Source organism: Aedes aegypti, chromosome 3 (genome assembly GCF_002204515.2).
Source record: "Aedes aegypti strain LVP_AGWG chromosome 3, AaegL5.0 Primary Assembly, whole genome shotgun sequence".
Taxonomy (NCBI): Eukaryota; Metazoa; Arthropoda; class Insecta; order Diptera; family Culicidae; genus Aedes; species Aedes aegypti.
Window position 1 is genome coordinate 263,618,210 of NC_035109.1, and position 56,028 is coordinate 263,674,237.

Here is a 56,028-nt window from a genome sequence, read left to right on the forward strand (position 1 = left end):
GCTTTCTTCCTGGTATTACAACAGCTAGTCCATATTGGTACAGCATACAACATGGCTGGCCTGAAAATTTGTTTGAATATCAAAAGCTTGTTCTTAAGACAAAGTTTTGATTTTCTATTAATAAGGGGATAGAGACATTTTACATATTTGTTACATTTGGCTTGAATGCCCTCAATGTGATTTTTGAAAGTTAAATTCTTATCTAGCATGAGTCCTAGATACTTAACTTCATCTGACCAATTTATTGGAACCCCTCTCATCGTGACAACATGTCTACTTGAAGGTTTCAAATAAAGAGCTTTTGGTTTATGTGGGAATATTATTAGTTGAGTTTTGGAAGCATTATGAGAAATCTTCCATTTTTGCAAGTATGAAGAAAAAATATCCAAACTTTTTTGCAATCGACTACAGATGACACGCAGGCTTCGTCCTTTGGCGGAGAGGCCTGTGTCATCCGCAAACAAAGATTTTTGACATCCCTGAGGTAACTCAGGTGAGTCAGATGTGAAAATATTGTATAATATTGGTCCCAAAATGCTGCCTTGGGGAACACCAGCTCTTACAGGAAGTCTTTCAGATCTGGAGTTCTGATAATTAACCTGAAGTGTACGATTTGACAGATAACTTTGAATTATTCTAACAATGTATGTTGGAAAATTAAAATTTTTCAATTTTACAATCAAACCTTCATGCCAAACACTGTCGAATGCTTTTTCTATGTCTAGAAGAGCAAGACCAGTAGAGTAGCCTTCATAATTAAAGTTATAATTTATCTAAGTACAAGGGGATAGCTGAATCAATTAAATGTGTGTATTTTTAATTTGACGTCAATTTAGTGTTGATGTAAATTGATTTTTTATAGAAACAACTATTTGTACGTTAATATAAGTAATGAACAGGATATTAATCTCAACATAAAGAAATACTTCTGCGAGTAATTTTCTTCGAAGAACTCACGTGAAGATCTCCTATAATATCAACTGAAGAAATCGGTGGAATAACTAATTGAAACATATTTGAAGGAAATTACTAGTGGTAGTATCGTTGGAGTGCTCGAGTATTTCCTGGAGCAAGTACTGAAGAAATCAATCTAAACGTTCCTTTAAACACCGCTAGCAGAATTTCAATTTTTCCAAAATGGACGCCTTAGTAATTAGTTATTGATTTTATGTGAGTTGTTAAACTTTGGCTGTAATAATTGGGCTGATCTGCAGGCACCACTGGATATATGCAGTAAGACATAGTAGCCATGATTTATGTGTGCTATCTTTCACGCCAGATGCACCAATGTTGCCTGTTTAGAAGATAAATGATCACTGTAGAACAGTTCGATGAAATAAAACGCTCTTTCCGTCAAAATTTCATAAATTCCGTTGAATTTTTACCGAAAACTTTAAAAATTTACTGTACTCCGTTAATTTATTTTGCTTTAAGAAATAGAGACCTATTAGGTTTGCACTAAAATAGTCTTTAAAAAGAGACCTGCTTCCAGCCCTGGACTGGGAATCGAACCCATACACCTTCAGCATAACTTTATATTTAAAACGTGGCGTTGAGTGCGAAAAAGTAAATGGCATAAAATTGCAAATCTATTAATTTTATTGCCCGAGTGGCGAATTGGTCATAGGCCAAAAGCCATTTAAAAAGAGATAAATAATAATAATTGATTATTATTATGTTGAGAGCAAGTGCACGCGCCATTCAATACTTTGCCGATCTACTCTAAAAATCGAAATGTGGATCTTCTCCTTATCAATCCCATGTCACCTTGAACGGACATTGGTCCACCCTAGCAACTATCCCATTTTACCACCACCGTCAAAACGCATTTCCAACACATCCTAGGGATCTTTTTCACTAAGACCTCGTAGTAAATTCATCAAAAACTGCAATTGAGGCCGTTTTCGTTGACCATCAGCATGAAAATATCAAAACTGTTTTTTGTTCTTCCCATTTTGGCTGGAAAAGATCATCTAGAATGAAATTCCATGCTTCGATCAGCATAAAATTTGTTTTAATTTTGCCAAGTAGCGGAATGGCAGCCATTTTTTTCATCCACCTTCAAGCGTGCCCTGCGGTTTCGTAGCTGTCAAATCGTCGAAATACGGGTAAAACTTCACAGTATGCTTCACAGTAGCAAGCAAAAATCGCTCTCCCGTGCTCTTGTTCGTCCGAATCGTCAGTCGGTGTTGAGAGTTGAACGCGTGTAGTTGATCTGCGCTAGTTCCGCAGCTGATTGGTGTTGATTTGCAGTGCCATTTGATGGCTAAAGTGAAAAATATCGATGTAAAGAGGAAGTTAAACGGTTAAAAAGTGATTGGACGAGTTTTATGGAGATAATACTTTTTACCGCGGCATGAATTTAGTGACAGTGTAGTTTTAGTGTAGAGCGATCGTGAACAGTCGTGCAAAATCCAAGACACTAGAGCTTCTGGATCTGTCAAGAGTGCAAAGTAAGTGGAAAGGGGAAGGGAGGGCTAAAGCGGAGAAGAGGTTTCAGTTCCATCTTGTCTTGTGCAAAAAGAGAAGCGTTTCACTCTTCAGGGGAGGTTCCTCTGCACATGCATCGGCAGTGGGGCACTGGCACTAGTTCAGGGCTGGTAGCGAGTCAATTTTTAATAATTTAATCGACCTGATCACTAAAACTTACTATTTACAACAAAAAGTATCATTTTATAAAAATGATCACTGCTTCTTACTGGCGTTACGCCCCAACGTGGACAGAATAAACTCCTCAACTTTCAGTTGTTAACTGGTTATTTCTATCAATATTCTCGCTTATTTCATGCAGCTGTTATCAAATTCGTTGCATTCATGTATCTGTTAACACATTTGCTAAAATAATATGTGTATTTGACGAAGCTTGTAGTTTAAAAGTTGATTGTAGGGTACATTCATTTTTGTGCCATTCTCTTATCATTTAAAAACACATCAGTTTTTGTGACCAACCACTAAGTTTGATGAAATATTATGTGCACGAACGGTCACTACCATAGCAACCTTGTTCATACGCTGAACTGCCCATAACTGCATATTTGTAACATTCGACAAAAGTAGGCATTGAGTAAATGGGATACCAAGTTTGCATTTTATCGCAGTATGGGAGGAAACTAATATTTCAAAAAATCACTAAGAATTCAAAAGTGCTTATTTGAGGCTGAAATTTTGTACAACTCATATCGCATATAAGGTGCATAGTCAGAAAAAAATTCTGATAGAAATTTCGTTGCTACTGCATTATGAGGCTCATGTACAATCTCAATGTGACTGTTATGCGGTTACAATTGCCAATGTGACAAAACAACTTGGTATTTTTTTCGAATTTTCTAGAACAATCTCACAGATTTCAGTAAGTTGATCGAAAGTATTTGCCATTTGATGACTCTCCCCGGTATTAACTCCATTTTGTCAAAAATGTCGAATGTGACTGTTTTGCAGTTATGGGCAGTGAACTATCTGAACGAACGCTTAAGGCTGGGCCACAATGGTGTGAGTGGCAACGCGGCGCGGCAGGTTTTGACAGAAAATGTATGGGTTAACTGTCAAATCTTGCCGCGCCGCGTTGCCGCTCACATCATTGTGGCCCAGCCTTTAAGAAAACGAACATTTCTCGCGTTACATTTCTAAAGTGTCAATAATCAAATTGTAATCAAATCAGATTTTTATATCATTCGATAGCACCCACAAACATTATCATCATAAGCATAAAATTTACTGTTATGAACAAGATTTTCATAAAGGCCAATAGTCGTTTTTTGTTTCAAATCAGTCACAGGCCCCCTGTTTAAAACGGCCAATTAATGGACCTCTCTTCAACAAGAGGACTTACAATTGGAATATGTCGCTAACTTCATTGGCCTTCGCATAGTGTAAGGCCAATGTCTTACCCATTCGATGTGAACAAAAAGGGTCAAGTCAAAAGGCCTATGCCTGGTTGGAAATTGAAAATGATTCAAGCATTTAAAGTTAAAGTTTTATTCACATTTTTGAATTGATTTGGTTTGAATAGTGCCAAAAGAAAATTGAAAATGTGGTGAACAATATTCACATCGGAAGAGAAAGTAAACGAAGAGATTAGATATGTCTTAGGAGCTGTCCATTAACCACGTGGACAGTTTTTTGGGATTCCAGACCACCCACATCCCCATGGTCATTTGTCCATACAAAAAAAGTATGAGCCGTGGCCTTTGGCCATTTTTAGCGTTATGAAATAAATGAATGAACCCTTATAGGACGAGATCATAAGTTATGCGATTCATAGTCATTCTGGTCACTAGTCACTGTTATTTTGCTGTCAATAACCGCTACTAGCCCTGCTAGTGGTAAAGAGCAGTAAGAAAGAACAACAACACCAGTCGAAATCAAAGGTGAGGAGATCGAGAGCGAAAAACAAAACTTGTGAGAGAGATAGAGAGAGATTATAGAAAGAGAGTGATTAAAAGCGTGGTGGACACGAGAGTGGCGTATGCGGTGTGAATCTTCGTGCGTTCCGCTAATCAACAGACAACAGCATCGGTTGAGAGCGAGGGGCGAGTGGTGAGCGGCGAGAGAGAGAAGTGCAGCAGGTTCGTGTTGTTCGTTTGTTTACATATTTTCGGTTCGCTCGGACTCGGTCACAATAGCTGAGAACAAAATTTGTTGCTGCAGTTCATGTTCACTGAGAAAAATCTACACGTCAAGGTCGTGTGTTTTACTTATAGATTTGCGCAATGAGGAAAACCACATGATTTGAGTGTGGTAGCCATATGGATTTCATCATTGATTTCACGGTATAATAACATGTGTATCAACATTAGGTTGTCATGTGAAACAAACATGAATTTCCAAATATTAAATCATGAAAACCAACTGATTTGCTAATTGAATTCGAAATGTAGTAGCTTTAGATAGTCATGTGTGATAGAACATAAATGTCAAGGGACTGAAAGAAGAAATTTGGTAGAAAAACTTTTGCTCCCCAAAATATGGATCCGAGGCTCCTCTGCTTGTCGCAAGCTCTCTTGTTTTTTTTTTCAAACCCGTGAGCCAGCAACAAGCGGGGCGCCGCAAATCCATAATTTGGGAAGCCAGGGATAAACATATTCCATTTTTTTCGAAACTGAAAGTCAGGAAAATCTGTTAGTGGAATCCGATTTTTCTACTAAACTATACATTATTATCAATGTTTTCTTATAGAAAGGTAGAACTCTCGTATATCGGTCAACTTCACTAATAAAAGAAAAATCGAATTCACAAATTTTCATCTAACACTTTCAGCTTCAAAATTTGCTTCTTCTCTTTGGAAGCATGATGATGACTGTCGTTCGACACGAGGTCCAACCGCAATTCAGTTCACTATGCATCCCATGGGTTGATCACAAACAATTTAGAAGCTTTGAACATGGAAATCGATAGCATAGCTCATGGATTTCATCATAACAATCTCATTGCGCAAATCAATGAATCGACCAACTTGAACATGATGATTATGACACAAGATAACCATAAGCAAAACACACTGAATCCGTGTTGGAGTGATGATCTATGCGTCCATAGGTTGACACATACGAATCTGAAGAGACAGCTTCGGGAACTTATGTGAAAAAAATATGGAATCCCTGTTGTCGGTTGATGAATCAATCCATGAAGCAAAACACAGGAATTTAATGTGTAACACACACGAAGTTTGCAAGAAAATCATAGCAAATCGATATGGACGTTCATGAATCGATCCATAATTTTAAACACACAGATCGAGCGTGTGGATTTTTATCAGTGTTGGTTGCAATTCTAGCGTAACATTTGAAAAGGGCCTAACTGCAAAATGTTAACAAACTTGATTATTCATTATTCGTATCATTTTTTACGTAAATTACTCCTACATACTCTTACGGGCATGCAAAATGCATTATTAATGGTAATTTTATTCAAATTTAAAAGGGCCTATCTGAAAATGATAAAACTAAGAGGGCCTAACTGGTCATAAAAGGGCCTAACTGAAAATTTCCATCAAAATCAGATTGGCCCTTCCGTGCATTTTTAATTTTCCTCCATATTTTTCAAAATTTAGCCATTGTATAGTGTTTTTCTCACATAATGGAACCTGGTGAAATATTTGAAAAGGGTCTATCAGCATAACGTAAAAATTGAGAAATGCTCGATTGAAGATTCTGTAACATATTGATTGTTACTATTTTAAACTCATTGCTATCTAATAGTTTTAAACTTTTGTTCGGCACTCATAGTCTATTACTGGGCCACGTAACGTTTTAAATCTAACATAACATAAAAACTAGTAAAAAATGTTGAATTCAAACATCATTGGCAGATAGGCCCTTTTACGAGTCTTCAAACCAGTTAGGCCCTTTCAATTAGGCCCTTTAATTGAACATGGTTTCAGTTAGGCCCCTCCAGTTAGGCCCTTTTATTTAACATAGTTCCAGTTAGGCACTTTTGGAATTTGTCGATTTTATTGATTATTGAATAAATTTTCAAAGTTTTAGAACATAATCAATCGATTATGTGAGAAAATCAACATTGAATATTGAAAATTCTTTATTGAAGATTCAGTACTATATTGATTATTCATATTTCAAACCCTTTCTCCTATTTACTAGTTTTATACTTGTGTTCACACTCATAATAGTCTACTACGTGGCCCATAACGTTTTAAATCCTAAATAACAAAACAACTCGTGAAAATGGTTGAATTCAAACATCATCGGCAGATAGGCCCTATTACGAGTCTGCAAACCAGTTAGGCCCTTTCAGTTAGGCCCTTCGATTGAACATGGTTTCAGTTAGGCCCCTCCAGTTAGACCCTTTTATTAAACTTAGTTCCAGTTAGGCCCTTTTGGAATTTGTTAATTTTATTGATTATTGAAGTGATTTTCAAAGTTTTAGATCAAAATCAATCGATTAGGTATGTGAGAAAATCAACATTGATTAATAAAAATTCTTTATTGAAGATTCAGTACTATATTGATTCCTATTTCAAGCCCATTCTCTTTTTTACTAGTTTTATCATAATCTTAATGCGAAGTTAGTTGAAAAACTGATTTTTTATCCTGAAAAAAAATCAATTACATTAAAAAATTTGAATAATTTTTATTTGTCAATTTTTATTTGTTGCCTCTAGTTGTGGATCGAGTTCCAAAAGTCGCGATTTTCACAAAAACAAATTCGTTTGTTTTTGTAACAGCTCTGCAAGAATTCTTCTTATACTTCTTCTTGGCATTACGTCCTCACTGGGACAGAGCCTGCTTCTAAGCTTTGTGTTCAATGAGTACTTCCACAGTTATAAACTGAGAGCTTTCTTTGACAAGTTGCCATTTTTGCATTCGTATATCGTGTGACAAGTACGAAGGTACCACAGACAAACAGACGTCACACTCTCATCATTGTCCATCGACCACCTTTTTAATGGTCGATTCAAAAATATGGTAGGTGGCCAATCCGCCACCCGCAGCGCTCGCATCGTTTTTGTTCGCGTTTGACGTTTGCACACTACCGCCATCTGTTGGCCCGTCGGCCAAATACAATAATTTTAGCATTGGGCGCACATGTCCTCGTGACTATGATTTTGATCGAGATTTGTTCTAAGTGTTACGTCTGTTTGTCTGTGAAGGTACTCTATATTCAGGAAAGTAAAGGAAATTTCCATTACGAAAAAAACCTGGACCGACCGGGAATGGAACTCTGATACCTTCAGAATGGCTTTGCTTTGTAGCTGCGGACTTAAACTGCTCGGCTAAGGAAGGCCCTCAAGTATAAAACAAGTAAAAAAGTGAATGGGTTTGAAATAGATATAATCAATAAGGTACTGAACCTTCAACCGAGAATATCCAACATTTAGCTATTACATTGTTTTTCTCTCGCTTTATTTTATTTGAATACTATGAAAATCACTTCAATAAGCAATAAAATCAACAAATTCCAAAAGGGCCTAACTGGAGCTATGTTTAATAAAAGGGCCTAACTGGAGGGGCCTAACTGAAACCATGTCCAATCGAAGGGCCTAACTGAAAGGGCCTAACTGGTTTGAAGATTCATTGAAGGGCCTAACTGCTGATGATATTTGAATGCAACCATTTTCACGAGTCGTTATGCTATTTGAGATTACTAACGTTCTGGGCCACGTAATAAACCATAATGAGTGTATAACACAAGTATAAAACTAGTAAAAAAAAAGTGAATGGGTTTGTAATATATTAATAATCAATATGTTGCTGATTTTGTATAGAATAGTTTCCAATATTAAGCTTGTATGATATTATGTTGTTTTCTCACATAATCATTAAATGTTGTCGAAGAATTATGCAAATCACTTCAATAATCAATAAAATTAGCAAATTTAAAAAGGGCCTAACTGGTTTGAAAATTCGTAGAAGGGCCTATCCGCGGATGATGTTTGAATTGAACTATTTTTACAAGTTGTTGTGTTATTTCAAATTCAAATCGTTGTGAGCCACGTAATAGACCATTATAAGTGTCGAACACAAGTGGTTATCCGAAAATGACGTCCATCAATTGGGGCCTCCTCCAACGGGGGGATGTACGAAAACGTGACAGTGCATGGATTGGGTATCAGAAAAAGCGTGACAGAGGGGGTAGAAGGGTTCTAGAAATCCCGAAAAACGATGGAGGTCATTTTTGGATCTTCCCCAAGTATGAAACTAGTAAAAAGCGAATGGGTTTGAAATATGAATAATCAATATGGTACTGAATCTTCAACCGAAAATTTCCAATATTTAGCTATTATATAGTGTTTTTTCACATAATCGCTAAATTTTGATCAAGATTTATGCAAACCGATTCAAAAATTAATAAAATTAGCAAATTATAAAAGGGCCTAACTGAAACCATGTTCAATCAAAGGGCCTAACTGAAAGGGCCTAACTGGTTTGAAGATTCATAAAAGGGCCTATCTGCCAATGATGTTTGAATTCAACAATTTTTACGAGTTGTTGTGTTATTTGAGATTAGAAACATAATGGGCCACGCAACAGACTTTAATGGGTGTCGAACACAGGTATGAAACTAGTAAAATGCAAATTGTTTTTAAAATAGGAATTATAAATGTGGTACGGAATCTTCAATTGAGAATTTCTCAATGTTTACGTTTTGCAGATAGGCCCTTTTCAAATGTTACGCTAGAATTAACGATCAACGCTCCAGTGAACACATTTTCCTGTAAATTTTCTTGATTTTGAACGAAAAAACTGCTTTTGAAAATTCCGAAATCAATGACGGATCACAGTGAACACATTTTCATCGAATAATATTTAGTTTTGAACAGAAAAACTGCTTTTCAAGTTTCGATGATGACGATGATTACGATGACGGAGCGTTGATCGCACGGGACGTCATCATAATCACCCTATCCATTTCAAGAAGCAAATCCCAAGAACCACTCCATATATCGATGCAAAAATGTATCACTATGATTCTATATATGTAGTGCACAACCCGATAAATTTTCAGCTTCATCGGTTCACTAAAACTCGAGATTTGCTTCCACAAAGTTTTGATGATTATTGTTAGAGTGCACTATGGTCCAGGAATCAGTTTTACGCGGAAAGATGCATTTTGAGCTTTAGAATGAAACATTAGACAAAAACGGTCTTCTACAAAGTTGTTTGTATTAGTAAGGTCCTTTGTTCGGTGTTATTGAAAATTAGGGTGGACCACATTTTCATAGAAATTGTGTAACTAACTTTCTTATTTGTAGAAATTATATTATACATGCTTTAGCAGAGTTTTAGACCATTCAATTTCAAGCAACTTTGTCAAAAAAAGTTTTTTTGTATCTCTTAAATTGACTGATTTAGAGCTATTTTCCTACGGTGACATAGGGTGGTCCGAACAAAACTGGTTTTCTGGCTCTAGAGTTTTCAATTCAAATTTCTCATCAAATTAGTCTATGAAACACTTTTAGAGCTCTAAAAAATGCGTAATTTGGTGAGTGAAGAAACTCGCTATCTCTTTCCGTTTGGGAGTTATTGTTGTTTTTCTCTCAAAAACACGCCTATTTTGATTGTCAATATCTCTGATTGGGGCAAATATAAAAAATATCTTTTGACGGCATTAAAAAGGCAAGATAAAATTGTATATTATATCAAAAAATTACAGATGTGTTATTTTTGTAACTCTTATAAAATGTCTTTAAAAAACAAATATTTTTTATCACAAAAACTTTAATAACTTTTGAACTAAAATAGATATCATCAATCTTTTTGCATGAAAATTTGCGTTTTGTTAAGTTCTAAAAGTCGTTCATAGACGACTTTGACGAGAAACTAATATTAAAAAAACTAGAGTTGAAAAACTTATTTTTGTTGGACCACCCTGCGATGATTAGGAAAAAATGCTCTAGATTGGACAAATTTCGAGCTACAGAAAAACTTTTTTTGGCAAAGTTGGTCAAAATTTCAAGTTCTTCCGCTTTGCCTAAGAGTATATACCAGTATTTTTGCAAATAAAAAAGTTGAATATATGATTTGTGTGATATTGTGGGCCACCCTAGTTTTAAATGACACAGTATGAAAGCTAACATTTTTAAAAACAGTTTTGTAGAAGATCATTTTTGTCTAAAATTTTATTTTCATGCTCAAAATGCAAAATTATGAAGAAATACATACCATGTAAATCTTCAAAATAGTTTTAGAGCCCTATCTTTCTTATTTCAGATTTCTCGTCAAAGCGGCCTATGAACGACTTTCAGAACTTAACAAAACGCAAATTTTCATGCAAAAATATTGATGATATCTATTTTAGTTCAAAAGTTATAGAAGTTTTTCTGCTTAAAATTCTTCGTTTTTCAGGGTATTTTATTAGAGTTACAAAAATAACACATCTGTAATTTTTTGATATAATATACAATTTCATTTTGCCTTTTTAATGCCGTCAAAAGATATTTTTTATATTTGCCCCAATCAGAGATATTCACAATCAAAGCAGGCATGTTTTTGAGAGAAAAACAACAATAACTCCCAAACGGAAGAAGATAGCGAGTTTCTTCACTCACCAAATTACGCATTTTTTAGAGCTCTAAAAGTGTTTCATAGACTACTTTGATGAGAAATTTGAATTGAAAACTCTAGAGCCAGAAAACCAGTTTTGTTCGGACCACCCTATGTCACCGTAGGAAAATAGCTCTAAATCGATCAATTTAAGAGATACAAAAAAACTTTTTTTGGCAAAGTTGCTTGAAATTAAATGGTCTACAACTTTGCTGAAGCATGTATAATATAATTTCTACAAATAAGAAAGTTAGTCACACAATTTCTATGAAAAAGTGGTCCACCCTAATTTTCAATAACACCAAACAAACGACCTTACTAATACAAACAACTTTGTAGAAGACCGTTTTCGTCTAATGTTTCATTCTAAAGCTCAAAATGCGTCTTTCCTCGTAAAACTGATTCCTGGACCACTGTGGAGTGAGACGAAAGATAGGAAAAACAACACGGTCTCCCGTGTCCCCTTAACGTTAGATGTCTTTATCACAGCAATCAATCATAAGATCTTTAAGGTGAAGCCGAAACTCAAATTTACTTCTTCTTCTTTCTGGCGTTACGTCCCAACTGGGACAAAGCCTGCTTCTCAGATTAGTGTTTTTATGAGCACTTCCACAGTTATTAACTGAGAGTTTTCTTTGCCGATTGACCATTTTTGCATGTGTATATCGTGTGGCAGGTACGAAGATACTCTATGCCCTGGAAATCGAGAAAATTTCCTTTACGAAAAGATCCTCGACCAGCGGGATTCGAACCCACGACCCTAAGCATGGTAATGCTGAATAGCGGCGCGTTTACCGCTACGGCTATCTGGGCCCCTTGCTATACTGCTATTCATAAATCATAAATCAAAATCATAATAATCATTGCATTTTGCATGCTTAACCAACTCTCGCGTAACAATTCTAAAGAGCCAATGATCCAATTGTAAACATTTCGGGTTTTGATACCATTCGATAGCATCTCCCAACACCCACAAACTATGCAAACATTGTCAACATAATCATAAAACTTACCGGTATAAACTCGATTTTCAAAACGGCCAATAATTGCTTTTTTCCAAATCATTCATTGGCCCCCTGCTTGAAACGGCCAATGATCGGTTCTCGTTCTATCAAGAGGGCCTACAATCGGAAAATTTCGCAAACTGTCATTGGCCTTAGCAGGGTGAGAGGCCAATAACTCTCTCTTGCTCATTCATTGAAAACCGAAAAGGCCTAGCCTTGTGCCAAGCACGCTAATAAAATTCTATTTTGGCCAATAAAAAAGGCCCATGCCTTGTTAAAAATCGTCACTCAGCTTGCAAGAAATCACAATGATTGATTTGAATACTGAGAAATAGGAATTGAAAATGTGGTGAATAAAATTCAAATCGAATTTTCTCAGAGCCAACGATCTGAGGATTGGCCCTTTTGAATTGTTACGCGACAACTGCTCGGCAGGCAAGGGGTCATCAACAAATGACGTCCATCATTAGGGGGGGGAGGAGGGGGGTGTGGTTTACGAATGTGAGACAGTGCATGTATTAGGTATTGAAAAAAGCGTGACAGAGGGGGGGGGGGTCTAGAAATCCCGTAAAACGATGGACGTCATATTTGAATCCCCAACAGTGGTGCTCCTAACGGGTAGAATAGATCAAAGTAATCCAGGCTGGGTACTTTGTTCTACAGCAAAAAAGCAGTCTTGCTCTGAAAGTAATATAATTGCAAAAAATACGAGCATGAACATTAAATTGTTTGAACGAACAAGGAGGAACTATTTATTTTATTTTAATGTTCGTCAATATGACTCCTTGACTCTATTATTTAAAAATAGACCATTTCCGTCAGATCTAACCCCCAGTTTTTGTAATTTTCTTCGAAAGACAATCATTTTTAATGAATAAGAACGGTTTCAGATTTTGTATATTTTTTACATTTTTCTTACATTTTTTAAAAACATGGATACTCACCACATTTTGAAAAATAATTCGAGATGCGGCACAGTTTGTTCAACCCTATGGGTATCAAGGTGGTGATTTTGCAACAGTTTTTCGTTTCCACCCCTGCATTGGAATGCTTGTTTACATTTGGAAACGTCAAATCAGGTGCGCGCTCAAACTGACCGTGGTCCCGGTCAGGGCGCCCCAAACAGGAGCGTCAATTTTCCTCCACAGATTCAAAATTCAAAACCACCCCCTAACAACAAATCACTCATCCACCCAACAGTTACGGTACCGCTAGTTCTATTAGAGGCTATTTTTTACTATTTATGCCGACAAATGCCTAAATCTATATGTTGGCTGTTGATCCGGCAGATTTCCGCCTTGGCAGCAACAGCTGCGCCAGGAAATTTTGAGCGGTTCTTGCTACCTCTAGGCGGGAATCTTCCGACTTATTCAATCCTCGCCGGTACCAAACAGAGAGATCAGGCTTCTGTCGACTACAATCCTTGCGTTACAGAACCGTGTAGAGTTCGCCGGGTGCGGTCATAACCGGCCGAAGCGATGAAGGTGGTTTCCGCGGTGTTTACGGAGACTTCAGAAACCGTGAAGGAAAGAGGGAGCGAAACCAGCAGAGCCCATTATGATGAATGAAAGCATAAACAAAAATCATCTGGTCATGCCAGCTGATCATAAATTCACCACAACGTGGTGGCAAAACCATAGGGGAAAAAGGGGTCCGCAGTTTTTCGAGGTGAAACAAATTGTAGGGGACCGAGGGGAGAACTAACGTGCCGTCAGTTTTCATTGTTTTCCAATACTTAGAGGCTTCAAAACACATTGGTTCCTTAGGAAAGTTTGTCCAGTAAAAAGACAGGAAGCATATAAGCCAATAAAAAAAATTGGCGGAAATGGTCTATTTTAAATATTTTTTTTTCTCAGAATGTTTTGAAAAGGAAATATTTTTTAGTAGTATTTTTCTTTCCTTATAAGAAAATTGAAATACCGATTGAGTTAAAAAATTGCTTCAGTATTATTTTTCAAAACAAAACAAAACTATCAACTATTAAGCATTTGACTTAAGCTGCTACTTTTGCCATATTTTTCAAAGTTCACTACTATCATTGAAAGATAGAATTAAAAAAACTGCTTAAGAAATCCCAAATATTCAGAAAGCTTTTCAACAGTGTTGCGATGGATCTTCTTCGTGAACAATGATCGACGCATCTTCGCGATCCAACATTCGCCAAAATTCATTTTTCATTTTTGCGTCACGAGGAGCATCGCAAAAAGCGAACGGATGCAACGCCGAAGAAGCAAAATGAAAACACCGATAAGTGGTTCGCGAAGCCTTTCCACTCGTAGGATTCATTTATCCACGCGCTGTTCATTCTGGTGATTCATTACAAGGTTGCTTCTTCTCGTAAAGTCAAGCAAACACTCCACGCTAAGCCAGCTCCATGCAGCGCATGTATTAAAACTACACAGAATGAGGCAACCAATGCAGAACTGGCTGACTGAGTGAAAATTTTGTGTAGGTCGCACTCATTCTGTGAGTTGCCGACGTGTTGGCCTTCGGCTGTGCGGGGATCGATGGAAACGGAACTGTCAATGATCTCCCGCGCGGCAGATGAAGCCGGAAGCCGGAAGATGATCGCAAATGCGATAGTTTTTTCCCCATTTGCTTCCACTTCGGCTATTTAAATGAAAAAATGCACTTTTATACGTAGAAGGCCTTTTCGCGGCATCTTATAAGTGAGATGTTGCACATACAAAGCCTCCAGATGATTTCGTTATACGTACATTTTGGTTATCTGGGTTATAATCAATGACAATCAGAGAATGTTTGAAAGCTTTCCTAAATTATGAGATAATTTCCAAGTTATGTATGATTCAAGTTGCGGCGCCCCTGAAGAAGTGCGCACCAGGGAGCTACCCCAAGTAACAATTTCAGTGCTTTTTGATCTTAGATGTTATTTATGGAGGTTTTATTAGAGATGCATTCATTCCTAACAGATTTAATAAAGCATTGCAAAGTGCCAAACGTTCTTTTCGGTAAAATCCACTTTAAAATGCTTTGTAGATATCTACAAGAGCTCCCGTTAAAACTTATTTGCTGGCCACATTTTTTGATAATAAATTGTATTTTGAAGGAGCTGTGTAGTGTCTATTAAAATGAATGATTATATTGTTCGGTATAATCACCAATTGATCTTAAACCATCCCAGACAAGACCAGCAAGATTTAACTGGATGGAATCCATTTTTATTGTCGCCGTTTCGGATTGATAATTACAATATGCGTGGGAAATTTCAATTTATGATTGAGATGAGCATTCTGAAAATGGAATGGAGTAAAATGTTGGATAGCCAATAATGATGTCGTAATTGTGGCGCGATGCTGTAAATCGAAAAATTTTATGTCATTCCACCAGTAAATTTTTATTGGCAGGAATTTCACGCGATCGTAAGGAAATTTTCTGCCACGCAAAAAATGATTATTTTAATTGATTATTATGAGTCGGCAGACATTTTCAATATCAAAAAAAGGTTATGGTTTATAAACAAATTATTGGTTGATGTTTGTTCAATCATAAGCTCTTAACATTGGTTTTATTCCGTGTATTAGGATATCGTAAAAGATTTAATACCGCTAGTTGAGCTCATTAAGGCTATACAATAGCTCTTATGAATGTTTTATAGCATACTACAAGGGTAGATGTATTCATACGATACAAAACTAAGAAGTTTAGAAACGGTTTTAAGGTATAGTCTTAACAACCTCCTGTAGTGTGGGCCTTTTCGGGCTTAACGGAGTTTTTTCAAAGGTTTATTAAGGTTATTAAGACTAATAAGTTCTAAAATGAGTTTTAACGATATGGTGGTAACAACAGCTTGTAGTAAATGAAAAAACTAAAAATGTTACTTGGGACGGCACACAGTTTGAGAAGTACTGCCTAATAATTATACTTTGGTGTACCTAAAGTCGTTAGAAGTGGTAAAAAATGTCGTAATAATATACATTTCTTAGCATATCATGAAACCGGGAATATTTTTGAAATGCCGGAAAAAAACGGGAGAGTTCCGGGAATTTGAAATTAACTTTTCACTGGCCAGGGTCATAGCTCACTGTTTCACAGTCCCCCCTCATGTCACACTTTTTGTATGAACCTCCAAAAATTTTATAAGGCTTGTCACGCTTGGCTTGACCCACAATACAACAAGAAAGCTCCTGTTGATGCAATCTCTGAAAATGTTTAACCAATATTACCGATGACTTATCCAAATCCAAACCAAAAGCATAGCTTCAGGACATGTAAATAAGCACTTGTGTATTGTGCAGCCACTAAATCTGCAGAGTACTAGAGTAAGGTGGAGAAAAAGTTCGACCTTTTTGTAATAATCAATATTTTTAGAAAAACTATAACAGTTGAAAAGAAATAAATACCACACAGGGAACCTTCAACATGTTGGCTACAATTTTGCTGAACAAACACCCATTTTTAGTTAAAACAGTTTTGAAATTTATTGTCCTAAACAAACTTTTGCTCCACCGGTAGGGCAAGAGTCCCAATCTAGTGTGAAGCAAAAGTTCGCTGGTTAAAACACAAATTAATGATTCTTTTATGACAGACATATTTTTTACCAGCCATAAACTTATTTTTGTAGAAGAATACTTACTAAATTCTCATCAAAAAATACTCAAAACAGGGTTAAATGAAATATACTAAAAAGCAGTTTTTCGCAAAACTTAGTAAAAACGTGAAATGGTTTTATTGAAAAAAAAACATGAACTTCAAGATAAATAATTTTTATCGAACAAGTTAAGGAATTGGCAGCAGGCCTTTACTAGGAAACTTCAGGAGAGAAAATTTTCGGACTACGGCTATAATTGAACGCGTTTTTAACGGTGGACGATTGTGTTTGGACGCGATTCTTTGGAGGAAAACGGATCAAGATTCGAAATACGTTCGTTGTTTGTACAGTGGATTTGAAGATTTTGAAAATTGTTCCTGAATTTTAGATGGCTTTGGCAAGTCTACAAGCTTAAAGTGGCTCCTTTCAAGGAAGATTTCACCAAGTTTTTTTTTCATCGAATTGGATGAGCATTTTTTTAATTTTATTTTTTTTCTTGTTATCTCACTTTAAATTTCGATTTGTTTTCGATTGTTAAATCATTAAACAAACTATGGATGGTTCGTCACTGTAAGTGTCGACATAAGCTCTTATTTCAGTTTTATAAAATAGTTAGCTACACGTGCGTATTCTTTTATATATTTGTTGCAACTGCAAACACAACCTTCGAATAGTTCGACATTAAAATTGTCGACACACTGATACACATTTAATTTATTTCGCCGAGGCTGGCGAAATAATTTGCCGAGAACCCAACAGCTGAGATCTCGGCGAAAATTTCGGTTCGAAGTTCGAAGTGCCGACTAAACTGCAAAATGAAAAGACCAGCTCAGCTGTCAAAATTTTACGAAGAGATCGGTAATCCGTTGCCGAATATCTCGGCACGGTAATAACTTAAAATCAATTCAGCAAAACATTTTTGTGTTTATTCGATGGAAGAAAAAGAAGAAGCAGAACCGAAAGTAATTATGGTGGTTGAATAATACATTTATTTTGCATTTTTTTTTACAGGAAGTCATAATGTATCCTAGATTTCAAGTGCACAAATCTTCGGGTAATGATGCACGGGTCACGGTAAACCAAATTTCAGATTTGCAAAAAAAAAAAACATGTTTGCCGTTCTTCTCCTAGCCGAAGAGATGCTCCAGAATATTACCTAAAAATAAAATAAAACCATGAATGTCTAACGAACTGGAACGACATAACGCACGAATAATTATGATTATTAGCAAAATAAAGTAAATTACTTACTTGTTGACATCTTCCAAAATCAGAAGTTTTCATTTACCCATTGAACTTTGAGTAGCATATGTTAATGTGTTTTCAACAGTGACAACGTTGATTTCGATTTGGACAGATGTGCTTTGCCGAAATTCTGAGAAATTTCAACGAAAATTCAACGAGATTTCAGTAAAAATAAGCTTTAACGAGTGTATTCGTCACTTCACTTTTCCGAAATGAATTTTTGAGATTAAGTGTGTAGATAACTTTTTCAAATTGTGGCTGTATGGATCACATCACTTACCAAGGTGAATACTGATCATCTAGCTTTTAAAGCATGCCAAAACAAAACTCCTTCCCGTGAAAACCATGGAGATGCAGAGGTGATCTCGGTCTCTAGTAACAATGGACGTCACACTAACATTCCTTCCCCTCCTCGATGACCATAGGCACGTGGCCGGCGCCGTTATTGACATTAACCCATATCCGCCCAGCGTCCTAAAAATAGGACAGAAGCCCCGAACGCCCAGCGTCCTATAAATAGGACAGTACTTGTAGAGCAAATATCTTGAAAATAAAGAGGTTTAGGAGAAAACTGTCTTCTGCAAAGTTGATCACAGGACTGCTGACTTCCACTTGGTAACTATTTAAATTCAGAATTAACTCACCAGGTGGCGCACAGACGCCAACAAATGTCGCATATATAAGCAACATATGAAACAACTTTCCAGCGTACAAATATTTGCGTCGTTTATATCTCAGTCCAGCGATGAGATACAAAATTGGTGTCTTCGACAAAGTTCAATAACTAAATAATACCTATTCACACAGAACCTTACAAATTCGGAAAACACTTCCAAGATGGCGCTAGTGAGCCAAAACTTTATTTGCTTATATCTTAGCCCAGTTATGAGATACAAAAATGGTGTCTTCGACAAAGTTGAACAACTAAATATCACCTATTCGCATAAAACCTTATAAATTCAGAAAACATTCCCAAGATGGCGCTAGTGAGCCAAAACTTTATTTGCTTATATCTTAGTCCAGATATGAGATACAAAAATGGTGTCTTCGACAAAGTTGAACAACTAAATAATACCTATTCGCATAGAACCTTACAAATTCGGAATAAACTCCCAAGATGGCGCTAGTGAGCCAAAACTTTATTTGCTTATATCTTAGTCCAGATATGAGATACAAAAATGGTGTCTTCGACAAAGTTGAACAACTAAATAATACCTATTCGCATAGAACCTTACAAATTCGGAATAAACTCTCAAGATGGCGCTAGTGAGCCAAAACTTTATTTGCTTATATCTTAGCCCAGTTATGAGATACGAAATTGGTGTCTTCGATAAAGTTGATCAACAAAATGAGAACTATTCACCTAAAACCTTATTTGTTCGGAAAACACTCAAAAGGTGGCGCTAATGGTCGAGCATTTTGATTGTTTATATCTCAGTTCAGTGATGATATACAACGTTCGTATCTTCGACAAATGTGTTTAACTGAATGAGATCTAGTCACCCGAAAACTGATTAGTTGGGAAAACACTCACTATATGGCGCTAGTGAGCAGAGATTTTATTTGCTTGTATCTCAGTCCAGTTATTAGATACAAAATTGATGTCATCGACAAAGTTGATAAACTAAATGAGACATATTCGTTTAAAACGTTTTTAGTTCGGAATACACTCAAAAGATGGCGCTACCGATCGAACATTTTGATTGTTTATATCTTAGTTCAGTGATGAGATATAACATTGGTGTCTTCGACAAATGTGTTCAACTGAATGAGATCTATTCAACCGAAAACTTATTAGTTCGGAAAACATTCACTAGATTGCGCTAGTCGGCAAATATTGTATTTGCTTGCATCTCAGTTCTGTTATGAAATACAAAATTGTTGTCTTCGACAATGTTGAACAACTAAATGATACTTACTAACATAAAACCTTATAACACTCACAAGATTGCGCTAGTGGGCAAAGATTTTATTAGCTAATATCTCAGTCAAGTGATAAGATACAAAGTTTGTGTCATGGACAATGTTGAACAACCAAATGAATCCTATTCGCCTAAAACCATATTAGTTCGGAAAACACTCACAAGGAGGCGCTAGTGGTTAAATATTTTATTTTTTTTATATCAGTCCTGTGATGAGACTAAAAAAATGGAACTCTCGAATTTGGTATCTTTGTCAAAAGTGTTCAGCTGAATGGGATCTATTCGCCCAGAAACATAGTAGTTTGGAAAATTCTCCCAAGGTGGCGCTAGTAGACAAATACATTATTTGCTTTTATCTCAATCTAGAGATTGGATACAAAATTATTGTTTTTGGTAAATGTGGAGAACTGAATGAGACCTATTTGCCTAGAAACTTATTACTTTGGAAATCACCTAAACTACTGGGCACACATTTTGTTCGCTTATATATCAGTCCACTGATTAAATCCAAAGAAAGCTATTGGCCTAAAACCTTCTTAGTACGGAAGTCATTCTCATGATTGAAGTCCAGTGATGAAAAATTTGGTATCTTCGAAAACGATGATCAACTAAAGGAGATATTTTCGCAAAAAAAAACATATTAGCTGGGAATTGCTTTTATGTGCGAAACATCAAGGAAACAAACTATAAGAAATTGGTCTGCCTAGATCAAAACAATGGATACTTACTATCGATTCAAGCGACAATCGCTTATTTCGGATGCAATGCTCCTTACATTTTTAGATGAACCTTGACACCATTTAGATCCTTTGATCTGTTGGAGGGAGTGAAATACGAAAAAAACGAGAAATTGACTTATCCATCCATGAGCTGAACTCCAATGGTTAAGGGTGGCTGTCAAATGAGAGTAAAATTGAATAGCCGCCAACCTTAGTCCAGAACCAGTTTTATGACTTAAGGCCGGTTTGCTACTGACAAGAAAAGGAATCGCCTATCTTGATGCGTGGAAAATTTCTCCCAAGAAATGGTCAAGAAAATCACTTTTTTCTGATCGCAGTACGCAGTTGAGAAGAAATGTCACTTCAAAGGGGACTCAATGTAGGAAATTTCTTGATCCTTTCTGTCAAGGAATTTCTTTACTTTTCTTGAGCGAAACAGCATACTTAGCTTTAAACGTGGAAAAGTAAAAATTATTATTCGCAAAATTACAGGTAAGGGATGGTACACAAATTATGTCACGCTAAATTTCAACTTTTTCGACCCCCCCCCCTTTGTCACACTTTTTGTATGAGTCCTCCGAAAATTTTGTAAGGTTTGTCACGCTTGGCTCAACCCCCCCCCCCCTTGAAGCGTGACGTAATTTGTGCATGACCCCTAATAAATGCGCTTGAAAGATATTGTTTGCAAGCAGTTATTAACTACGCGCTACTGCAGTGCGTTGTTGCCAATTTAATCAGAAAATTCTACTTAGTTCCCAAAATGAATGTTTTCGAGAAAATTGATTATGCCTTCGCCATTGTTTGGTCGTAGTTTTAGAACCAGTGACGCGTTGAGGCAGCAGTAAAGAGCCTTCCTTGCTGAACTCACTCGGTCCAAGAATTGTGACATTTGAGCGGGCACGCTTCCGTATGCTCCCCAGGTATTCTGGCCAGCTCTAGTGTCAAAAATCTTGGACCGCGTGGATTCGGTTCTATCGGTGAATAAGACTTTATACATCAGTGATGCAGTAACTTAAACGTTATAGCCGAACAATGTTGGCTTCAAATATTCACATCTGTAAAGCATGTAATAGTTGGAGTCCAATATTTGACTGTCATTGGACTGAAGGACTAACTTTTGATCAGCACCAACGAAATTCTCATATTGCCAAATATAAATTTCGATCTTTGTCAGATCAGAGTCACATTTTATAGTAATAACTTGAACCAGAAAAAATATTTTGATAGTTATGTTTCCATTATCAGCTGGCAAGTTTTATATAATCTTTTTGAAGACTATTCTGAAACATCTGTAGTTTTTTTTTTCTAAATCAAAATATTTGATGTAAGATTTTATTTTGTTTTTGGTATAAATGGCTTAAATGTGCATTATTGTACATGTACATGTATGGAAATGTATGTATGTCTGTATCATACTTACGTGGTAGAGCAGAAAATTGAATTGAAGTCACTAAATGATTTAGTTCTGGCATGCACCTTTTGCCTCTGAAATTTTTATTCTTTATGTTGCAATTTCTTTATCAGGGTAGGTCCATAAATTACGTCACGCAAAGTTTTGCCATATTTATCCTCCTCAATTTTCCTCTGTATCACACTTTTTTTATGGATTCCAATTTTTATATGAGTAGTCACGTTTCATTGTAACCCCCTCCTTCCTCTTCTGTACGTGACGTAATTTATGAATTACCCCTCACCAAAAGTTTTTTCCAACTTATTTACATTGTAATGGGTCGAAATGCATGAAAATATATTTGATTAATCTCGAAAATAAACTTATAGAACAGCTAGATATGGACGACACACTTTCAAGAATTTTTTTGGATCCCCTCCATAGACTTGAAATTTTTTGGTGAAATAAGGTTTAATTTATGGGAATACGACTATGAGTAACAAAAACGGAGCTGAATTCCAATTGTGAGATACCTTGGGCGTTAACGGGTTAATAAGTTTGGAGTCATCGAAATTGTACATTGAAGATAGTATTGAAGATAGTAAGCTACCTCTGTTAGTTCCCTGTGCAATTTTGATTATAGGGCCAAAATATGGGCACGACTTTGATAATGAAAATAATAGTGCTTTTCCAATCAAATATTTTTTTTTGTATTTTGCTATAGGCTATATTAACCAGTATCTGTGATGAATTTGTTTGATTTAATAATCGTTTACATTAAAAATTTTTATTTTTGAAAATTAATTCTTATCTGGTCAGCACAGACCCTACATTTTGTTCGATGTTCGGATTCGAACATTCATTAAAGAATTTTGTTTTTGTTGAAAAATAACTAGTAAAATATGTTTTTATCAAAATCTATCGCCATGGTGAGTTTAAGGACATTGTATCAAGGATGTTTTACATAAATTTTTGTTGGGAATTTTATTTGGTTTTGTTAGAGAACAGCTGAAGAAATGGTTAAATTCGAGAAATCTTGTATTTTTCTCTACACAAAAGACAAAATCACGAAGTTATAACTCTTCAGGTATTTAAAAAGTAATAAAAATAATACATTTCAGAATTACGAAACGTCAATTCCTATTCTGTTGGATAGGCAACTTTTATATTTGATTCATTCATGTTTTTACGTAAATATAAGGATTTGTTTTTTGCCCATTTTCAAATCGACCACGACTGGAATCGGATTTTTAGTTCCAATACAAATTTTACATGCTTAAGTTTAAAATTTCAATTTGAATAAGTGATAGTCCTATCAATTATCATATCGTCGCTGATAAATTTATTTTTTCAGATTCTTACCGTACCCACTTTCTGTCATAGAACAAAGTTTGTAAAACAAAGTCACTCAAAAATAACGCGATTTGTGCAAGACTGATAAGAGATGCTTCAAAGAAATGTTACGTATCTTCACCTTAAATAAAAGCTCTCTTAAGTATTTTTTGTTCTCTTTAATAATTAATCCTAGTAAATCATTCTAGAAGTTCTAAAGATTTTTATGAGATTATTACACAGGTCTAGGGGCCATCCTTAGCCGAGCGGTTAGAGTCCGCGGCTATAAAGCAAAGCCATGTTGAAGGTGTCTGGGTTCGACTCCCGGTCGGTCCAGGATCTTTTCGTAATGGAAATTTCCTTGACTTCCCTGGACATAGAGTATAATCGTACCTGTCACACGATATACGATATGCGAAAATGACAACTTAGGCAAAGAATGCTCTCAGTTAACAACTGTGGAAGTGCTCTTGAGAACACTACGCTTAGAAGTAGGCTCTGTCCCAGTAAGGACTTAACGTGCCAAGAAGAAGAAGAATTCGCTCCATTATGAACCAACAATGATTTCGAAGCATTTATGCGAATACTAATACCGTAATTTCGGGTGAAATTGATCATTTTTCACGGTTTTTCTAGTCTGTTTTCTATAATGTTGACAATGCCAAAACAAATAAATGCAGGAAAACAACTACGAAGGTGAACCTTCGCCCAGATAGCCGTAGCAGTAAACGCGTAGCTATTCAGCATGACCATGCTGAGGGTCGTGGGTTCGAATCCCACTGGTCGAGGATCTTTTCGTAAAGGAAATTTTCTCGATTCCCAGGGCAGTATCTTCGTATCTGCCACACGATATACACATGCAAAAATGGTCAATCGGCAAAGAAAGCTCTCAGTTAATAACTGTGGAAGTGCTCATAAGAACACTTATCTGAGAAGCAGGCTTTGTCCCAGTTGGGACGTAACGCCAGAAAGAAGAAGAAGTGAACCTCATCGACTCATGTCCCGAAATTTTCTAACAAATGTCATTTTAGTGTTAACAAATATCTCTAAAACAAACAATCTGGGGATCTCATTTCGGGATGAAATTGATCACTTGTCAATGCCATTATTGTTAGTTTTCAAAACAACTCTACATGATAAATTTGAGCACCCTGAATCCGAATATGCTTGTCAAATTCATATCAAAGCAATATTTATATAAATAACGAATAGTCAAATTTCAAGAATTACGCGGAAAACGCCTAAATGTATGCAATTTCCGAAAGAATAAAAAATCAAAAATAACAGAAATTCAATTATTTCTACCACATGAGCTAATTGGTACTAGTTTTGGTGATGAAATCTGGTTTGAGGATATATATCAAGCATCCTCACAAACTTTCAGGTTTATACCATGTTCAAATCCTTGCTTAGAAATAGAAGTTCATAGGTGTTTGTTAATACTGCAACGTGCATGATTTTGAAATTTTACATTATTTTCATAGTAATAAACATTTTTTAGCGCAAAAAAACAATGCGACAATAGTTACGACAAACAACGTTCATTTACTGCAGCTTACATTGATAATTGTGCTCCATTACGCATAAATAAAATCGTGTGATATGATGATCAATTTCACTCTTCTGATCAATTACACCCGATTTTACGGTACACATCAAAGCTTCCTTACTATACACTGAGCCAACCTCTATCGTAGATGTTATATGGTAGGCATATAATCTTGCACTATTGGAATTTCATATAGGTCTTATCGTACAAGAAAACCGTCGACTTAGAGTTATATGCAATGCATATAACATGTTGTTTGGTTAAGCATGTTATGATTATAAGCGATGAATATAATTTTAACTAGTGGATGTGGGATAAAGAATATCCTCCCCTTGGTTATGCGACCTTGCCGCGATGGGAGGGCATAATCCATTAGCCCATATGATGGAAACCAAAGGCGTTACCTGTAGTGGTGGTATCACATTTTGGCACTTTTTGCTTAAAGCCGCGTCATAATTCATATGGCATAGACGCAATAATATCTCGGATGTAATCCAACGGACATTCTGCGTCATTGATAGAATTGATGCCCATTTCAAATAATTAATCTATTCGAAGTGGGCATTAATACTATTGGTGACGTTCAGTTTGCCTTTTGCTAACCAGAATGGTCCGTAGCCACTCTTACTATTAGCTAGTTAGATACATCGTTATCATATACGACGTAGGGAATACATAGGAACTCTTAGGAAAATGACTAGTAGATTCACTGAGTAGAAATAAGTGGCGACAATCTTATTATAATATGGTTTTTACATTGCCATAATAAGAAATACCTTTTTTGTAACAGCGGTATAAATAATCTAATTCCAGCTTCATTTTCGCAAAATTTACAAGTAGAAAGTAGGCGTTGTGAAGCATTGCATTTGCCACCGAAAAGTGAATCATGTAGGAGACTGTAATAGAAGCCTAAGGTAACTTTACTCTTCAATATTCACTATAAAATGACTATGGAAAGTAAGACGCTGAGATCGATCATTAGGGTACACTTGCTAGTTTCGAAAAATTGTTGAACAGACAAGGAAAGCGACTTTTTTCTTTAAGGATATATGAACGTAATGACCAATAAACACTTTTAACAACAAAAAATAAAATTAACTAGAACTACTACTAAACAGCCTAATTTTGTTAAAACTTGATGACAATTGACATTTAAGACTATAATCTTACGTAAAAGACAGGAGTAATCAGAATAGCACTTGAATGACAAATTATTCAAAACCATTTCGACTAGACAGTATTAGTAATGACACTACTACACAACTATTTCAAACAAATTCTGATGGAGCTGCTGATTTTCACAATGCTTCCTTTTCTCAGAAGCAAGGGAATATGGGCACTTTTCAAAAACTACCACGTCACAATACTAATAAAAAACAGTGTTCATGTGGGCGCCATTGCCTAGTCCGTCTGAGTATTGTTCCTGGTAGAGGGGAAACTTGGCAAAAGCCAGACCGAGGGTTCAGCCTTGACAAGTTAAGCTGTCAGGCAGCTCCAACTGAATACCATACAAAAAAAAAAAAAAACTAGTGGATGTGGGATAAAGAATATATATGCTTTCGTCATAAATATTAGTAATCAAAAATAGTTCTTTCTATATGAAGTTCTAATTCGTTTGATTTTGCTTCACATATAATTTAAATTAGGATTTTATAAATACGATAAGAACATACCCAGACCTTTTTTTTTTTGAAATTAGGCTGATACAAATATTAATTTTCTTTTATGTCACCCCCCCCTTCGAAAATCCGAAAATTTTGAAGGGGAGAAAAAAAAAAGATTCATCATTTTTTTGACATCAGTTAGGTTTTTTTCAATTTACAAAGTAAAAAACAAGTAAAATAATGATCCAGAGGACGATTAAAAACAGTTTAACAACTATCATTAAAAATAAAAATTCGAAAAAATAACTTTTTTTTTCATTTTTTTTTGTTCCGTATTTATTTTTATCCCCCCCTCGTACCTTCCAAGTGGTCTCGGACATAAAAGAAATTTAATATTTGTATCAGCCTTATTAAATTTATTTAATTTCAATTTGCTCATATTTTCATGCTTCAGATTAAATGTACATACAAAGAACTATATAAATAGTTGCAGGAAATCAATCCGCCACTCAAAATTTGAGAGTTGAAAGTTTCTCCAGCGCATCTTGGCATCTTCTCAATTTCATTGTGGTTGCAGTTTCTACGACAAAATTATTTAAATTATTATGTGATAACAAGAGCTAAAAATAAAATTTGTTTACTTACGAAATGAAATGCCGACATAGAACATCTCTGAGAATCGGATACAGATTTGGTTAGAAAACAATGTCGGTCAAAAGATTACCCAGCGCACTTTTGTATCTGGTCATTTCCGGTTAGAATACAAATTCTATGGAAAAGAAATATTGTTAGAGAGAAAAACATTGTGAAAACTGGCTTCTTCTTCTTTCTGGCGTTACGTCCCCACTGGGACAAAGCCTGCTTCTCAGCTTAGTGTTCTTATGAGCACTTCCACAGTTATTAACTGAGAGCTTACTATGCCAATGACCATTTTTGCATGCGTATATCGTGTGGCAGGTACGAAGATACTCTATGCCCTGGGAAGTCGAGAAAATTTCCAACCCGAAAAGATCCTCGACTGGTGGGATTCGAACCCACGACCCTCAGCTTGGTCTTGCTGAATAGCAGCGCGTTTACCGCTACGGCTATCTGAAAACTGGCATACTTACCAAAAAATCAAAATTCTGTCTTGAAAACGTGTGGATTCGTACTAAGCACTTTTTGCTCTACCGCTTTGACATGAAAATGGTACTACCTACATGACACTCGCGCATATGTGATGTGCAACTTGGACAATATAGTGAAGGTTATATGCAATCCTTGTATCTCTTCCTATACTGTACATTTGACTTGAATATAAATTCTTCGAATACGAATCTTTGTAAAATACATAAGGTTGCAGTTACACTCGACCTGTTTAGCATATGGAGCGTATGGGATACAACTTGAAACAAACATGTTGATCGACAGATTAATACTATATGAAATTTCCGATAAAATAGCCTTACTGATTTATTTCAGTGTAGGTATAGCTACGCCCTCACATAAACTATAGGGTGCCGAGCTTCTTGGGCACTTCCATGATTCACTGGTGTGTTTCTCGTCCGAAATGTCTGAAACTTTGCAAATAGATGCATTTCAATACGACGCATTGTGGCAATATATGAGCTCATAGGCTTTCAAAAAACCCCACTGCCGAAGTGAATCAAAAGTGCCAAGAATAGGATCCAGCACGCTATATTTTATTTTTATTTTTTTCTATGCAATGAAATTTTGACAATTACAATTGACACTTCTAAAAACAATCGAGTTTTATAATTTTTGGAGTGAAAGTTCCTTAATTGAATAGCATTCGAACCACCCTGGCGATTTCAACATGAGTTTTGAATTAAGCTAGAGATCTTGAAATGGAACTTTTGCCTCATTTTACTCTAATGTTTAAGGTACCGTGGGGTAAGTGGATACAGAAAAATCAATAATTAACTTCATTGTTATGTACAGCTAACGTGAATAATGTAATTCAAACTTTTTTCTGTGGATAACAAATGAGGGACTATTATACTTCAAATCGTCATTTATTTTTATTTTTCTGATTGCTATGTATTGAGTATGAGAGACTTAAAAATTTGCGCCAAATGATCCACTTGTCCCACCACGATGGGGTAAGTGGATCACCAATTAAAAAAATCTGTTCTCGAAACAAATGTGGTGTGATTATGTATAATAAAAATGATATTACTCTCGTTCTTGTTATTAGTGCAGGTAATGTTACATTATAATACTTTAAAGTTCCCTGGCCACGATCACAGGGTTTGACGGTGCCAAAGTAGAAGGTGCACCATAATAATACCCGTCTGTGAAACATATCACCTTCCCAATACTTTGGCACACCTCCAACGGTTCATGATTTATCATGAAACGGCTGCATTCAGGCGGAGGATCTGTTAATATGTTTCGGCATATTATCAGGTCCTCTTCGAACGGAGGGACCGCCAGGGCTCATTAGTTACTTATAAACCAGTGCTGGTTGTTTGATGTTTCAATTCGTTTACACGAGCTGTAGCATCCTTTGTACTAATCAGCAATGGTGGTTAAGTTTCGAAGCCAACGTGTGATCAATCGTTTTATAATGCAACATAAGAATGGGTGTATGGTGGAACTGTGCGTTACACTCGTCATTATTAAATTTAGTGATTGTGAAGGTGCTAATAGTGATTTTATAATTAAATCTATAGTGATGAAAATTTGAAAATTAAGGTGGAAGTGATTCTGATAGTTTTGTTAAAAGTATAATAATAATGATGAGAAATCTACTAATTTAATAATGGCCATAATACATTGTGCAATCATTTTTCTGAATATAAACTTAATTGCCTAGTTCTTCAAACGTGCATGATAAAAGTGTTAATATGTAATGACAGCGAGTGCAGAAGAATGGATCGAAGTGATTTTTTTTAGTGTAACTTTCTTGATCATAGTGCTAAATTGTAGTTTGAATAGTAATGACTCTACAGCAACAAAAATAATGATACATTTAAATTGAATATCTTTTAATTACTTAGTAATGCTAACAGATTTATATGAAAATGGTGTGATGTGAAAAGTGATATAATAGAAAGTATATCTGAAGTGTAATACGAAAGTTGATGAGTGATAATCGGTGATATACGTGATAGTGTCGAAAATAAAAGTGACGATAGTGAGTGATGAAATGAAATGGGGAATGAGGACCTTTTTATAAAACTATTTCGTTCTTCACTTTAACCACTCTAGTAGCATTTCAGGCCTTATCATAGTTTGATAGTAGTCTGAACTACTAGACTGCAAAACTACGGCAAGGGCTGATTGCTGCTAGCGTACACAGTGACCATTTGAGCAACATTGCTTAGGAACGTCTGTGTGATGAACGCAATAGAGGCTTATAAAAGCAAATGCTGGGAAGGAGCTTAGGGCAGATTAAGAGTGCCAGTACTACCCCTATCGCTACCGACAAAAAAAAAAAAAAAAATTATAATACTTTAAAAACTTTTAGTTAAAAAAATTTCCTTTATTTAATCAAAATATAATAAAAAGTATTTATATATTAGTTCATACTAAATCTAACAAAAAAACATTGACTCTAGAAAAAATTGGAGAAAATTCATCCATTTATACGCATAAGTTATACAGAAGTATTGTTGGATTATTCCTAACGATATTTTCGAAAAACACTCTTAGTTTAAAAATATTAGTTACTTTTACTTTGGAATAACAAACTGAAATACTTCTATTTTATTTGTGAACATATGTGTATCATCTGTCTAGAAAAATTTCTATGGTCAAATAAGGTACGATACTAAGCGTTCAATTGGAAAGTATATTTTGCTCTTTTACAACTCAACTTAGATAAAACACGAAAAGTTTCGTGTACATTTTGAAATTATTATTCTTTTAATTTGTTTTATGCCAGAAAGGTTAAAAAACTTTTAGGTGGATTAATTCAAATTTTCTATGGTCAATTTGACTAATTCAAGCTGGGAATGGAAGAAAATAAAGGAAAACAACATTTGCGGATATTAAAGCTTAATAAAATTCTCGTAAGCAGTCTGCCAATAAATGATAATAATTCTTGATCCACTTACCCCACCCCATTAAAAAGTAGGGGTAAGTGTACCATGTCCAATATATTTCTATTTATTTATAAAAATAACATATTTTCCATTGTGATTCATTCAATTAGAACTGAAGTGCTCACCATGTGTCGAAAAAAATAATAGAATTCGATTTAAGACAGAGATACAATGGATTTTTGATTGATGGAAAACAATTTTGAAATTAATTACTTTTTGCAGCTAACAAGTTTGCTTGTGTTAGTGTACGTGTAGTACCAGTTTTGCAATAGTATCAGTGTGGGCATAAGAATATAACCTAAAACGAAGCAATGGTGCGAAAACATTCAACATATTCAAGCATTTATGCTTTATATTGACAAATGATCCACTTACCCCACTGATACACTTCCCCCACTGTACCTTATAACTTGTCTGAATATTGGCAGCTTTGTTGGATGGACGGTGTGAATGTCTGTCAATAAATGTTGAAAACAAATTCGGTGGTTTTGTGAAAGTTTACGAACACATGACCATCACTAGTAAAAGGTACCTATGGTAATCCTAGCATTTAGGAGGATTTGATAATATCGAAAAAGATGGATCTACAATATACGATCGGCGTGAAGCTGATCTGCTTGTCAAACGACGAAAGCAAAAAAGGAAATTATATTTATTTAAATTATATTCGTATAAAAATATTACCTAAAATGCATCCATTTTGTTGTTAAAATAGATGTGTGTCAAAAATGGAACATGCCAAAAACGGAATCCCACTGTATATCGCTAAAACGATAGTTGCATTTGAGATTCAGGCTAATTTTATAGAATCAATCTGCTTCAGATTATGATGTTAGTAAAAGTAAAAGTGTAAAGCCTTTTGAAGCACATGTAATGAACGACTACCACAATTAAATTTCAAAAACCGACTTAAAACGATGGGCAGGGATAAAACTGTAAAATATAATCTAAATAAGAGTGATGATCCACATTAATTGTTTGTTTTTGCTTTCTTAATTACTTTTTTCAGATCATAAAAACATCTTTCCAACTGCTTATTCTGGACTACCACATATTGTCTCCTCAAAAGTACGTAAATAGGAATCACATTCATCAGCAGCGAACGCTGTTGTTAACTATCGCCCGATGGAAGGACAGACTTTAGTTCTCCCGGAAAGAGGGGGTGGAGGAAGAGATGAAGGTGGAGGTGTTGGTACTGAAGAATTGCGCGCCTTTGCTTCCGTTGCGGAACAAGGTGAAACCGCCGCTGAGAAAACCCAACTCTGTCCGCCCCGAACCCGATCGCAAGGTGGCAGTAATAAGAAGCAGCAGAACAAGCATTTCTCGCGACAGCAATGTAAGAGCAAAAAGTGGAAATTGAACAAATTTAGGCGCAATCAAAAGGATGGCATTGGTGGAGGGAAGAAAAAGGATCAAGCGAAAGGATTGGATTGTGGTTTGACCGGTGGGAAAGGAGATGAAAAGCAAAATCCGTTGGGAGTTAATACGGAGTGCAAACAGCAACAGGGCAAGAGCAAACATTCAAATAAGAACAACAATAGCTTGATGCAAGCAAGAACAAAAAGGTTGCAGTCGGTTTCGAAGTTCTTTCTCCCTGATAAACGACCGAGGAAAGATTGTATCATTCCGCCAACAAAATTCTTACTGGGTGGAAACATTTCCGATCCATTGAATTTGAACAGTTTGCAGAACGAATCTGAGAATGCTGTTACCCCAAAATCTTCGCCCATTCCAACTCCTCCGCATTATAAGAACAAAATCGAAGTTATCATCCCGCCAAACATCAACGACCCGCTGCATTTATTGGATCCGGTGGATTCTGTCGAATATGAAATGCAACTCTGCTCGCCTATGAAAAAGAAACAGCGAGCCCGCAACAAACGGAAACGAAAGTCGAAATCTGAGAAGAACAATCAAAGCTTGGATTCCAGCGCGGGGATCGCTGCTGGAGGTCAACTTAGCACAAGCATTTCGGAAGCCGAAGCAACCACAGCAGAAGAAGCTCAAATGGAAGCCCCTGGGTCCACAGGAAAGAACGTTGAGCATTCGCTTGAAGGTGGGAACACGGGTGATCGCGATAAAGCTACCCGATGTTTGCGATTGGACTTGGAGGTTTGTCGCAAACGACGAATTAGCGAAAGCACTTGTTCTAGTAAGAACAAGGTACGTCGGATGGACTCTATGGATAAGATTGTGAGTCCGGTTATTCCTCAACCAGGTGCATGGAAACGTGGGCATTGGCCGGCCATGCCTGTTGGAGGCCGAAATCGCACACGAACCCAATCATGCACATCAAACAGCGAAGAACCACCCGGTAAGCAACCCGTTCTCGAAGGGGAGGTCAACACTGAAACTCCTCAAACCACAGAACCAGACATTAAGGTTAATAACGTTGAGCAACCAAAACCTGAACCTAGTGAAAGTGAGACCCAAGCCAAACCCAAACCTCACGAAGATTCAAAGTATCACTACGGCAATTATGACCGATATTACGGATATCGCAACTTGAACGAGTTTATCGACGTTCGGCTCAAAGTATTCCTACGCAATCCATATCTGTTCCGAGATAAGGATGTTCTTGATATCGGGTGCAACGTGGGATTGATGACGATTGCAGTAGCGAAAATGCTGCACACTAAAAGCATCACCGGGATCGATATCGATGAGAAACTAATTGCCAAGGCAAGACGAAATCTTACAACGCACGTCAGAATACAACCAGGACATGCAAAACATGGTGGGGAAACTAAGCTGAGTGGGGAGAAAAGGAAAAGAAGGATATCCAGAAAACTTACAACTGGCGAAGAGAAGTCATTGGTAAAAGAAGAAGAAGCTCCACACGAAGAAAAACCTGCAGAGGTTCCGGACACTGCTGAAAGCATGCCCAAACCGGAAACATCATCCGCCAAAAAAGGGCAACATCCGCATCGGCGGAAGTTTCCCGGCCGTCACAGTCACGGAAAACATCATATGCACAACCATCATCATAATCATCAACGGAAGGATCCCAGGAAGGGCAATTCGGAGTTTTATCCGATTTCGTTTCCGTTGTCGTTGGGAAACTTCGGATCTAAGGCGTGTCTGTTGGATATGGGCGCGAAGGACCACAAATTCCCGAATAATGTGATCTTCAAAACGGTAAGTTGTAATGTCAAATTAAACCGTTAATCAATTTTTTCAAAGCATGAATGAACATTTAGGTACTTAATTTTGTTAAAAAAAGGCAATCAAAAATTATGAACCAGTTTTTTTGTTCATTTTTTTCAAAATCTTTATAAAAAAAATTGTATTACAGATAGGAAGTCTTCCTTAGCCCAGTGGTTAGAGGCCGTGGCTACAAAGCAAAGCCATGTTGAAGGTGTCTGGGTTCGATTCCCGGTCGGTCCAGGATCTTTTCGTAATGGAAATTTCCTTGACTTCCCTGGGCATACTTATTTATTTATTTATTTATTTATTTATTAAATTTATCAACAGGCTTCGTAGCCCCAATGATATTGTTAAAACTAAGGACAGCAATACAAATTAAAAAAAAAAAAAACTCAATCACGAACATAATCTTGGTCACAGTCTCAAACATAATCATAAACTTTGTCAGGCAATTAAAAAAAAAACATTTAACATATAATCGTTGTCGTTATCCGCTTCTACCAGCAAAAAACTCCGAAAATCTTCGACGAAGCGATTCACGGGTGAGGTGGAAGTCAAATAGTAGGGCAATCCTGTTGAAGACGCGCTGGATACCGATGATCGCCCCATGCATTCCGTAGTTAGTTCTTCGTAATGGCAAGCGTAGCATAACATTGTTCCGGAGTGATCGTGACTGGGCGTGTAAATCAATTTTTTCCAGGATGAAGGCACAATCTATCCGTCCTTGTAGCGTGTCTGCAACCGTAAGAGCTCTGCAGACGTCCCTTCTGGTGCGAAGTAGCTCTAGATCAATCAGCTGGCATCGACTCTCGTAGCTTGGCAGTTGGAACGGGTTTCTCTATGGCAGTTTCCGAAGTGCAAAACGAAGAAAGCGGTGTTGTACGGACTCAATCCTTTCGGAGCCGTTGTCGTAAGCGGGGCTCCAGACCGCAGAACAGTATTCCAAAGTGGAACGCACGAGCGAGCAATATAGGGACTTTAAGCAGTAGACGTCTGTGAAGCTCTTTGCAATCCTGAAGATGAATCCCAATGTTCTGGATGCCTTGTCGACAATGTACGAAACATGCGGCTTGAATGTCAGCTTTGAATCCAGAATCACCCCGAGATCCTTTACTTGGTTCACACGATCGATTGTAGTTCCCAGCAGGCAGTAGTCAAATATTATCGGCTGTCTTTTCCTTGTAAACGTTATAATGGAACACTTCTTCGGGTTAACTACCATACGGTTCAGGAAACACCAATCGGCAAAGTGATCAAGCTGTTGTTGCAAAAACCCACAGTCGGCAATAGAGTGGATCCTAAGAAACATTTTGAGATCATCGGCATATGATAGCCGAGGACTTCTGATGGCCGAATGAACGTCATTAAAATAGATTAAGAAGATCAATGGCCCCAGGTGACTACCTTGGGGTATGCCAGACGTAGCATAAAAGCTGCCAGATCTGCAGTCTCCTATCGCCACCTTCAACAGGCGACCGGTTAAATAAGTTTTGAACCAACTAGAGAGACTGCCACAGACGCCGAGCCTTTCAAGCTTAGCGATCGCAATAGTATGGTTCAGCTTGTCAAATGCGGCGGACAGATCGGTGTAAATAACATCCGTTTGTGATCGTTCTACCATGCTGTCGGCTGCTGCATACGATTATACTCAAGGATGGTAGCGAGTCTCTGTTCAGTGACTTGGTAATTTTTTTTAAGCCAGTCACTTTAAAGTTTCTTTTTTGAAGCAATTTCATTTAAAGTCACTAAAGGCTAAAGTACCTGCTTCGGCCATAACCGAAATTATCGGACTAGTCACAAACGCTCCAGAAGCGTAACGTATCATTTTATTATAGGCCGGCGCGAGGATCTGCAAAGTTGGCGGTCCTCCTCGGCTCACTAGTCCAATACCGTAGGTAAGCTTTGCGGTGACTAGGGCCTAACCGATTTACAGTAGCGTTGTTCGATTACCACGTGGTTTGGCTCCTATCATCTGCAGGATTCGCAGCCTAGATTCACACGATTTTTTTTACAACCTGGCAGTGTGGCTTGAAAGTGAGCGTTCGATCTAGCGTAATACCCAAGATCCTCAGACGATTAATCTTTGGGATGGGTATCCGATCAATGATAGCATCGTTTGATGGCTCCCGGTGCGCATTTGGGCTGCAATAGAAGATATGCGACTTTGTTGCTGATATTGAAAAACCCACGCTCTTTGCCCATTTATCGACAACCTTCACAGCGGCTTGCAGTTTCCGGTGCAGAGTTTCGTTCTTTGCTCCTCGAACTACAAGGAGGATACCGTCGGCGTATTAGAGTATTGGTATCAGCCGAAAAATGGGCTGCATTGCAACAAGAAACAGTGTCACAGACAGGGATGGGAAATGTACTGTAGCAAACATTTACCACCTCGACATTCACATTTTTCTACACGACCATCAAAATCCAAAGCAAACCATGACAGTTCAAAACAAAAAAATGTCACGGCTCTTCAAAACTGTAATCTTCTTCTTCCCAACGTTTTTCAAACCCGAATGCGAAATGACTCAAGCATAGTGGTGACGCGATTTTTGCGGTTTTCGGGGTTTTGCATTTTTGCTCGATAAAGGCAGCATTAAATTGAATTTGTTTATATGTATCGCAACGGAATAATTGTGCTCTAATAGATTTCAATTAGTTTAAAACACAAGCGAAATATTAGCGATTGAATTATTTAACATTTTTTCCAATCATTCACCTCGAGATGGCTGCCCGAAAACGGTCATAGAGGAGAGACAAAAACAGTCGAGCAGTGTGTGAACCGTTGGCAGCGAAACACCTGATGGTATTGATGCTGCTGCTGCTTTGTGTTTTGGTTGACTGGCAGAATCGATAAACTGTGGTAAATAGTGGTCACAGTTCCCAAGCCTGGTCACAGATAGAACGGAGCCCTGAGGTACACCATTTTCCAGCTGATGTTTGCGGGATAAGTGCCCGCCAACAGTCACCTGAAAAGTTCGTTCCAAGAGGAAGCTCCTCAGCATATTAAACATGCGACCCCGTATTCGCCAAGCCTTCAGTGTTCTCAGTACCCCGTGCCTCCAAGTCGTGTCATATGCTTTCGACAGATCTAGAGATGCAACATGACAATGCTCGACGATATTAACCCTTTCCTTCCCATGGTAGAACAGGTGATCCACCACTTTGCATATGTATATATAAACTGTACAAGTTAGATCATATCCATTTTTTCACCACATGTTCACATATGTTTCATGAAATAATGTACAAAGTTCCATACAAAATAATCACTTGGATTTTTAGTTATAGCACAATAACCGAAGTAGTCATCATTTTTTCTAATTTAAATAAAGTGGATTTTCAAACTTCTATATTTAGAAATATAAACATGATTTTCACCAAACAAAAATAAAAACAAGCTCAATTGAATTATTTTTCCAATATTCAGTAGAGTTTTTAGAATATTCTTTACACAAAACTATTGATTTTGCGGAAAGTTAGGTGGATCACTGGTGATCCATTGGGAATAAAACGACATTTTTGTCAATTCTGTTCTAACCTTTTTTTTCGAAAACAAAACTATCATCCTGTCTTGGAAAATGATTTTAAGTTGGAAAGAAAATTGTAAGACGCTGAGGACGATCAACAAACCAACATACTCAGCAATAGCTATAACCACGGTATGACGGAGTAGAACATTGGTCCGTTGAATACCGTTCCGAGCATTTATCAATTCAGTTCATTTAAATGCACTAAGTGTGATGTTTGCTCGTGTCTCGAAAAATACAAAACATTCTTCCCAGCTTTTTATTTTCCTCCAGAATTGACGAGAGGTGTGCAAAACACACTGTTTAAATAGAATGTATGAGTAAACACAATGAAATGGAAAAAAATATTGATGCCTTTTTTTTACCCTAGTTGCAGTTATCTTCCCAATGGATCACAGGTGATCCATCACAATACATATTTTTCTCAGTTCTATTCATATTTTCGAGTAAAACTTTACATCTTTTGTTCTGGTGATTTATCCAGGTATCACATTTTCTATTTTTAAACTACGAAAAACCTCGTGGGAAAGAAAGGGTTAAGAAGCGTTCGCTCCAACTCCGCAAAGTATGTATCGGTGCCACGCCCCACACGAAAAGAAGAAAAATATCTGGTCCGTTGTCGAGCGACCCTCACGAAAACCAGCTTGGTATTTGATTAGCCGACGAAGGACTCTTCGAGTGGTATCAATGAGTTAATCAGGTTGCGCGGCAGTATTGTGTACACCGAATACAATCCCTCTGTAATTGGTACACTCCAGTTTGTGCCCTTCTCTAAAATTTTGCGTATGTTTCCATCCAATCAGCCGGTGGGCATTTCTTTGTCCTCCCATACCTTCAGAAGTACTCGGTAGATCGACTGGTAAAGCTGCTTATTTGTGTGCTATAGAGGCTCGACCGAGATCTCGTCCTTCCAGTATGCTTACAGTTTTTCAGCTCGCTGACAACCTTTTAAACCTATGGTCGGTGGGTCCCCAGCTCGATCGTCATTTTCAATGTTTATCATGTTTCTCGCTACTCTCCCATATTCACCGTTCAACAACTGCTCAAAGTGCTCCTTCCACTTGGCAGCCACCACCGTTTTATCGGTCAGCAAATTCTCTTCTTGATCATTGCACATGGCGGACATCGGCACGCGGTATTGTGCCGCGCCATTGACGATTGCAAAAAATCTCCGTATATCGTTCCGGTTCTGCTGCGGTGAATTCGCCTTTCTTCAGCTCTCGCTACCCTGAACCGCTTTATGTTCCGCCGGGTATCAGTCCCAAGCATACGGCTTCTGCGGACATTCTTTACGTCTGTCACTCTCTGGCACTCTTCATCGAACCAATCGTTTCGTTTTCGTCGTTGACCAGTGCCAATCACTTCCCGCGTCGTTGAGATCACAACTTCATAAAAAGGGTCCCACAGGCTATTGAGATCTCCAGAAACGTTGATTATTTCCAACTGGTCGTCTAGCTGCTGGCGGTACTGTATAGTTACCCCATCAGTCGACAAGCGTTGGATATTGAAACGCAGCGTTCTGTTATTTCTGAAACTCGTGGCGCTAGATAACCGCGCCCAAATTTCAGCGCCAATAATACCGAGGTATCGAGTTACAGAACACAATCAGTGCAAATGGACCATCGAGGTAGCCATGAAAATAATCTTTTACTATGGCCGCAGACAAGCAGACGTAATACTTTAATTATTTTCATCGCACAGCAGAATAGTGCCCAATTCTAATATTTGGTAGTTGGCCACTCGTGGCGCTCGCATCACATCGAGTTTGCTCACTACCGCCACCTAATTGATAATGTTCATATCGACATATGGAGAGAAAATTGGGAACAATAAATCAACAGAAACAACAGGAGATATCGAGATAAGGAAGAACATCGACTGTATTATCTTATTTCGTTTAGTATGTGGTGGGTCCCGTACTATCAAAGTTACCCGCATTATCAAGGATATCCCGTTTTACGGTATTGCCGTTTGCGTTTGAGGTGCAAATGCAATTCAAATCAGCTTCAGACGCGGTAACACAAAGTAATCAAAGGATACTTAGCAGCCATGCTCCATATCACCGCCAAACTAGCAAAAAGAATCAATCGTTGACTTCGTGTTCCCGCATTTGATATTTGCATTTCAAACGCACACAGCAATACCTTTCGTCTTAGCTGCTTTGCTGTTAAACTGTTGGAATGCATCCTCAACTTCTCTCTATATGAGATATAATTTATTGATTGTGTCCAAAATACCGACGTGGTCAATGATCGCTGCCATAAACCTTCATACTTGCGTCTTCAGCGCCATTCAGGTGTTTGCCGTAGTGCTGCTTTCACCTTTCGAAATGAGTTGAGTATTTCATAGAACTTCTGCGTTTCTTGCGTGCGGTACAGCAGCTCCATTTTTTTCAAACTCTTCTTTCTTCATGAAGCACTACTTTTTAAGAAACAAAAGGTTTTGGAAAGCTTTTTTCCAGGAACGCTGAGCTGTGATATCAGTGATTGATGAAATGTTTTATACTGTATATGAATAGTATAAATAGCAGATATTAAAACTTCTGCTTCTTCTTCTTCTTCTTCTTGGCATTACGCTTGGCCCCACTGGGACAGAGCCTGCTTCTCAGCTTAGTGTTCAATGGGCATTTACACAGTTGTTAACTTTGAGCTTTCTTTGCCAAAGTTGCCATTTTTGCATTCGTATATCTTGGGACAGATACTACAGTTAACTCTCCCTTACTCAATATTCTTTATCTCGATATCGAGTTAGAGAACCATAGTAAAAGTTGGTTTTCATGGCTAACTCGATGGTCCCTTGGATCGCAGTTGCATTGGTTTTGTGTTCTGTAACTCGATACCTTCCTAACTCGATGGTCCCTTCAATATCGAGTAAGGGAGAGATGACTGTATTATACTTTATGCCCAGGGAAGTCAAGGAAATTTCCTTTACGAAAAGATCTTGGACCGACCGGAAATCGAACCCAGCCACCTTCAGCATGGCTTTGCTTTGTAGTCGCGGACTCGGCTAAGGAAGGCCCCCTATGCAGAACAGCTAATCCATATACAGTCGACTCTCCACATCTCGATGTTCTACATCTCGATATCTCTCCCTATGTCGATGATTTCATAAGTCCCTTCAGTCTGCATACATTTTCACTCTCCATTTCTCGATATCCTCCTTATCTCGATATCTCCATATCTCGATGTGTTTCTGTTGATTTTTCGTTCTCATTTTTTTCTCCGTATATCAATATGACCAATATTGAAGGTTACTAGACCAAAGTTTTAGGATTCAAAACAAATTAGGAGCGCAAAATGAAGTTTGTTTGTTTATTACTTTCCTGGCAACGGAGTGTTTTTCAATCTAGTATTCATTAAAAATGTGTTCTTTGTCTCGATCTCTCCCTATCTCGATGGTCCCTTCGATATCGAGATGTGGAGAGGCGACTGTACATAAAAGTTCTTTGCGGAAAAGTATAAATATAGAAATGACTTATGTTCTCATGAATAAAATTTCTTTTACAGATGAACTACGTCCTCAAGGATGAATCGCTGATAAATTACGATACTCAACAGTATGATCTGATCCTGTGTCTGTCAGTTACCAAGTGGATACATCTCAATTTCGGTGACAACGGACTGAAGATGGCGTTCAAACGAATGTTCAACCACTTGCGCCCCGGCGGAAAACTGATTCTCGAGGCCCAAAACTGGGCAAGCTACAAGAAGAAAAAGAAGCTTACGGTAGGTTCACTTTTAATTGATGGCTTGGGATTTAGAAAAAATGGTGTTAACCTATTTCATTTTTACTTTTAGGATACAACTTGTGAGAACTACAAAAGTATCGAGTTTTTCCCGAATAAATTTCATGATTACCTGCTAAGTCCTGAAATAGGATTTAGTCACAGTTATCCCCTAGGTATTCCTAGACATTTGAGTAAGGGTTTTCGGCGGCCAATTCAGGTAATTGGGATTTACTATCATTAACTTTTAAGAAGATTTGTCTGACTTGTTTTCTTTTGCAGTTATACGTTAAGGGCGATTTCACTCCGAGTCAGGCTCAATGGAGTGACACATACCATCCGCAGACGCCGTATGTCAACCACCATAATATCTACACAGACATTACCACCCCCACACAGAATCCCTGCATTTGGGGCTCAACAACACCGTATCAGCCAAGTTATAGCACCCGTTGTACACCGTCGCACAGTTTTATGGCCACCTCACCCTACTATAACCCGAGACAAACCGACAGCTACCAACCGAGCTACGATGCGGGCAATCGTCGTGGTAGTTACTGTTTCGCTTCACCCCTCTACTCGACCACCTGGTCGCCACCGTCGGATCTGCGTCACCGGCGATCCGCCTCCAATACGCCCAATTCGGCCAGTATTAGAAGCGCAGAAAACGATGAACAGTTCGCACAACAGCAGCATCGTCCGCACGTATATCCTCCTATGGAGGTGTTTCCGCTAGAATCGACTGCCGTTCGATCGGTAGCACCGGGATCGGCCAGCGTTCGGCAAACGGATTCCGATTCGGAACCGTCGTCGAATTCGGCTTCACAAACGCCGACGCGGTCGCAGTACGATGTAGACCAGTCGTCGAACTCACCCAGTACTACGCACTCGCAACCGGACAAGTAGAAAACAGCGTACCTTTGCTTACAGGTTTCAGTTTTTTTATCGAAATAGTTGTTGAAATCATTTTTAATATGCTGTGATTGGGATGTTTTTTTTTATTAGCAAACATGTAAGGAACTTCACAGGATAACCAACAGTACGAAACTAGTCCGTTTGCTTTGTGGAAACATTTTTTTTCTGATGTTACAGAGAAATTGTAGTACATACAATGAGTTAGCATTACAAGTCATACAACAACAACCACAATATTTCTCTTTGGGCTGCATCTCAAACAAACTGCTTATAATGTAGGGAACGAAAACAGTTGTTGTATATAGTTTATAAGTTGCATAATTTGTTTGTCAATGAATATCTAAAAATGAGATAAAATTTGCGGTTTAGGTCCAATGAGAATATATACTAAGGTGTAGAAGAAAAAGCAATGGCTTCGGATTAGTAAGGAGAAAAAACATAAACAAAAATAACTACGTCACTAATTTACACGGCTTCTTATGGGAGCTCACTCGCTTGTAGTTGTGAAACATTTTGCACCGAACACGGATGTCACGCACACTAAATGTCTTTTCCACACCTCGGTATATATTCTCATTGGTTTAGGTCTGTACAACGCTTCGAACGTCCCTAGAAAAAACAAAACAGTAGGGGAAAAAGTGGGGCTGCTTGGCCAACTTAAGGTGATTATAAAACGAAGCCAAACTTTGAATTTTCTCTCTTGAAAATTTGAGGTGTGGCTTCGTTCTATAATCACCTTAAGGAAAAGTTGGTAAAGGAGCTGAATCTTCGGGGTTTTGCATGACTTCCAATAATTCTTAGTTTAATACACGCGGATCTAGCATGTTTCCCGCTGTCTTATTAAATTCAAGAATCACGAATGAATGATATTTTAAAAATTATCAATTTTCGTGCCTATTTTTACCGATGGGGGATATGAGCACCCTAATCTAATACTAGCTTACCCAACGTGGCTCGCCACGTTCCAACGTAATGTGGAAGCGAAAAACTATGTACCGTCAAACGGGGTGACTTGCAACGGCGGGGTGACTTGCAACACATTGTAATTTACAACTAAATTTCACTATAAAACACAATTTTCGATAGAAAATTCGTTTTAAATCGGTGCTTCAATACGTGTGACTCACAATTCAAGTAGGGGCCACGATTAAAACTGTTATTATAAATATGTTCATATAATAAACATAATTCTTTTAAATGTCTTGAAAACTGATACTTGATGGAGGTTCGAAATCGTGACCTGAAAACATGAGATAGATTTAATGTACAAAAGTAATACTCTACATGATGTTTCTAAAACTAATAAGTGATAATATGACGAACTTTATTTTACGAAATTGTAGCAACAACTTTTTAATAAAAATATTTTTTATACACATGTATCTATGCGGGGTGACTTGCAACACTTTATTTCTAAGCATTTTAGAGTTTTATAAAAGTTAAAAACTTTTGTGTTAGATCTACTTTATAATCAAAAGAGTAATTATTCATCAATCAACTTCAAACACTCGTTAAAAATATTGTTCAGTTAAGATATTGGACCTTGATGATTTAACACCTCTTTTTCCCATACAAAAATAGCTCAATTATTTTCTTACAAAAATGGATTCTAAATGTTCTTGTACTAGTTCGAATGCTTTAAATACATGAATAACAATACTTAACAAGTGTGACTAATAAAAAATATCAACATTTTGTTGGAAAAAACTAAATTAGCAGAGAGTGTTGCAAGTCACCCCGCACAAGGACATTTAAAAAAATTTCATCTTTTTGATGACTTTTGATATGACAAAATAATTCGATTCAATTTTTTATCATCTCATTCTGTAGGCGAGCCGGCCATTCAAAGTTCTACAAGGAATTTAGATTTTTAGATTACGTTTAGATCATGGTTTTGGAAGATTGAAGTTGAAAAGTGTTGCAAGTCACCCCGTTTGACGGTATCTAAAATTTATAAGGTACTTTGTTATCAGAGCACAGATGATTAGTTGAGATTTAATGACAAGATATAAAAGACAGTTGTATATATTTTTGTTAACATTACCCGTCACCGATATACGCATGGTACTAAGGATTGCAAAATAAGGCGTCTCTTAATTGTAGAACTTGCGAAATGTTATACGTTCGTCATGGTAAGGTGCTCGTTTTCGTACCTAATGAAAAAATCAGATGAACATTTGAAGTCCGTAAGTTGACGTTAAGTGGTCCCCCAACGGCCTTGAAACTATCAGGTACAATTGACCCATGTACGAAAAATCAAACACGATGATCTGATGCACACCACATGAGTATGAAACACCGATTGTGACACATTTGGGTTTATTCTACGAGTGGCGTGAGGTGACAATTTTCGGTCTCGTATACTGCCGTGAATCGCAAGTAATAGTTTCTAAGGATTATATTTTGAAGAACATTATAACTGTCAAACATCAGAAAACAAAGCGGATTACGATGAGCAAATAGCGACAAAGATAAAGTAAGGCCCCTTTCCGACGTTTGAGAGAGGATCCATTACCCGGACTTAGCAAGCTTACGGACAAAGCTCTGAAGGACTGCAAGGCGATCATTAGCGAGAATCGCGAGGTAAACCCCATTATTCCACGAATCGAAGGACTTTCAAAAATTTACAAACTAGGAAAAGAAATCATTTCGGCCCCAGCTATAAATTGGCAAAAAGGTAAAGTTAGTTAACCCTCTAATACCCAACCCCGCCTTTAGACGGGGTACACTTTGGAATTTTGTGTATTTTTTCGTAGCTCGGAAATTAAAATGATTTTATTTTTGGCTTAAACTTTGAATCATAACATGCATATAAGAAAAGTTTTTTATGATTTTTGAAACTTTTTTGTATTATTGAAAATTGTTTGAAAAATTGTATTCTTATATAACCTTCAAATGCCTGGGATTCATTTAACTTGTATTATAAAAAATCGTACCTTTTACATTTTTCTACGACCAACCTATCACAGAAGAAGAGCCTGATGGTATTGAAATGATTTCAAATCTGTTTTTCCGTTAGTTACACGGAAAATAAAAAATGTTCCAGAAAAAAATTGAAAAAATCATATTTTCAAAAGTATAGTAAAAACTCTAATTTTTATTATTGTCAAAAATCAGTAACCAGAAGAGGCTTCAAGAAAAAATTGAAAAGGATAGGGATGTTCAAAAATAAAAATAATAAAAATCAAAAGCCAAAATTCATAAATTTGCGAAGAAAAATAAGTCATTGCCCAAACCGAGTTTAGAATGATTTTAGATAACGAAAAATTATATTTAGATCGAAAACAAAAATTTGGGTATTAGAGGGTTAAGAAATTCCAGAGTATGCCGAATCCCTTCCCTACTAGGCCAGTTAAAAATACCGAGGAGTTCTCCCAGAAACTATTAGAGCCAGGAAACATCGAAGTTGACGAGATGATGGTTTCTTTCGTAATAGCGGCTCTTTTGCCCAGCGTTCCAGTAAAGGATTCTCTATATCTTCTCGAGGACTGGTTATCATCCCAAAGGAAGGATGCAGCATGGAAAGGAAAGGTCATTACATACATGAGGTTAGCAAGATTGTGCATACACGAGAACTACTTTCAATTTCGAGGAAACTTCTACAAGCAGACGAAAGGAGCCCCAATGGGAAACATTCTTTCCCAGTTATTGTGCGGACTATTCATGGCGAATCTAGAGGAAAATTTAAAGAACAAGGAAAGTGTATTATTGGATAAATGGTGTAGATTCGTCGACGACATTTTCAGCGTTATCAAGCGGAAGGATCAACAGCGTACACAAGGATATCAAGTCCACCCACGAGGAGGAGAGGGATGGAAAACTACCGTTTTGGATCTACTTGTCACCAGGGAAGAAAGTTCATCTTTCAACTTCGAAATTTATAGGAAGCCTACAAACACCCAGCGAGTCATCCCCTACAAATTGAATCTTTCGTTCCAGCATATGATGGCAGCTTCTCACCACATGGTCCACAGGATGCAGACTCTACCCCTCAGCGAAGACGGAAAGACAAAGGAACTGGAATATATCTACGAGACGGCAAGAATAAACGGATACAAGGAAAGGACGCTAAAAGTCATCATCGACAAGAAGGAAAAAGCATATATCGGAATCCTAGTGTGCTGTGTTAGACGGAGGCTCATGAAAATCCTAAAAGCGCGCACTAGGTGATGTGCTCTGGGGGAGACTCGTCTCATGCGCTGCTCGGCGCTACGGCTCGCTATCGGTATACAAGTTGTGAAACAACTGCTTAGTAACGAAAAGCCTCTACAAATATTTTCGCCTCATTATGCAGGTGTCTATATGGCATACATGATATGGTCGAAGACTCGCGATCCAAGAGTTACAATTTCGATTCTCGTTGAAAACTTTTGCAATCATTTCAATTATTGCGCTGAATTTTAAACAGCACATGTGATGGAGCGCATGAGACCGCAGTGAGACACATCTCAAGAAAAATGAGGTGTACCAAAAAAGGTCTCACAACGTACAGCGTGCCCGTGCGCTTGCAAGCAATGAGGCTCCAGCACCTAAGGGCACAGCACGTGCACAGTAACTCTACACTCACCCCTATCACCGAACCCATGAAGAGAGTCTCCATCCCATACGATAGACACATCAGCAAACAGCTGTGCCCAAATCTAAGGAATTTCGGATACGATTTAGTATTTTCGAGCAGATACAACCAACTTAAGATTTCGTTAGGCTCTACCAAGGATCCGGTAAACACACTGAACAAGGCTGGTGTTTGGACATTGGATGTGGTGGAGAGTCTAGAAAGAATTGATTCATAACGTTTTGTACACTGCATGTCAACCTCTGATATCAGAAATTCTACACGGATCCGTCAAAAAGCGTTCAACTACGACAAATCTTATGACGTTCACAATCTTCCTCTTGACTGAAATCAAAAATAAGCACTAGGTAGACGCCATCTACTTCGACTTTTCCAAAGCATTTGATAAGGTTCCGCATGATCTCGCTATTGCAAAGCTTAAACACCTAGGTTTTCCAAATTGGATAGCTCAATGGTTGCGGTCTTACTTAACGCGTAAGGCGTTTGTCAATATCAACGGCACTCATTCCCGCAGGGTAGCGTGTTAGGACCGCTGATATTCATTCTCTTCATCAACGGCCACTGCTTCCGACTAAAATCGGGAAAATTGTTGTACGCCGACGATTTGAATATGTATAGGATTATCAAGTCTCATTTGGATTGCTGTGGCTCCAGAACGATATAGATGAGCTCGTGAATTGGTGTCAGGAGAACGGTATGGAGCTAAACATACAAAAATGCAAATCTATCGCATTCTTTCGCCAACACTCTCGTATTTAGTTATATGGTATATGGTCGGATCGGAACGGATCGAATGTGTGGAATCAATATGCGACCTTGGAGTTACTGTCGACAGCAAACTACGTTTCAATGAGCATGTCTCCGTCACTACTGCAAAAGCTTTTGCTGCCCTAGGATTCGTTCGCCGCTCCACCAATTATTTTAAGGATGTATATGCACTCAAGTCGCTCTACTGCTCGTTAGTTCGTAGCGTAGCGTTAGTTGTGTGTGGTCACCGCATCATACGACACAAACCGGCCAGTTGGAGAGAGTCCAGCGAAGTTTTATTCGATATGCTCTTCGTCATGGTCAGATCCCGTGAACCTACCAGAATACCCAGCCCGCTGTAGACTTATAGATATTGAGACGCTCGCTTCCAGACGCAGCAATTTACAACGACTATTCGTATTTGATCTATTAAATGGGAACCTAGATTGTCCATCGATTCTTGACAATTTTCCATTCTACGCACCCAATTTGCGAGAACGAGACTTGCTACTCATCAAGCGGCATAGAACTTCTTATAGATTTAACAATCCGCTGTCCAAGTGCCTTCGTCTGTTTAATAGTGTCAGTGCTTTGTTTGGTTTTAATGTGTCTAAGTATGTTTTTAAGAATAGGATTAAGGATTTAGATTATGAAACAGTCTGTGGAATTACAAAAATTCGAGACAGTGACAAATAAATATTTGCAACAGACCACGGCAACGGCAATACATGGCTTTTCAACTTGATACCTACTAATCGTTCCCGTGATGTAGCTTACGGCTCTTAAATTTAAAGTTTGTACAAATAAGGGAAGGGATGTATTTAATAATTTTAAGTTTCTACAGTAAAGAGTAGGGAATTATGATTATACCTAGTTTAAATATATAAAGTGTGCATTAGATGGTTTTCTTCAAGTCGAGTCAAGTTCAAGTTGAGGTCGAAATACGCGTATATGTCAAAGGATACAAACTCTAGTGGACTTGAATGGTATAGTACTAAATTTGTTTTTTTTTTCATTACTTAAATATCAGGTTCGGAAAATTTTTGATGATTCGATAAAATATACACAAAGTTTTTTCTAAGCCGTTAAATACCTAACTAACAATTTTAGCGCTATAAGCTGCTTATTTGCTCTCTGATGTTGAGCTGTAGCAGCAAAAATTGAAGCTGTCAAAAATATAACGATAAGCGTTAACCGGCAACTTAAAAACAAAACATTCAAATCAGTATTTATTTTTTGTTACTCAATATTTTTGCACATTTTTTCACGAGTTCTCAATCAACTCTTCTGTTCTCAAAAGCTGTGTTGATTTTGACCATCAGTCATCGGGTTCTGAATAATACCTTTGGGGGACAGACACTTTCCATATAAAATTTCTTTGGCCGCCATTTTGTGTTTAATCAATTTATAAAAAAAATGTGGGCTATACAATGTCAGGTAATAAGGTGGTGCTACTCTGAAAAAGAAATCATACAAATCAGTTGAGTTTATCACCAAGCAATCCTAAAATTGCAATATGACGTTTTTTTTTTAGTTTCCAAGATCTGTTTAAGCCGGAGAGGTACCAGAAACATAAGTGCTCATTGCTCAAAAATGGTTGCACTAATTTGTTTCATTTTGTATGTACAGCGCACTTATTCAGTAACGTAAATCAATCAGAACATGAAGCCGCTAATTCGGCCTGCCATTGATTAGCTTTTGAGTTCACATCACATACGGGTTAGTCCATATGTCTCGCATCTATTGCTTCCATGAGTTGGTCGATGTACCCTTCTTCTTCTTCTTCTTCTTCTTCCTTTATAGGTATTTGTCTATGTCCTCGGATTCTTCCGATGTTTTCATTCCTTCCAATGCACCTGCTTCTCCAGGCACGACGTAAACATATGAGCAAGATCGCGTGTTTCCAAATTTCCTTCTATCGTTTATTGATGATGGAATAGTCACGTCTAAGTACAATCCACGCACTCCTGATAAAGGTCCAGGATCTAGTGTTTTATTTATTAATTAAAAACATCTATTTCAGAGATTTTCTAGAACCTTAGTAAGATTACGTTGTGAGTCGACAACCAGGAAGAACTTATACCATAACTGTGATTTTCACAAGTCTCTATATTACGCGTCCACGGGTCAAACGATGACAACGACCGTCTGTTAAGGGTTGAAGCCCAGGGTCTGTTGTGCTTCTGACATCAGCTAGAGAGAGAGGGTGCATCACAAGCGTCTGATCACCAAGGAGCAGATGTGCATCAAACAGCGTCTGTTATGGAATCTTCCACTGGAAATGCTTTGAAGGTTAAACGTCCCAACTAGGTGTAACGTCATCAAAGTCCCATCAACGCGCTGTAAGTAACACGACTTCAAATCCAGCGAACGCGAATTAAGGGCGATGGATCCCGTCACCAAATCCTCAAACAAATATAACATCTACCATAGTGTCGTGGGTTGAGAACCACTGATCACCGAAACCCACAATCATAAACAAACTCAAAGGCCATCCGCCTGAAACCGACCAATGCACTCGAAAAGTGCAAGATATTGAAATTACAACCATATGCGACAACCGCACCTCAAGTGCCAGAATTATTTCCATTCCTTTTTCCCTCCTCCGCGTGAGCCCTACACGGACGGGCAAACGAAATCGAAAGGTTTCAAATTGCATCGCCCTGGCCGGACCACCGAGATACGAATTGCCGAAATAGCAAGATGCACATTTTTGGGCACGGACCACCTAGGCATACAAAATGCCACATTTGCAAAGATGAATAATTTTTAAGTATGGACTCCAGTTGTCTCATTCTCACCAATAGAAAATAGATTAAGCAGTTAAACATTGTAAGCTTTTGTAACAAGATATAAACCCAGAAACGACGAAATAATAAACAGATTCTTACGAACCAGAAACTGGGAAAGGAGTCTCGACTTTTATTGAGTCCTTACTGGTGATAGCTCCCGAGCTCACCATAGTTTGGATACTCTACAAAGAAAAGACCTTCTCCAATATTTCTAAATACCGTAGGATGCCACAATAGACTCAGCATGGAGACGGATTGGATTTTCTGGTTCCAACGTCACGTTACAACTGGTATAAAGCCAAATCACTCCAGTATCCAGGATCCGGTAAGGTAATTAAATGCACGAGAGATTCTACTTCTGACTCTACTTCATGTTTTCTTTCAGACTGATCTGTACAAATTTTGACCTCATTTCTATATTAAACGTTTTTCTATTGAACTAATACAGAATGTTATAGGAGCGTATTGGGGGAATCTTGCAGTCATCAAGGAAATAGTCATTAGCAGGATCTGCTTTGTACGTAACGATATCCGTAAGCACACCTGAAGGCATCCAAATGACAAACTTTGCAACCAAATCGACCATGTTCTAGAAGACTGCCGATACTTTAAGGGTTTCGTTGATGTCATAACATTCAGGAATCTTATTATCGACGAAAAAAACTATCTCGTTGTCCATGGTTATCAGTCGTTTTGAATTCCAGTGACCGAAAATCTTTCCAACATCTGGCAGCAGATGTAGTAGCTGATTATGCCATTAGCTAGGATCTTGATCAAGGCGTACATTTGAACGAGCCGTAATTTTTAATTACGGTCTACGGGTGTCAATAGAAATTAGATATCGCCTGCGAATATTGACGACAGGCGACACAGTTTTGCTATGAAATAACTCTTAGTAAAACGTTTTTTTGCGTTTGACAACTTGCTAGGAACAGGTCATCGCTGGGCTGAGCTAGCAGCTATACATTACGCCTTAGAGTATATCAGTTCTCTCACACCCGAGCACTTCTTCATTTTTTCCGACACTCTAAGGTCTCTGGAGGCTGTTCGGTCATTGAAGCCGGTTAAGCACTCAGCGTACTTCCTGAAAAGAATACGCCAATCATTGAGTGCTTTATCAAATCGCTCTTACACTATTACCCTAGCGTGGGTCCCTTCCCATTGCTCCATTCCGGGCAATGAGAAAGCGGACTTTCTGGCTAAGGTAGGCGCTAAAGAAGGCGATGTTTACCAGCCTCAAATCGCCTTCGATGATTTTTTTGCATTGGCCCGTCGGGAGACCTTGATCAGCTGGCAACAGAAATGGAGAGACGGAGAAATGGGTAGATGGCTGCATTCCATATTTCCACAGGTGTCGAAAAAACCATGGTTTAAGGGGTTGGGCATGAGCCGTGATTTCATTCGTGTCATGTGTCGGCTTATGTCCAATCACTATTCGTTAAGCGCACATACTCAACGTATTGGGCTCTCAGAAAGCAATCTCTGTGTTTGCGGCGTGGCTTACCAGGATATCGAACATGTTTTGTGGGGATGCAGTGAGCATCGTGGCATCAGATCTGAACTGACTGAAACTCTCCGGATCCAAGGAAAACAGCAGAAACCTGTCAGGGAAGTGTTGGCGGGCCTTGATTTAGAATATATGAATTTAATCTATCTGTTTTTGAAGCGTATCAATATCCGAGTTTGATTGTGTTCGTTCCCTGTCTTTCTTTTCCTCCTTCAAATTGTCCTCTTCTCGTCGTGCCTCCCACAAACCGTTTCTGTTTAGTTTCATTACAGACCTGGACATCCTGTCCCTTCAAGCTTCATCAGCTTAGTAGTCTAAGTAGCTTAAGAAATCCCATAAAATCCTTTCCTTACCTGTTACAAATGTATTCACTAACCTTAAAACTTCCACATACTAACATAGTTTTTAAAATAAGTTCAATTTTCAAAATGTAAATAATGTTCCAAACATTCAAGACCTGCGTCACCCTTTAGATCAACTGCTGCGGAAGGACGTCAAGTGGAATTGGAGTGCCGATTGTCAGCAATCTTTCGAAAAATTCAAGCATGTGCTGAAATCCCACTACAATCCAAAGTTATCAATTGTTGTTGCTGCAGACGCATCGAAGACAAGAATTGGAGCCGTAATCTTTCACAAGTTCCCAAACGGAAGCTTGAAAGCCATTCAACACGCTTCACGCTCTCTCACAACTGCAGAGCAAGCATATGGACAACCGGAAAATGAAGCCTTAGCCATTGTGTACGGTGTAACATGGGAGGGAGGCACAGATACTACACATGAAATATTACACAACACTTTTCCAAATTGCAAGATAATTCCCGCTCACCAACGACAATCAAGGCAGGCTTGCGAAGAATCGCTAGTTTTCTTTTGTTATGTACCTTCGATCTTTCTGGACGAACTTGGGAAAAGGGCTATTGTTTTATGTGCATCAAATTTTAATTGTTAATGTAAAAGCGTAAAAAGATGCAGGTTTCAATACTTTCTATTCGATCAAACTAAAAGGTGCTATCTGCCATTGCTTTTGGGTGTGCAGGAATTAATTTTCAACCAATTGTTGTCAACTTTGTTGAAATCCAAACATATGTTTTGATCAAATACGCGCTTTTCTCATGTTTATCCACAGTGACAGTTCGTGACAGCAGAATCTCGGCTCACTATGACGTACATAAATTTTGTATCGGTTTCTCCCTCCCAGGGTGTAACTAAGTTCCACAAGTTTCTACTGGAAAGAAGATTCACGCTCCAGACGGATCACAAGCCACTTCTGTCGATTTTCGGATCGATTGGTATGCAAGTGCACACGGCCAACCGGCTGCAGCGCTGGGCCCTCATCATGCTGAATTATGATTTCGACATAGAATATGTTTCGACAAACGAATTTGGATGTGCTGACATGCTTTCCCGCCTCATCGACCGAAGCATGCGTCAAGAAGAAGACTACATCATTGCTTCAGTTTCGCTAGAAGAAGATATGGTAAGCATTCTGAACACGACGGTAGAAGCAGTTCTCGTTTCTTTCTCAGCACTCCAAGATACCACGAAAAAGTGCAAGATTCTCCAGCAAGTAAAACGGTAAATTCTGGACGGATGGACAGCTGTTTCCAAGCAGCAGCCAATTCCACGGTGGTCATCCTGGCGTGGTGCGAATGAAATCAATCGTCCGCAACTACGTGTACTGGCCCGGAATAGATGGTGAAATTGAAGATTTTGTCCGATGTTGCGTTCATTGTGCTACTGCTGCCAAGGCTCCTGTCAAGACGAAGCCAGAGCCATGGCCTACCCCTAAAAAACCGTGGTCCCGCATCCACATAGACTACGCCGGACCGGTAGATGGCAACTACTTTCTGGTGGTCCTTGATCCTTTCACTAGGTGGCCTGAAGTAGTGCTGACCAAATCAATAACGACAAAAACGACGATTAAGCTCCTAAAGCAGATGTTCTCAACTTTTGGAATTCCCGAGACCGTGACAACGCAACACAATTCACCGGTTCAGAGTTCCAGAATTTTTGCAAATCTTTTGGAATTCGTCACATCCGTACGGCTCCGTATCACCCCCAGTCAAACGGGTTGGCGGAACGTTTTGTGGACACCGTGAAGAAAATTCGTTCGGGAGAAGAGTCACTAGAAGATTCACTGCACACTTTTCTCACCGTATACCGCTCCACTTCAACACAAGATCTCGGAGGACAGTCACCGGCGCAGAAGATGCTAGGACGGCCAATGCGGACGGTGGCAGCTCTATTGAAACCTCCAGATAACCCCGAAGAAACAGAACGCCAGATTAATGCTACCGGACGAGACCATATGAACTTCGACCAAGGTGATACGGTGTATGCCCAAGTCCACCAAGCCAATTCATGGTGCTGGATGCCCGCTGTAATCATCGAACGGATTGGAAAGGTCAACTACAACGTATTACTGAACCAAGGCAAGCGATTAATCCGTTCTCACATCAATCAACTAAAAAACCGAGTTGAAACAGAAATACTACGCTGTCAAGAATCACCACTTTCTATTTTCCTTGACGAATTTGGCCTGCCACAGGAACCTGCCGAATTACTCCCAATCAACATTCAAGAACTAAATGTTCGCGATCAAGTTCCACTCGAAGAAGTACCAGCTTTACTAATACCTGCAGCAGAAGAACCTGAACAAGAACAACACGAAGAACCTGAGCCAACTCCAACAGACGAGCCGGAAGTTCCCGATCGACCTAGAAGATTATTTAGGCTTCCGTCAAAACTTGAAGGATGTTGGGTATTCTAAGGGGTAGATGTTACATGTTGGCCTTGACAGAACAAATAATTTTTCAATTCATTATATGTCCAACCACCAAATAGAATAGACGTTAAACTAGAAACCACCTTTGTTTTTAATTCTACGGACGTATCAGAGATCTTTTCACGAACAACCGTGAAGTGGTCGATAGGTGACGAAAGGTGCTCACTACGATGAGCACCTTAAGGACATATAGGAAGGAATCCCTGTCATGGCAGTGATAATGGCTTCCTCACATATACAATAGCATTTCTGGAAGTCCACATTATTTCTCAAAATATCTCACTTACCTACACTAAGTTCACTCCCAAATTGCTAACGAGACATCAGAACACTATTACCTTACGATTTTCGTAGTTTTAACACTAGTAGCTGGTGGAAATTTCATGAACCGTGCTAATTTTCAACACGGACGTTTAACTTTGTTACAATTGTTTACACTTATCCGCCTGGGATCGAAGAACACTTTTCGCCGAATTTTACCACTTTCGCTAAACGTAGAACCTCCAACACAGTTTACTTTCATTACTTGTTAGTTAAAGAACAATAACTGGTGGATTTCTGATGAAAACAACTTAAAACTTCACCAAACCGTGCTAAAACAATCACTTGATCACAGCATTTCGCTTTTTTTTATTTTTCTAATTTTACGCCGGCTGCTCGCTTGCAGGGCTGTCAGATACGTTGATGGTTACGTACAACATCAAGCTATCTTATTTAGTCGAAGGGGAAAAGACTCAAATTGATGCAGCGATTACTGGCAACAACGTCTTATCAATTATAATGTCACTATTACCAACAAATAAGAGACTAATTTTTGTGCACCACTACTTTTATACAGTTATTAGTAGATTCAAAGGAGTTTCACCTTAACGGTGATGTGGCCAGAAGCGAAGGTGGCGCGGAAATAATTTTAAGAGCACGCGCGGAGGACAGACTTTCCGCATGCAGATCTCCAAGAGGTAGAAACGGAGTTTACACGATAGAAAAACCACAAAGCCACTGGAGCGGACAAAATATCGAGCGAGCTGCTTTAATAAGGGAGTGATGCACTGAGTTATTGCCATGCTTTGGGAGGAGGAAGTATTACCGGAGGAGTGGATGGAAGGTGACTTGTGTTCTATCTACAAAAAGGGCGACACAATTTTGAGTGCTGCCTGTGTTGAAATCGAGATGGTAGAAAAACATGTGTATTTGGGCTCACTGAAGAGCGCCGAGAAATCCAGAGACGCATCGTTGCTGGAAATCGTACCTACTTTGGACTCCGCAGAACTTTTCGATCGAGCAAAGTTTGCCATCGCTCGAAGTTAATCATCTGCAAGACTTTGATTAGACCGGTACTCTTCTATGGGCACAAAACATGCTTCCTACGGACAGAAGATCAACGGTCCCTTGGTGTTTTCGAACGGAGGGTGTTGCGGACCTTCTACGGCCAAGTGCAGATGGAAGACGGAACGTGGAGAAAGTGGATGAACCATGAATTGCGCCAGCTACTGGGAAAACCAATCATCATCCACCTCGCAAAAAATAGGCCAGGCATGTCACCAGAATGTCGGATAACAACCCGATAAAAATGGTTCTCGAAAACAATTTGACCGGCACAAGATGACGTGGTGCGCGCAAAATGGGTCGATCAAATTAAGGACGATCTTCGGACCCTTCACAGAAATCGTGGCTGGCGACGGGCAGACATGGACCCAGGCCTTAGCCTGACTGGTAAGATAAGTAAATCTATCACTGCAGTTACGTCCTTCTAATACTGAAAGCGATAAATCTAAACAAATCCTGCAGTGAATGTCGAAGATCATGCCACTTGATTGAGCGCGATGAAAGAGTGACAGAGGAGTTTCAGAATCATTATGATTTCAGTACAGTAGCGACCACGTGCACAGATTGTTCAGAAAGTAAACAGTAGAAACTTTAAATCAACTGCCTACGCTCATTACAA

The 56,028-nt window shown here is 38.2% G+C and overlaps 1 protein-coding gene across 4 annotated transcripts; it reads left to right on the top strand.

Annotated features, from left to right (window-relative positions):
• The first annotated feature begins 2,181 nt into the window (after positions 1-2,181).
• Positions 2,182-42,033, top strand: LOC5578342 (probable RNA methyltransferase bin3). 4 transcript variants are annotated; one of them, XM_021849011.1, is made up of 6 exons: positions 2,188-2,453; positions 4,312-4,565; positions 31,373-33,501; positions 40,544-40,762; positions 40,835-40,981; positions 41,044-42,033. In XM_021849011.1, the coding sequence occupies exons 3-6, from the start codon at positions 31,489-31,491 to the stop codon at positions 41,665-41,667; spliced, it is 3,003 nt and encodes a 1,000-aa protein (XP_021704703.1). In that variant the 5' UTR covers positions 2,188-2,453; positions 4,312-4,565; positions 31,373-31,488; the 3' UTR covers positions 41,668-42,033. The 4 variants fall into 4 exon arrangements, with proteins under 4 accessions (XP_001656911.2, XP_021704703.1, XP_021704704.1 ...); XM_021849012.1 differs by having other exon boundaries at positions 4,356-4,565; XM_021849013.1 differs by having other exon boundaries at positions 4,368-4,565.
• Positions 42,034-56,028: the final 13,995 nt, after the last annotated feature.

Excerpts from the sequence above, each read along its gene's own strand:
- LOC5578342 (XM_001656861.2), top strand. The coding sequence starts at position 31,489 with ATGGAAGGACAGACTTTAGTTCTCCCGGAAAGAGGGGGTGGAGGAAGA. Across the intron at positions 33,502-40,543 it reads ATAATGTGATCTTCAAAACG|ATGAACTACGTCCTCAAGGA; the intron begins GTAAGTTGTAAT and ends TTTCTTTTACAG. Across the intron at positions 40,763-40,834 it reads AGAAGAAAAAGAAGCTTACG|GATACAACTTGTGAGAACTA; the intron begins GTAGGTTCACTT and ends TTTTACTTTTAG.